Source organism: Ylistrum balloti, unplaced genomic scaffold, assembly GCF_031769215.1.
Source record: "Ylistrum balloti isolate Yb309-2 unplaced genomic scaffold, AGI_CSIRO_Ybal_v1 Utg369782, whole genome shotgun sequence".
NCBI classification, from domain to species: Eukaryota; Metazoa; Mollusca; class Bivalvia; order Pectinida; family Pectinidae; genus Ylistrum; species Ylistrum balloti.
In genome coordinates, this window is record NW_026781970.1 from 80,852 (window position 1) to 152,940 (window position 72,089).

Consider the following 72,089-nt stretch of genomic DNA (forward strand, 5'->3'; position numbering starts at 1 on the left):
TGCAGGATATTGCCTACGTAAGTACATACCTCCATGGTTCTCTGTCCATCAGGACACTGGCAATAATAATCATCTATGGAACTAATGGCGACGGATCTGTCATGCTGGATCCACACATTGTACTTTACACTGCTCTTATGCCTCCAGGGGATATGACGTCGTATAATGTCCCGTGAGTGCCGATATATCCAGATCTCGTAGTTACCATCATCTCTGAGGTGCTCAATTATATAGCCAGCTGACAATGGTATTTGGTATGTGCCAGATGTATGTGTTTCGTATGTAACTTTAGAAAGTCACAATGGTCTACAGTAACATCTTGTTTGACAAATAGTGACTTGGCCCTTCTGGTAAGATCTGACTCATTTTTAATTTGTTGTGAACACATAGGCGCTTTTCATTATAGCAGCCAGCGCCTTATTCTTTGCGACTGCTCTTGTGTTCGGAAATATACAAGTCCTCGGGTGTCCTTGAGACAAACTATTATTATTACGAGTGCCTAGATGACATCAATGAAATAGTTGGAGACAAGATGTGTTTTGAAAAACAGTCGTTTGAATCAAGTTTTAGATAAGTCGGCATAAATAAACTTTCCGCTTCTTCTGGCAACAGTAGGAGATTATTCTGGAGCCTGTGATCAGACCTTTTAGGAATAAAGATATATTTACCGTCAACTACGACAGTCGCCAGCTGGCCAAGAAATCCTTCTAAGAGCACGGTGTTGTGCTCCAAATATTTGTTCTTATGAGATGCTCATGTCCGAGTAATGCTAAAAAAAATTGATGATATTGGTATATATTGGGTATAGATGCTATCGGTCATATGATATATTGAATTGAACGTACTAATCATAATTGACAGATACACTGTTTCAAGGACCAGTCGGCATTACTTGTATGCGTGCAAGGGGCACATGTATACATGAAGGTTTTAGGTGTGACAGGGTGGTCTCATATACACAATAAGTTATTTGGGTGATGCACATCAAAGCCGAAAATGAACAATTTGCACAAATGGTAAAGTTTCGATCTTCTGATAGGGTTAGAGTAAGAGATAAAACTGTTTATAAGCTAAATACTTTTGTATGGACTGAATATAGTTTTGTGACAATTTGCGTTCGTAGTTTAGCAATTTTGTTACGTAACTAGTTCATAAGGCAATTGTGGATCAAAGGACTAAAGATAAAAATATATAAATTGAATTCATTTTCTTGCTTGGTTTATACTGGGTCAGGTACTAAATTGGTATTGGAAGGTATTCTTTTGTGTATATTTTGTACAATCCTTCCAAAATCATAACTTTGAAGAAACAGTGGCATTCTGACGCATGTTACTGCAATGAATGAAAAGGCCGTGAAAAACACGGGTGGTTAGATAATCACGCTCGCTATATCCATGGTGACGCATGGTGTCGCGCTAGTTTTCTGTGATAACAAAGTATAAAATCCACGAATCATTATACCTGTAGCAGAGTAGAATATGTCTTAGCATGACTGAGGTAGCACATCCTTGATAATATCAAATAGTAAGCACTGTTGTATTAGAAGAAGAAGCGTTAAACGACTATGGGTGGAATATCAAAACCCTACTTCACAGAAGTAGAAAGTAGTATTCTATTCACAACACAAGTAGTTTTGTCAGGAATTGCTGTGGTACTGAATGTGCTCTTATTGGTCGTCATCAGATCCAGCACCCAGCGTTATAACGCAACAGAGGTCCTGCAAATATGTAAAACATTTTTGGTTCTTCTCACTCTGCTTATCTGTATGCCACTTCAAATATTTACGATCCAGGGACGAAAGCAAAACAATATCTCTATCTGTCTCCTCAATGGTAAGTATTAACTTGTTTGTATGTTTGTACTATTCTTCTAATGCAGTGACGAACTTTAGTCCTAGAGCGTTGTAACAGTTCCCGCATACCACATTTGAATAGTGAATATCAAATGTACTTGACGTTCTATTATTTTGAAATCATCCTTTATTAGATATAATAGAAGCAATTGATTGTTGTTGAAATACACCTGTCTACCTATTTTGGCGTTTCTCAATAGCCCATTCCCCTAATGTTTAGGTTTTTACATTGCCGATGAGTCCAGAAATGATTCTTCGTTTGGATTATTTTCTGCGTCCATTTCTGAACTTGGTTTGATGGACGCTATTCATTTGAATAGGTTTTGTACAATAATTAAAAATGTTAAGCCTTCAATTGTAATTCATTAACCCTAATCATTTTTTTTCTTGATTGTTGCTGTTTTAGTGTCATATATTTACAGGAGACTTTTGATATATTCTTCATGTTAAAGAATCAGAAATGTGTTAAAATGTCTTGCAATATCAAAGTTAGTTTTTTTCTTTCGTTAATAGTATATGTGTATTTTTCATACCAAAAACTTATAAACACTTGCTATGCAACAATGCTAACTTGTCTTCAAAAAGAATCGAATCACATGACAGCACAACGAATACAGAATGTAAGAGAAATTATGAAAAAAAAAAAAAAAAAAAGATAAATTCTTCAATTAGACGACCTCCCATAAAATATATTTTTTTATAAACTCGACATGCGTTGAGTTTGTTTGGAGTAATGCATTACTTGATCATCTCCCCATCTCAAATAACTCTCCTCCTTTCCTTTTCTAACTTCTGAGTCTGTACATTTTTCATGTAAAAGTCATCCATTGGAATGTACGAGCTAACCTTCGATTTCCTGGTGTCCTTTGGTCAATTGATGTGGAAAAGGTAACACTCTAAAGTAACAAATGCAAGTGAATTTTGCAAAATGGACATAATCACTGAAAGAGCAATGATTCAGTGTTTGCATATACGTAATGTCTGGCACCTATGGATGCCCATACAGATAGGATAGCAGCACTAGTGGAATGATGCTACTGTGAAAAGGTAAATGGTAAAATTTAAGCGTGGCAGCTAGAGCCTTGGGGATGACGCCCGTCCTGGAAGACTTGTCACTGTTGCAACCCCGGAAATGGTCAATAAATTCGATGATAATATCATGGCTGACACGCGAATTATATATACATTTATTGCCTGAACAGTGCGGATTTCACAGGCTTTGCATTCTTACGAAGATCATGCAATGAGAAAGCTCTAAGTCTATTGGGTACCAAGAATTTTGACAGTTGATCAGAAGCACACCTGATGGACTTTGTTGCGTGCTAATCTTTACCGTTTGGAAGCAGATCCTCTTATTTTTCTGACTAGGTCTGTAACAATAGACAAAACGTTGGGCCATCATTTCATCCCAAAGACCAAACAACAGTCTTAACACTGGAAGCACTCTAGGTCACTGCCAAAAAAGGAACAGCCTGTTTCATCATCGGGGAAGGTTATGGCTTTAGTTTTCTGGGATGCTGATGGTATTTTGATGCAGATTTTTTGCATCAAGGACAAAAAATCAATGGCACATATTATACATCACCCCTTAGGCAGGTAAGCGAAAATATTAAAGGATTGTGGCATATTATTAATTGAGCACTGACCTCGCTCCATCAGACTTTCATCTATTTCCAAAATTGAAAAATTGCCATTTACGGTACCGACTTTCGGTCAGATGATGACGTCATATATGCAGTGGACGATCAGGAAAAATATTTCTTTAAAAGTGGCGTTGAAACCATCAAACATCGTGGCATAAGTGTCTAGATACTGATGCTCACAACCATCAATCAACCATCGTATATTATTTACAATTAACTGAATAACGGAATACCATTTTTTTTCATATGATAAAACGACAAGACCATTCCAATTTTGAACAATCTTCGAGATTGCAAGTGGTAGAGATTGCTGGTGGTAGAGATTGCTGGTGGTAGAGATTGCAGGTGGTAGAGATTGCTGATGGTAGAGATTGCTGGTTGATTTTGTAGTTATTGAGATCTGCCGTAACTGCTACATTTTAATTCATTCTGAAAAACGTCATGGTTCAGAGGTTACACATGTTCTTTTGAAATGATCAGAAACATGAAACTTACGAAGGTGCGGTTTCCAATAATGCTGCTTTGCCATAGAATTCGGCCTAAAGAGTTTTTACTCTTCGTGACCACTCGCCGTACATTTGTGCCATCAAAGTTGGTTCCCTTTGTCTTAAATTTAATCCAAATCAATAGATGACACTCTTGCCTAATTAACTAATTACGTAACTAAATTACTAAACTATGAACACCGATTATCACAAAACAGATAACAAAAAATAGAGGAAAATTCGAATCATTACAAAATATCAGAACACTACAACAGTGGTTATACGGCCGATATTATTGATTTTTTAAGCGTTTTGCGAGAAAAATAATCAATTATTAAAACAAATACCCTGGACATGCTCAACATCGACGTCGACCTACAACTAAACTTGATATATCCATAACTAAATCCACGGACGATTCAAGCCATGACTGTTTTTCAAAACAAAACTTGCAAAATGAAAGCGCCTTTGCGTTCACAACAACTTAGCTCAGCGTTTGAAAACTGAGTTAGATCTTAGCAAAAGTGCCACGCCACTATTTGTCTAACTAGATGCTAGTGCAGATAACTGTAACTTTCCAAAGTTAGACGTGGATTACCTTCAGACAATACCCTGTGGCACATACAAAATATCCTTGTCAGCTGGCTACATATGTTAACACCTCACTGATGATGATTTAATGCGTAATGACTTAAATCTATCATTTAGCATTCCTGTTAGAATATTGATTGAGCAGTTATAAGAACATTTAATTTTTTCGGGTTATCAGGGAACGTGACGGCTATTTTGAAATTTAAAATTTCACTTTACTGGGTTATTAGTGTAGGAAACAGACCCTTTGTACTTATAAAAATCAAGTGTAAACATTTTGTTTCGATTCACTTTACAAACCAGATTTTCCCATTTTGCTCATTTCCATAAAAAACAATATTGTCAATAAAATTTAATTTCTTTGCACAAACGTAATAATTACTATTTTTGGACAATTAATCTTATACTATCTGATGATGTTTTTAAGCACATAATTACGAATGAACTCCCACTGGAAGTTGTATTTTTGACCTTCAGAAAAATTCGCTTAATGTAAAAAGTGCAAGTTCTTTCTTAAAATCAATGACATTTGTATGACCTGTTCCCAATGTAATCAAAACTGACTTCTTGCTTATCAATGACGGGACCTAGAAGGACGAAACAGCTGTATGATGCAGTTAATTCGTGATTTTGTTCTACTGTCTCAGTCTTAATATGTATTGAAAGTTGTTATTTTTTTAGCCTTTTGTACAATCTTTGTATCAATAAATGTAATATCTTTCTTTTGTAGACTTCACGGAAAAACTCCTGTTTGATGCCTATCCATTTGTCATCATGGCGGTTGCAATTACCCGGTTAAGAGTTAGCATCTGTAAAGGAAATTCCACCGTTCTAGTAACAACGACGTCAGCTCTGGTAACATTTGCTCTTTGCCTCCTGCCTACATTAATATCGGGCACATTGGTGCTCGTTTTCCACTTCTACAAGGAAGGGTATCAACACGATGACGACAATGATGTTAAGAAAGGATACAGTTTTCACGAGTGCAGCAATAATGCTATGGCCAGAACCTACAGTGTGGTTTTATCAATAGCGTTAGGCATTATACCTGTTCTTGTCACCGTGTTTATGTATTATATGATTTGTTATAAAGTATCAGCTAGGAGATCAAAAATCAGTTTTGTCTCCACAAAACGCAGTCGCTGCAAAAGTGTTTTCAATGACGTTTACGACGCCAACATCAAAACTACAATGTTTTTACTAGTAATTTTGTTAACAACGTTCTGGTTTTCATACATTATTCTTGTCGTTTTCAACGTCTACAGTCCAAACAAGTTTAGTTTATTCTGTCTGATATTGTGGAAGCCAATAATACTTGCCATTCATCCACTTTCAGAAGGACTGTTCCTTGAAAACAAACGGCACAGAATCGTCAGGTTTTTTGCTGATATTACAGTCTGTAAACAGAACAAAAACAAGAAGGCGACGCCTGAAGTTGAAATTCAAACGAAATCTACATATATACGACATACATCTGTTAAACCTTTCTTTAATTCAGTCGAGTTGAAAAGCATTGAATCAACAGAAAATTCATCACACTATCAGAAAAGATACAGTACACAATCAATGGAACCACATGTCGACCTAAATGGTGAATTATTTGAGGAAAATATCACTCTATCGCCATATTTACATACTAGACGCACGGGCCAACCAAGGCCCCCAATGATCAGTATCATGCACCGCACATCTAGTCATAAATCTCCAATGTTTAGTGACCAAATCGAACTATCAGGACAGACATCCAAAAAGTCGAAGTCTTGCCTAAAGAAATCAACATCAAATTTTTCATTAAAGCGTTCTTCCTGCAACTCTTGTTATAACGGTAAAATGATTCAGGAATCTGTATCAGCAAAAGTGGTACAGTCTCCCTACGTACATTCTGTCAAATTTAAGTTTTAAGTAGAAATGTGTTTGCACACTTTTAAATACATTACAAAATTACCATATTTTATAAATCTATCATATACAGAATTAAATGTTTATATTTATGTTGTACGATAATATTTCATAAATAATCTACGTTTTTAGTCACCTGAGACAAAGACTAAACTATTGCGATCGCCTTTTGTCTGGCGTCATGCGTCATCTGTCGTCCATCTTAAAATTAATATTTTAATTAACAAACATTCTGCTGTAAGAAAAACAAACTTTATCAATGACTGTTATGACAATGAGTAATCATCTCAAAATATATTAAGACTACATTACGGAATATTCACTGATCTACACAGTTACGATATGGTACTATTCCTCAAGTTTCGATCACAATTTTGGACGCACCTTTGTAAGCTTTAAATACATACTAACTTTGCTCATCTGTCGGTTGACTTGTTTTTGTTCATACCAGGCTGAATTTAAAGAAAAGCTTATCTCATTGAAAAATATTTTATTTCTTCGTGCGATATGGAGCAGAACGTGTTTGATGTTCGTTATTTTGTATTGTTGTACATCATCTTCTCATTTTATAACGTGACATTACTTACTTGGACTGACCAAGATTTACATGACGAATTTTGCCGAAGAAGAAGAAGACGGTCACTAATCCGGAGCACCTGATCTTATTATTTTATTATTTACTTTTTTAGGAGTCTTCGTGTTCATATTTATCTTATTAATGTTTTTGCATTAGCTTCATTTGAATTTGAGTCTGGATTATGATTGTGTTGACATATTGGTATTTCTTGCTGTTTTCTTACTGAATGACACGAAAGGAAGCTGTATTTATGTTACGAATTATAGTATATCCATATTGCACACAACTTGTCTTTTTTATTTATCGTCCATTACTTTTAAATCATTGATCACGGGTTCGATTTGAGGCAATGCTTTTCATGCAACAGGATCTCTACTAAAATAACTATGACCTATGTATTACATTGTTCCGTAAACCAGAAATAAAATTAAAATTTTATCAACCAAAGTCATGGAAAACTAAGCAAACAAGACAACGGATAACATAATAAAGTAGCAAAAGAGGCGGAAACTTTGCTATAGGTAATACGATCTACAACTTATATGTAGTATATCAAAAATGTAAATACAGTCCTTGTGTATCAGGAGAGATAACACAGCAATATTTTATTGTGCCAAAGATCACTCAAAAGCCAAACAAGTGAATAGCAACTTTTGAGGAAAAAACATACAGTTGAGCCAAAATATGAAACTGAATTATACAGCTTTTTCCGCTTGTAGGACTCGATGATGAGCGTCAATCAGTGAACAAGAAAATAATTATGATAAAAGAAATACTCTTAAAGATACTCATCTCAGATTGTTAACTGCGATGTTCTTAAGCAGATAGAGTATCCGGAACCTCGACTTTTGATTCGATAGTATGCGGAGGGTCTCCTGCATGTTGCTCAATGATTAAGTTACCGCAATAATGACAAAACCCTGCCTAAATATGATCCTATTCCTATGGGCTATAACCACAAGAAACAACGTTACAAATCGTCAAGATAATATCGGTACACAAAAACACAAATTAACGATTTCATAAAATAAGTTATGGGCGATATTTTATTATGAAATATACAGAATTTTTTTTAGAACTTACGTTTTATAATGCTTTTTCTACGATCGAAGAAACACAAAGCGCATGCAGATGTTTGTACTGAATGTTGATATCATGTCAATTTTCAATAGATCAACGCTCTCAGCTCTCACTCATCCATACACCATACATACAATAACTCGTGCTCATGAAGATGAAATATTTCGTATAAGCGATTCATTTTTTAAACAAGAATTGGAATCTCCGAGATGTCATTAATTCTTTCAATTCAATCTTATCGTAAAAAATATAGCACTATACTTTAGTTGGAGTTCCTGTTGTAAATAGATTCGAGTAACACTAACATACGTCTTTAAGTGTATTTGATACAGCATCTAGTACGAAATCATGAGTATAAAACTATTTATTTTCATATCTATTCCATGAATATTTGGCCTATATCGTTTGTTATTTATGTCAAAAATTCCTTTAAAAATCTCTTTCACATCGCTGCCTTTTTGACTCAAAATAAGGTCATTATTCGCAAAACGATGAACATGAAATTTAGTATACTCTTCAACATTATTGCTATTGATATCAAATGTAAAAAAACAAACAACCGAAACAAGTAACTGTATTGGGATTAGCTGGAAAATTACATCTGACTGATAGGATAAGAGAAGAGAATGTAACGGTCACTCTGTTATTTAATCTTATTTCTCTGATCATATCTTAACTTGTGTAGTCCAAACAACCTGCCAACGTTATATATTCATATACTTATCTATATCTATAGCAACGGTTCTAATTATACAAGACTGAATTGAATTTTGAAAATGTAGGACTTTGTATATAAACCGTGGCATTTACATAATAAAGATAATAATGATAGTAGGTATATATATGATCTAAAGAAGTCTTCTAATGACCTACATTAAACTATTTCTTATATTGCCTATATCAATTTATAACTTGATTACTGCTTTTCCTACAACTCAATGTTAACATATATGTCGTCGTCCCACTTCAGAATTTTCCACTAAGTCATTCTTGTTTTTAGTTCGCTTTTCTTTCTTGTCCAAAGGGGCTCAGGGTTGCGATTATGACATTGACAAACCCGTCGCACCGACAGAAATTCAAAATCACTCATAATGGCACTTACGATGCCAATTTCTTTACATATGTTTTCACTGAAAGAATATTTCCAATACGTCATTAACAATGATTTTACAATATCGTGCCAAAGGGCTCCTGAATTTTAAATATCATTTGCTGGATCCGAATATATATCATCTAATTTGCATAAAAAGTCATTCAAAATAGACACCGTACACATGAGCGGTCGCTATTGTCGTAGCATTCCTGTAAGTGTATGTGGCAAAGTTGTCGGTGCTTGGGTTCCAAACGCACCTGCTCGCGACTTCCACTCCCTGATCTTTGTTTTCCATTATTACCACATTACAAACAAATTTATAGCGTGGGAATCCTAGCGCCTTTACCCGCTGATTTATCACATTTGATAGATCGGTGGTGAGGTTTTTAACAAACATTGCACGGTATTTAAAGTCACGAAGTCGGGCTTCTAAAATGTCTTTTATAATATTTTCTACTTTAGACGGTACAAACTTAGCACCATCAGCTGGCTCCAATCTGTATGTGTTTTCATATTGTATGGCAGGTTTTGATACTGCGTTCTGAGCTGCCCTTTTCTTAGCTAATCGTTGCCATGCCCTCGTAGCAGCAACCAATTTGAAAAAGTTCATTCCACTCGGCTTAGATGTGGTGACAGATTTTTGTGATTCACTGGTCGAGGTGAGTCGAGGTCGTCGCTCTTCCCCATCCTACAATATAGAAAAAAATAAGTTGTTAATCATGTAATATGTAAAGGATGTTGTAAGACTGGTCTATCTAAAAATGAGGAACCCAAACTGTCTTGATTGCTCATATACAGCCTTTGTCTTAAGGTTTCTCATACCAGTGGCGCATATTTGACGGTTTGACAGATGAACAATACACAATGTTTTATATATATATTGCATATACATTTTTATTGTTCAGAACACAGTATGTAAGTGTATAGCATTTCTTCACGAAACAGGAATTAACAAGCTGATATATTACTCAAACAATGTACAACGTGCGTGTTCAACAACAATAAATAGTTTATCTTTACATAGATTCCTATAGAGTGATCATTACTAGCTCAGTTTTACATCTTTATATAAGTTTAACTTTAAACACTCCTAAATAAACCATCGGGTTATTTTTTTTTATTGACAAATTAACAATGAAAAACATTATATACTATCTTCCATTTGGGATAACTAAAAATATTTTGTTTTAAATATTGTTAAATTCCTGCACTTTACTATTCGCTATTTAATGTGGCCGTTGCTTCTCGTACAAAGAATTAGATGACTTACTACTAGTAAAAGATGAAGAGATACATTTGCCTGATCTTTTTTAACATCTTAGGTATGCTTTAAAATTAATCACTATATCATATCAGGTTGACCGGGGACAACTATGGTAGGACAGGAAAGTGTCCCAGGCCCGCGTTATTTCTTGACAATACTACATTGCAAAGTGACAGTTAAGCCGCAGAAATAGCAGGAAATGACAAACGACGCAGGTGTCTTCATTTGTATAACAACATCCTACTTGTTTATAGTTGTCAGAGGTTTGTCGGCGATATTAAGAAATTATTGGGAACCGGCATTACAAAGGTGTGCTTTAAAAAGCTTTTTGGTTATGTGTGAATCTGAAGTAATTTTTGTGACATGCGTTCCAGAAAACAATGTAAGAGGCCAGGATATGGTTCAGTAATATCATATCTATCTTATATATCCTTAGTCAAAACCGACCAAGTATCAATAAATGGTTTCGGTAGCAGATTAGAAATTTGATGAAAATCTGCTGATAAATAAACATTAAAATGTGTCATATTGTAAATAGTCTAAACGATAGAGATGATTCACATAAAATAACCTCTCAAACTTATTTAAAGACTGCACAAAAGATACACAGGTGAATAGCAATATTTGATACAAATTTAAAATTAAGCATGGCTGAATATTTAATGAAACTTCTTCAGACAGTTGTAGAAGCTGTTAGTGATCCTATGGGCCTTAATTTTGATACCTCGGAGGCGACCATGGAAAATATCAAGTGAACGAAGGAAATATCAAATTCTGATAGATTTAGAACGAAGTGGAAATTTAACGGTGTGGGGCGTAAAATTAGGCGGTCACTTGAGACATGCTTTGCTGAGTCTTATTAGCATGGTCACATATAGGTTAATTTCTCTATAGTTTTATAGAGGTTCATACCTTTTTATAGCTTTATTTTACTACTTATTTGTGTTAAAAGATTTTCACTTATGTCGTTCTACCAAGATGGAATTCGTTTACCTGTTTACTGAATCAGGAATTACTGATTAGTCAGTAGCCATGTTCTCTCTTACTACATATTTGGCGAACTTCATATCATGAGATATTGTTTGGTCACTGGTACATAAATATACATTAATGATGCAAATCTGTGATTATCTTACCTTCCCTGTGCAGTGCACAGACTGCATGTTGTACATACATACAATACGCGTATGTGTGTTAGCAATGCTAGTTCACATTGATTTATCAGCTAATCAATATACATAGACGTTTATAAACATAAATAATCATCATTTAATGTAATTTATCTTATAGACAGTTAGTCGATTTAATAATGTCATGTATGAGAGGGCCACATATATGTGGCGAATATTAATGCGTCGCCATTTTATGTGTTAACTAATAGTTTTATGATATAAGAGGGAATAAATAATGTTAAAGTAGATGCATTTAATGTAATATTATATATATATAATTTATCTTCAGATAGATAGTAAATGTAACCTATGTGTAGTTTAGCTCAAACCCACACAGGATGGTGTAACCGAGAAGGACACCACTACCTCTGAGAAGATACAGTCAGATACATATATTCGGTAGTGATGTTTTCATTTATGGTCCTGTTAGACAGTGTTTGTACGATCATGTACCTGTAAATATCGTGGGAAAGGCTGAAAGCATCAGAATGTTGGCAGTTTAACCAGGGATTTCTCATAACAGAAAAGACAGCGCGTTTTTAGTGTTAGCATGGGATCCAGGCCGTGTCTATATCCACATAAAGTAACTGTTAACTTGTAGATCTCGTGCAATTAAAATATATTTCGGCAAAGAGTGTGCATATAATATAGTTGAATAATACCAAACAGACGTGTAGATGTTGTAGAATAAACAGTTTAGATATTGTATTAGTCTACACCACACTGGCATTTCGAAACTTGTCCATATCTATTTTAAGGTGGCGGTCTATTGGGAGGGAAAAAACTGCAGACTAGGTAAATAATGAAATAATGAATAGTTTTGATATTATGACGTCGTTGAGATCAGGAGCTTCCATAACTATTTGACACGAGTAGTTTTTCAGAGTAACATTTAGTATTATTTTCAGAATATTACTAGCTCTTAGTCACATCTTATATAATGATAAACTGATTAGTGAAGACATAGGCCTTGAGTGTGCAGAATTGATGGCGGTCGTCAAAGACGAGCAGGCAAGGGAAACAGATAGCGAGGAGCAACATATAGAGGGATATGTCAAGAGTAAGGAGTTTGAAAGGCTCTGTCAGCTGGAGGTACCGATTGGGGAGAAAGCCTATGGTAAGGAAAGGGTTGCACTGAAAGAAGGAGAAGTTTGAAACCAGAGAAGCTTTAGACCAATTTCTTGACACACACACATGGTCATCCCCGCTTTGAATCTCCACAAAGACATTGGAAACAACATAAACATACCTACATGTAAACTGAATCGTATTTTAAACTTAAACATGTTAATACGAGAGAGAAACTTAAATAACAAGAAATTCAAGGAGAAGAAGACATTAAAAGATGTTCAGGAAGGATAAACGCTCTCTGTTTCATTTTCTACAACTGCCATGTAAATCTTGGTCAATCCACGTGAGTAATATCGCGTTTGAAAATGAAGACAAACTTTACAACAACGAAGCCACGAGGTATATTAAGAGCATTGAAACGTGTAACTGCATACCATACAAGTACATATGTTTCTCTGGTTATGATAGACAGAATATTATAAAGGATTGTTAGTGAATTGTATTTTTAAATTTAGATATGCATTAAGCTACTTCTTTAAATTAAAAAGCAAATTACAACACGAATAAAACAATAATATCAATTATAGCACACAGAAATGACAAATTTCTAGAAAAAGGGATGCTTGATTATCTAACCAGTGCAAAGGAGGAAGGATTATCAGATGGATTTATGTCTTCATTTACCGAAGTCAATGTGTACCTACCGAGTCATTGAGACTGTCAACGTAATCATCATGGTTCACCAAATCATTCGAAGTGTCTAAAATTCTTCGTTGAAAATTAAGCATTGTGGCTATATAAATCAATTCCCTTGTGAACTAAATTCAAGATGTAATTTGTATAACTGTGGCCAAACGTCTCATTACATATAACATATACAGTAAGCATTGGGAGAGACAACAAATTGAATCACTACGTTGGTCTCATTGTCTTTAACATCTGTGTATGTAACCTCAATTCAAACTGAAGTCGTAATCACGTATCACAATTACAACGGATTTAAAGTTGTCGTTATATACCGGAGTGGTGTGTTCTCTGGCTGCAAGATGTTTCTTAAGTTGAATACATAGTATCAGTGTCAAGTTATATCAACGGGGTTTAATTTTTTCTGAAACATACAGCCATTTAAATCTCTAAGTCCCTTTATTCACAGCGTGCGAATTCTTATTATTTGTTATGTTTGCTGTTTGATATTTTGAACAGAAATTAAAGCCACAAACCGCACACATGTTATATCTATAATACATATACAATTGAGAAACATATAAGTATGCAAGGACTGGGGAGTTAGCTGTAGTGTTATGTTAGAAACGATGAAAGAAATTAGAAAAGTTGTTATAAAAACGTATTCTCACTCACTAACCCCCCCCCCCCCAAACACCACAGACAAACCTTTCTTCTGAATATAAAAAAAATTGACCTTTCGTTATTTATCGCATCAAATTATTCATGTTAATTTAGACAAGTCCAGTGTTGATAACAGCACAGCTGGAAAACAATAGGTGACCATACGTGGTCTGTTTAATATGTGATACAGGAAAAGAGCTCTTATACAAAGAAGGGTAGCAAAACGTAATTGGTAACATAGGTTTTTGAACAAATAAATAACTACATTATTTACGGCTTTTTGCACAATGAGTAATACAACTTAAATTATATGAACTCCAAAATGTAAATAAAACTTAGAAACAACAAGGTAAGTAACCCGAACTGCCGTCAAACGTCTCATTACATATATCATATACAATAAGTATAGAGAGACAACAAACTGGATCACTACGTTGGTCTCATTGTTTTTAACATCTGTGTATGTAACCTCAATTCAAACTGAAGTCATAATCACGTATCACAATTACAACGGATTTAAAGTTGTCGTTATATACTGGAGTCTTGTATTCCCTGGCTACAAGGTGGTTTCTTGAATTGAATACATAGTATCAGTGTCAAGTTATATCAACGGGGTTTAATTTTTTCCGAAACATACAGTCATTTAAATCTCTAAGTCCCTTTATTCACAGCGTGCGAATTCTTATCATTTGTTATGTTTGCTGTTTGATATTTTTAACAGAAACTAATGCCACGAACCTCACACATGTTATATCTATAATACATTTACAATACATAAACATATAAATATGCACGGACAGGGGAGTTAGCTCTAGTGTTATGTTTGTGGAATTCTCAAGGAACGAGATTGGAAAAGTTGTTATAAAAATGTCTGTAAAAAGAAACGTGTTTTCACTCACTGCCCCCCAAACACCGCAGACAAACCTTTTTCTGAATATAAAAAATTGACCTTTCGTTATTTATCGCATCAAATTATTCATGTTAATTTAGACAAGTCCAGTGTTGATAACAGCACAGCTGGAAAACAATAGGTGACCATACGTGGTCTGTTTAATATGTGATACAGGAAAAGGTTTTTAAACAAATAAATAGCTACATTATTTACGGCTTTTTACTACTCTGTATGGATGGTCCAACCCATGCTTAATTTATCATGTGATGTTACAGAACGATAACTACAAAAATACATAAATAATGTGTTGTGAAATATGCAATGTTCACAATTCCTTTGTATTTTCCCTAACATGTTTACAAGTACGAATATATATATTTGATTATAGTTATTACTATAGTTATCCATACTATGTAATCACCCAAACCTGTAGGTAGTGGATTAATGTATGGAAAGATTTAAAGTACAAAAATACATTGAAAGAATGCTTCATTACGAGATAGCTTAATAGCGTAAGATTGCTTAGATGATACGAAATCCAAAATTTAAATAAAACTTAGAAACAACAAGGTAAGTTACTAAACTTCAACTGAGACCTCATCACAGGTAAGTATCTGAATACAAATTTTATGCATAGAAAAAGTTTTAATCTAAATGAGAGTTTGCATCATACAGTTTGACATATAAATGTACAACGTCACCCAGCAAAGCAGCGTCATTAAAAAGAATACTATACTACCATACCACATGAGTCACACAAGGATCCTCGATGCTAGAGTGTTCCTTTATCCTGTATGTAAATTTCATAATCATATCCTCAATGTCAGTATTTTACATTAGGTTCATTAAACTGCAATCTTTTGAATATGGAGAGTGACAAAACTTGCATTCAGCTACAAAAACCACAAAAGAATATATATTCAATGCTCAGAACAAAAGTGATATCCTGTATTGTGTCTTGCAAGTTTGGACTTGTTAATTTGAAAGCAAAGTTTCAATAAAAGCTGAACCAAGGAATTAAACGGCTTCCAAACATATATAACTCGAGAACGAAAAATAGCATCGAGGTAAAAGTTGAAAGATAGATATGAGGTGTAGTAGCGCCTGAGAGAGTTGGTAAAATGTTTGTGGTAACTTTTAACTGAATCGCAATTTCGTGCCTTTTAGATATATTTTCTCGTTGTATTCTAACTTCCTTGTTGTACGAATCCGTTTTTCATCCCAGTAAACCGAGGTCATAAAGCGACATTTGCCGGAAACCAAATTACAAATACAACCGCGTTCAAACCTGGTTTTGTGTGTGTTTTACAGCTTCGTCACCTTGTCAGGTGCACTTATTTACCATCGTTAGCGACGATCTGTATTATCATAAAACACGCGTACCACTCATTAGAAAACAAAAGATTTATAAAAAAAAAAAAGGCTTAAAACAACATCCAAACAAAACATGGTTTAGCGGGGTTATTTTCACAACATCGTCACCTCACCAGGTGCAGCGTATTATCACATAAAATGCATACAGAAAACAAACATGACATTATTAGTTAAAATCAGACTTTCATACGGGAACCAAAAACATATCTGCACCAGCGCCTTACTAACAGATAAGCACTAACACACAATCCATCGGATGGGACATAAAATGGAGGCTCGTGTGAGAATGTCTACCTCGTACGATAAAGGTTCTTCTGCAGTTCTTCGAAAAAGAGCAGGCTAGATAACGATGATCCAGCGGTTAGGGTTAAATAAGCAACAGGGACTATTCATTAAGTAATTTTGACAGACTTATCGAAACTCATATAGTGTACGACCCCCTTCCTCTTCCTCTCTGTCCTTAATCGATCATCTAGCTGTGACTGGTTAAGCTAGAGATATAATAAGGTCAAAGGGGCCTTCTTCAAACTTACAGTTAAAACAGGTCGGGTACTATAGATGGCCCCTCTCTACCTCATCTAAGTATCCCACTCTCTCCCATCACGTCATACTATTTCCTCTCGACTCATTTTCCTAACTTTTCTTGGCCGCAAAAAGGCCGTAAGTGGACGCAAAAACCCGTTAGAGAAATAATAATAAAAAATTAGAATAGGAAAAAAAAAAAAAAAAAAACAGAAAAAAGTCGAGCGAAATTGAAATGCAGTAGATTCGACCCATTATATCGAAAAAAGAATCCGTGTAATTTGTTTCCACTAATATTTTATGAGTTTCGAGCAATTTCATGTACAAACATTCATTTTCTTGTGATAATTACTTTGGCTTTGAAAAGATACCTAGTTAGCAAAAAAGTGTGTTGAAAGCATGCCCAACACCGTCTTGAGTCCAATACCGTCTTGAAATATCCTCTGGTTTCTGTATCTAACATGCATGATTTTTATTGAAATGTGTCATTAAAATGTAGTTCTCTGTGGATACTGTATCTTATATATATATATATGTGCCATTATAATTTTTACCAATTCGCATCAACATCAACTCATTATATAAACATGCTGACTTTACCTCTTTCTTTTCCTTGGTTGAAGAAGTGTGTGTTGCGGGACCCTTTGGAGCCTTAAATTTTGGTTGTACTCTGTCATGATCCATTAACGCCTGCATGGTTAGTTGTTTTTCTGTTGCCATGACGATGTCGTATCACGCAATGGCACCTGGAAAATTGAAATGATACTGTTAGTGACTGAATTCTTAAATTTGACCTGCTTAATCTCATAGGATGCCCTTTTTCATCGATACCAAAGATTTCATTGACCACTACAGCGATTGCTTAAACATGACATGCATTGTTATTGCATGACACTGGGTTACTAAGTAAATTCGCTTTTGTGCACGCAATGATGAAGTAAGGTTATGTTAATATCATTGTGCTTACCTCCAGATGCCTTAACCTAGTGCATACGTAATGTTTTATAACTTTATCTTGTACCTCTATAATAGATGATATTTTGACTTGGTACTATGTGATATGTATATCTCGACGTGATGCGTTATATCTCGACGTGATGCATGTGTATATCTCGACCTTGTACATATATCGATGTTTATATTATATATCGACTTAATACATATATCACAATCTTTATCTCGACTTTGCACATATATCGATGTTTACATATCGATTTAATGCATATTTCATATTATATATCTCGACCTGGTACATAGATCGAAGTGTATAGATCGACTTAGTATATATGTCACAATCTTTATCTTTACATGTTCTGTCCCAACTTTGTATATACACGTATGTAATATATAATAGTTTTTGTCCCCATGCTGCTGACTGGTATAAAAGGCCTTTGTGAGCTATATTCTTATCACGTTTTGGTCGTCCCACTCAGTGTTGTTATCTCCAGAAAGTTATGTCTGAATATGATCCCGTATGCATGTGACTTTGTATCTATAATCTATTACATAACGACAAAATCAGTGCATTGCTGTCGATTCCTGTCACCGTTATTTGCATATCGTCCGTGGTGGGATTTTAATCTTAAGTTCAAATTTACTTCTCACGCCTATTTTCCTTAACTCTCTTTACTTTTTCGCGCATTTCACAAAATAAGTGCGCCCAAACAAGAATACAAATTGAGCCGACTCTGTGCCTTAAATTGTATGAAAGACACTGGTGAAAAGAAAATTTACATGTGAGGGTTGTTAGAGGAACCGTGAATGGTAATAAGAATGAAACTTATTTTCGTCCTTTCAGAACTTCCCAAAGATTCACAAAGTTAACTTCATTGTTTAGTGATCATGTATCTAACTATAAATTTGTATTAAAAGGTGCTACTCACTTGTGTGTCTTTTGTACAATATTCAAGATGTCAAAGTTACGGATAAACAAATGGGAAAAACAGAGAAAATCTCAATCGGCCTCGACATGCGAAGAAACGGAGGTCCAATTAACCAACAATTAATTTTTAGAATTCAAATGAGGTTTAAGTCTCTAACTCCTTTAATTTGTCGAGTTCTTGGATATTACTGTTACACGACACTTTTAATCTATATGCGTCAACATGTCCGTTGATTTGAAATCAAATCTAATTAAAAAATGTAAACCATCTCTTTTGTAGTTACGTTGTTTTCATCACGTACGTCGCCCTTTAAAAAACTTGTTTGCAAAGTACATTATAGTACAAAGGAATTGTTACTGATCAGTCACACTCTAAAGGTATATATATGATATTTCGTTCGATATACTTGTGTCTAGCAATATATTAGCCATTTATTTCGACCATTAATAATTCGTAACTCACTACCAGTTATCAGATCGGCCGCCTAGTATTACGTATGAGGTTCAAAAGATGCAGGTTGAAAATTATGGGGAAGTTTTATGGTCGCCGTCGTAATCTCATTGAGACATTTCCTATTTCTTTATGTGATATGAAGATGGACGTTTTGATGCTCGTTATATTGCCTGTTGGTTCCGTTGTTTTCATTTAAGACTGTGACATTACTTACTAGGATTGACCAAAATTTTCGTCGCAGACGCTTACTCTCTATATTCTCCTTGTACTTTTTCAGGGGTCTCTGTGTAAATAATTCTCTTGTTCATACTTTGCCCTAGTTTTCTGCAATTCCAGTTAGGATTATGATCATGTTGCCATGTTGGTATTTTCTTGATGTTTTTGACATTATCTTCCTCGTTAAGAACCCAACTACTCCTGCAAACACTTGCTTACAATTTAACAAAGTGTAACTTTCTATATTTCATAATGGGTTTTTTTCCCGGTAGCGTGACATTTGACAACTTACTACTCTAAGGCCCTCTGTTTTAAACTTTGTATATTATCTTGTTTCGATCTTTTTGAATTTATATATCATTGATTGCTATTTAAGATATAGTAGATATAGATGTAAATCTTGTCTCTCTTTTTCTACCAAGTCAGGTGAAACCTGGTGAACACATACACACATTAAAAAAATAAATTTGTGTAGACCTCGTAATCAACATTGACATATTTTTCTAGCAAACTTACTGGAAAACATTTGTATATTTTATATTAAAACATTGTCAGTGTAGTCTCTTGTGTACTTTTGACTGTTTTTGTTTTTGTTTTCCCCATGTGACATGAAATTACATTCGGAAAGTATTCATGTCTTCTACTTTATATATTTCAATTTACTTCACCAACAGATATAGTTTACCGAACCCATTCCCTCTCTGGTGAACAATATCACTCTGTTATTTAAATACCCTAGTTTGTGATCAATGGTGGACGACGTCGACCTGCCAAAGTGTTTTCAGAAGTGCTATGAAAGTTTTAAATCATCTCAAGATATGAATACTTTACTGTACTCTTAAACTCTGCCCTTCGCAGTGTTATTTACTTCATACTCCTAGTTATATGTTTAAATTTCATATATCCTTATTTATTTGTAGACTCAGTAGAAAGTGTATTTGCTTTAAACAAAACATCTAGAGCTACAATACATCAATGTAGCAGATAACTTTATTTATAGGGTGAGGTAGCTCTCAGCGTGTTACCTACCACCACGGATTCAGTGTGTGTGATAAATATCCGATATTTACATACATGTACTTGAATATGTCAAAGTATCAAATGATCGAGCCTGTTGAGTTTCAAGCTCGTGACTCGAATTTGAATTAACATAGCATAAACTGATCCTAACGGCTAGTTTCTGTCAACTGTTTTTGGAACCTTAGAGTATACACAGTCAACCCATGGACACGATGTTATGTAATCGAAATTCTAACTCTATTCCATTAAAACAATTCTATTATGTATAAAAATTGTTTCGTAAATATGTATATAGCATTGATAAATGTGTAAATTTAAATAACATTTTTGGTGTACGTTTCCACTTATTTCATTCTCAACATTCGTTACATTGTACAAAAACATGCAACTAAGTAGCAATTTTAGAAGTAGATATAGTAGAGCTAAAAAATGAATTCAACATCATCACAACTACTTTGTCCTTCTTTGTCTCGTCAGTGATACTAAGGATCTAAATTTTGAAACCTAGGAGGTGAAAGAGGAAAATAAAAAATTGAAATGTCGAAATCTAGATGTAAGGTGCATTACACGAATACATTTTGCAATTTTTATATTTCTGATAATTTCAACAGGATGTCCACTACGTGTATTTTTCTTTATTTATGCTATCATCAGAATGGATTAAATGTTACATCGCCGAGGAGTTAGAGGATGAAATACTTATACTGATACAATAGTGTGTTATTCTAATTCACGTCGGAAACATCCTAAAACAACTAACATAGAAGTACAGTTTTTCTTATCATATCTAATTTATTTAAAACACTGTAATAAAAGAACGCGTACATCGGATGGAAACGATAAAAATGATTATATATCAAATATGTTTCTTTAAACTCCAAAGTAGAAAGATTATCCCAAAAATCCCAGCACCTGTAGCAACCGGTATAAACATCGTTTCATTAAAAAGCTTTTTCTGTGGACTGAAAACGTTTATATTTCAGCTTCACAATAGCCGCCATTACAATACCAGTGAAAACAAGAAGACAAACCATTAACGTCATTATACACAAGAACAGGTAAACATCAAAGTGTTATATAATCAAGGAACCGTGGAAAAGTTGTGGAAAAAAAACTTACTCGATTCATTCATGCAGAAACTAAAGGAAACCTCCTTGCTTGTCATAGAAGAGTCTGCTCTTTTTGATGTGAGAGTGAGTTTACTTCTAATAAAATATCATTGGGCCATCATATGGGTCAGGAGTATTGTAAGTTTTCAGACAAAATCAGTTCTACTATGATGCAAAGAACTAGTTCTGAAACTCTAAGAAAATTCTATTCTTTATAATCGGTTACAATAACCCCGAGGGAGATACGCTATTATCATAATGATAAATAATATCCCTTTAAATATGAACATCTCAGGAAATCTATCGACTGTTTACAACCCCGAATAACGAAAATCTGGTCCCTGTCAACGGATATACTAGTTCACGTCAATTCACAATTGTTCCGTACGGAAGCGTATTCCGGCCACGTTGTGTTTTATTTTAACTCGAAAATTTGAGATAGTAACTCGAAATTTTGAGTTAGTAAGTCGAAATTTCGAGTGGTTATCTCGAAATTTCGGGTTAATATATAAAAATTTCTATTACTCGAAATTTCGACTTACTAACTCAAAATTTCGGATTACTAACTCGAAATTTCGAGTTACTAACTCGAAATTTCGAGTTGCTATCTCGAAATTTTGAGATAAAATAAAACACAACGTGGCCGGAATACACTTCCGTAGTTCCACATTACCAGGCACACATTAAACAATATTTCAAACCGCAAATAGAAGTAAACATATCGACTTGATGTCTCTTCTTTCTGTATTTGTAAACTTTGACACTTGTATTACAATAAAGGTATTCGCTATTCTTGTTTGTTCTTGTTGTTGACATGGCTGTCAAAAATTTTAAATGGAAAATAATTTTGTTTTACAAAACTGTTAAAGATAATATAATTTAAATTTCTGATTTCGAAATTGTCAAGCTTACTGGTTATTTTATCAATACAAGGTCAGGTTATTCATTAGACGTGATATGTGTGTTTAATCACTTAAAATTACAGCAAGATGAAAATGCCTAGTTTATTTTACTGTATTCATAAAGACTTTAAAATACATTTAATCTATATGTCATTTACATTACCAACGCATTAGCAAGGTCGGCAGTGTGTTCTGGTAGTTAAATATTCGTTATCAATACCAGTTAGGTATACTTAACAAGTTTTAAATGGAAAACATATATTTATTACATGAAGACAATACAATAAAATGGTCATAAAACTGTTTTGATGATTACAAAATCTATTTTCGGCTGAAAATTTAGTTCAGCACGAAGATACAATGTGATATGGATAGTATTGATGGTGTGTATATATATTGTACAAGTATATGAACCAAGTTCTAATATAGAGGATGAATATAGTTAGAACACGCGTATATTAATCTTGGGTTGAAATAAATTTATCGTAAATACAGTATTGAAACAGATCTCATTATATAGCGTTGTCCTGCCACTGGATATTCCTATACTAGAATAATAAATTACCACGAATAAAGATCATGTAGTTACGGGAAAATATTCCATGTTTAAGTTATCAATATGATATCATCATTTATACCGCTCTCGATTGTATGAGGCAAAATATTGATACAGATTTGAATACAATATATACTATTCCATCAAATACCATGGAATTCCGTGGGAAAACAACGCCATTTGATACCCTTTAGGAAAGATATTTAAAAATACCGTAGCTGTAAATAGGATTTTACACAAAACCACAAAAACTAGTTAAATGCTATTAAATACTGCACAAGCAGGTGCTCAAATACAATAAGGACAGAGTCATTAAAGGACGTGAAGGTTTGGGTGATGGAGGAAAGCCGGAGATTCCGGAGGAAAAAAACACAGACCTGCGCCAAGTACCTGGCGACTCTCCCGCATAGGTATCGAACTCGTGACCAAGATGCTGTGGGCTGGTGAAAAAAAGACAATCAGACACCCTTTTTTCTTGAAAATCAAAGCCAGACGCTTAACTACTCAACCGTCGTGACCACAAATAGAGTTATGTACTATACAGTTGTAGTATCGATGGTGTGATGATGAGAGCTTGTTGGTAAGGTTACGTTTAGTCTACTATACAGTTATAGTATCGATGGTGTGGTGAGGAGAGCTTGTTGGAAAATGTTACGTTTAGTCTACTATACAGTTATAGTATCAGTGGTGTGGTGAGGAGAGCTTGTTGTTATGTTGGTAAGGTTACGTTTAGTCTACTATACAGTTATAGTATCGATGGTGTGGTGAGGAGAGCTTGTTGTTATGTTGGTAAGGTTACGTTTAGTCTACTATACAGTTATAGTATCGATGGTGTGGTGAGGAGAGCTTGTTGTAAATGTTACGTTTAGTCTACTATACAGTTATAGTATCAGTGGTGTGGTGAGGAGAGCTTGTTGTTATGTTGGTAAGGTTACGTTTAGTCTACTATACAGTTGTAGTATCGATGGTGTGGTGAGGAGAGCTTGTTGTAAATGTTACGTTTAGTCTACTATACAGTTATAGTATCGATGGTGTGGTGAGGAGAGCTTGTTGTTATGTTGGTAAGGTTACGTTTAGTCTACTATACAGTTGTAGTATTGATGGTGTGGTGAGGAGAGCTTGTTTTTAATGTTACGTCTTATGTGAATACCTCACATTTTTTCCATACAAGCAGAAACCATTTCTTGGTATTTTTTTCTAACGAGGTGTATATAGAAGGCGAAGCTGGCAGTGTTATTCTATATTAACCAAGTATAGAAGCCTATTGTATGTAAGTTTTTAGAATCTGTCTATAGCAAAAACGTTTGATATAAGTACAATATTTGTTTTCTGTTGACATAACAAACAACCCTATTTTGACAGACAAATTACCTACGTCTAATACTTGATAACACTGATAGAGACACAGAGGGGCGTGGCACAGATCGTTATCCCATGGTCCGTATGTGTATTGCGCAATCAATCTTGTGTCAAATCTATTTTCACATCTATGGTCTTTTGTCTTCTCAGTTGACTTTTCTTTTTCTCTTTTATAAAAAATCAACTTCATATAGAAAAATGAAATATTTCACACAATGAAGTAGATAAAGCGATTATGTCATACATATATGTGATAGATGGGACAGGCTATCTTGGTGTGTAAAACCTTGTCGATTTGACACCTAATATCCAAAGCAACTACCGGAACATACCTGTGTGGTTTCTTCTACACACAGCAATGACGCTGGCAGCTCAATAACTTAATTGTTTTTGTTGAAAAGGCTGCTACATGTATATTGACAGAAACAACCAGCTTACTATTACATGAACATTTTAATACAGTCACTTGTTACGCGTGATTTCATTGGTTCATATCAGTCTGGAACGATTGGTTTGTAAGGTATTATTGGATTGGATATTGATAATAAACACATACATTCGATGTTCAATTAAAAAATAATTTACCTGCATTTACAATTATCGATTGTCAAATTCATCAATTCTAAACCTGCATGTTTGTATAGAACTAATTTAATTACCATCTACGGGATTCTTTGCATAAAAAAGTATCCAAAATCAGTCTCTGGTACGTTCAAGCTGGCAAACATATTTTGATATTTCACTAATTCAACTCGTAGTGATGACTTTATCATCGCGTGACTGTGAGTTGGAAAATATCTTTAACCTGACTTTGGCAGGGTTTATTGCTCAGTAAACAGTCGCTGTCATTTTGAAACGAGGTTTCACTGAACAACATACAGGAGGCTCACCGCATGCTTCTTAGAACAATTTTGGTAAAATGGGTTTCCCGTGACAAAAACCACAATAGCACATGACGATCTGTAATCTCGATTCTAAAACCAAACCTACGCATGGAAGCATTACTGACACCTGGGATCTGTGCTAATATTGAAATGTCTAGTGCTCTACATACTAAGCTTATGATAGTTATAATAATGATCTCTTATGATGAAATTACAGCTCTAGGATCTCACATTGTGCACACGAAATGAGTAGTACATGATGCACGGTAGAAGAATGCACAAGGTGCACACGATATGAGAAGTGCATGATGGACGGTAGAAGAATGCACATAGTGCACACGATATGAGAAGCGCATGATGCACGGTAGAAGGATGCACAATGTGCACACGATATGAGAAGTGCATGATGCACGGTAGAAGAATGCACAGTGTGCACACGATATAAGTAGTGCATGATGCACGGTAGAAAAATGCACATTGTGCACACGATATGAGCAGTGCATGATGCACGGTAGAAGAATGCACATAGTGCACACGATATAAGTAGTACATGATGCACGGTAGAAGAATGCACAATGTGCACACGAAATAAGTAGTACATGATGGACGGTAGAAGAATGCACATAATGCACACGATATGAGAAGCGCATAATGCACGGTAGAAGGATGCACAATGTGCACACGATATGAAAAGTGCATGATGCACGGTAGAAGAATGCACATAGTGCACACGATATGAGTAGTACATGATGGACAGTAGAAGAATGCACATTGTGCACATGATATAAGTAGTAAATGATGCACGGTAGAAAAATGCACAGTGTGTACACGATATGAGAAGTGCATGATGCACGGTAGAAGAATGCACAATGTGCACACGATATGAGAAGTGCATGATGCACGGTAGAAGAATGCACAATGTGCACACGATATGAATAGTACATGATGCACGGTAGAAGAATGCACAATGTGCACACGATATGAGAAGTGCATGATGCGCGGTAGAAGAATGCACATTGTGCACACGATATAGTAGTGCATGATGCACGGTAGAAGAATGCACAATGTGCACATGATATAAGTAGTGCATGATGCACGGTAGAAGAATGCACATTGTGCACACGATATAGTAGTGCATGATGCACGGTAGAAGAATGCACAATGTGCACATGATATAAGTAGTGCATGATGCACGGTAGAAGAATGCACATTGTGCACACGATATAGTAGTGCATGATGCACGGTAGAAGAATGCACAATGTGCACATGATATAAGTAGTGCATGATGCACGGTAGAAGAATGCACAATGTGCACACGATATAAGTAGTGCATGATGCACGGTAGAAGAATGCACAATGTGAACGCGATAGAACTTTAGTGTACACGATATAATCGCAGTTATTACAAATTTAGAAATCACTTGTGAATAAACGCGAGGTAAGGTACAATGAACAAGTCGATGACATACGTGAAAATGAAAATTTCTGAAAAGGTCTTATTTCCATTGAAGAGATTCGCAAAATACATGGTGTGTCTAGTCTTTATCGTAACAAAGAGACAAAATATTAACAGTTGTAGTGTACACTTGTATCGATTTATCCATAGCTAATACACCCGTATATGTCAATACACGTCATAATGCACGAACCTTTCGTTTTATTTTGCAATCTGTAATTTTCAAGGATCGAGCAAACCATCCGAATGTACAATACTACCCTGCAAAGTGTCCGATTCAACCCGTCCGAATGTACAATACTACCCTGCAAAGTGTCCGCATGTACAATACTACCCTGCAAAGTGTCCGATTCAACACGTCCGAATGTACAATACTACCCTGCAAAGTGTCCGAATGTACAATACTACCCTGCAAAGTGTCCGAATGTACAATACTACCGTGCAAAGTGTCCGAATGTACAATACTACCCTGCAAAGTGTCCGAATGTACAATACTACCCTGCAAACCGTCCGAATGTACAATACTACCCTGCAAACCGTCCGAATGTACAATACTACCCTGCAAAGTGTCCGATTCAACCCGTCCGAATGTACAATACTACCCTGCAAAGTGTCCGAATGTACAATACTACCCTGCAAAGCGTCCGAATGTACAATATTACCCTGCAAAGTGTCCCATTTAACACGTCCGAATGTACAATACTACCCTGCAAAGTGTCCGAATGTACAATACTACCCTGCAAAGTGTCCGAATGTACAATACTACCCTGCAAAGTGGCCGATTGTACAATACTACCGTGCAAAGTGTCCGAATGTACATTACTACCCTGCAAAGTGTCCCAATGTACAATACTACCCTGCAAATTGGCCGATTGTACAATACTACCCTGCAAAGTGTCCGAATGTACAATACTACCCTGCAAACCGTCCGAATGTACAATACTACCCTGCAAAGTGTCCGAATGTACAATACTACCCTGCAAAGTGTCCGAATGTACAATATTACCCTGCAAAGTGTCCCATTTAACACGTCCGAATGTACAATACTACCCTGCAAAGTGTCCGAATGTACAATACTACCCTGCAAAGTGTCCGATTGTACAATACTACCCTGCAAAGTGTCCGATTGTACAATATTACCCTGCAAAGTGTCCGAATGTACAATACTACCCTGCAAAGTGTCCCAATGTCCGAATGTACAATACTACCCTGCAAAGTGTCCGAATGTACAATACTACCCTGCAAAGTGTCCGAATGTACAATACTACCGTGCAAAGTGTCCGAATGTACAATATTACCCTGCAAAGTGGCCGAATGTACAATACTACACTGCAAAGTGTCCGAATGTACAATACTACCCTGCAAAGTGGCCGATTGTACAATACTACCCTGCAAAGTGGCCGATGTACAATACTACCCTGCAAACCGTCCGAATGTACAATACTACCCTGCAAAGTGTCCGATTGTACAATACTACCCTGCAAAGTGTCCGAATGTACAATACTACCCTGCAAAGTGTCCGAATGTACAATACTACACTGCAAAGTGTCCGAATGTACAATACTACCCTGCAAAGTGTCCAATTGTACAATACTACCCTGCAAAGTGTCCGATTGTACAATACTACCCTGCAAAGTGTCCGAATGTACAATACTACCCTGCAAAATGTCCGATTGTACAATACTACCCTGCAAAGTGTCCGAATGTACAATACTACCCTGCAAAGTGTCCGAATGTACAATACTACACTGCAAAGTGTCCGAATGTACAATATTACCCTGCAAAGTGTCCAATTGTACAATACTACCCTGCAAAATGTCCGATTGTACAATACTACCCTGCAAAGTGTCCGAATGTAATACTTCACAATACTACCCTGCAAAGTGTCCGAATGTACAATACTACACTGCAAAGTGTCCGAATGTACAATACTACCCTGCAAAGTGTCCGATTGTACAATACTACCCTGCAAAGTGTCCGATTGTACAATACTACCCTGCAAACCGTCCGAATGTACAATATTACCCTGCAAAGTGTCCGATTGTACAATACTACCCTGCAAAGTGTCCGATTGTACAATACTACCCTGCAAAGTGTCCGAATGTACAATACTACCCTGCAAAATGTCCGAATGTACAATACTACCCTGGAAAGTGTCCGATTGTACAATACTACCCTGCAAAGTGTCCGATTGTACAATACTACCCTGCAAACCGTCCGAATGTACAATATTACCCTGCAAAGTGTCCGATTGTACAATACTACCCTGCAAAGTGTCCGATTGTACAATACTACCCTGCAAAGTGTCCGAATGTACAATATTACCCTGCAAAGTGTCCGAATGTACAATATTACCCTGCAAAGTGTCCGATTGTACAATACTACCCTGCAAAGTGTCCGATTGTACAATACTACCCTGCAAAGTGTCCGATTGTACAATACTACCCTGCAAAGTGTCAGAATGTAAAATACTACCCTGCAAAGTGTCCGATTGTACAATACTACCCTGCAAAGTGTCCGATTGTACAATACTACCCTGCAAAGTGTCAGAATGTAAAATACTACCCTGCAAAGTGTCCGATTGTACAATACTACCCTGCAAAGTGTCCGATTGTACAATACTACCCTGCAAAGTGTCCGAATGTACAATACTACCCTGCAAAGTGTCCGATTGTACAATACTACCCTGCAAAGTGTCAGAATGTAAAATACTACCCTGCAAAGTGTCCGATTGTACAATACTACCCTGCAAAGTGTCCGATTGTACAATACTACCCTGCAAAGTGTCCGATTGTACAATACTACCCTGCAAAGTGTCCGATTCAACCCGTCCGAATGTACAATACTACCCTGCAAAGTGTCCGATTCAACCCGTCCGAATGTACAATACTACCCTGAGTGTCCGATGTACAATACTACCCTGCAAAGTGTCCGATTCAACCCGTCCGATTGTACAATACTACCCTGCAAAGTGTCCGATTCAACCCGTCCGAATGTACAATACTACCCTGCAAAGTGTCCGATTCAACCCGTCCGATTGTACAATACTACCCTGCAAACCGTCCGAATGTACAATACTACCCTGCAAAGTGTCCGATTGTACAATACTACCCTGCAAAGTGTCCGATTGTACAATACTACCCTGCAAAGTGTCCGATTGTACAATACTACCCTGCAAAGTGTCCGATTCAACCCGTCCGAATGTACAATACTACCCTGCAAAGTGTCCGATTCAACCCGTCCGATTGTACAATACTACCCTGCAAAGTGTCCGATTCAACCCGTCCGATTGTACAATACTACCCTGCAAAGGGTCCGATTGTACAATATTACCCTGCAAAGTGTCCGATTGTACAATACTACCCTGCAAAGTGTCCGAATGTACAATACTACCCTGCAAAGTGTCCGAATGTACAATACTACCCTGCAAACCGTCCGAATGTACAATACTACCCTGCAAAGTGTCCGATTCAACCCGTCCGAATGTACAATACTACCCTGCAAAGTGTCCGATTGTACAATACTACCCTGCAAAGTGTCCGATTCAACCCGTCCGAATGTACAATACTACACTGCAAAAACCCACAGTATATTGGCTCATCAAAAGAACAGTTACAACAAGACCTATTGCTGGACTTATCCGACCAACAGTGTGTGTAGTGTTTAATCATAAAACAGGTAAGAGAGGACGAAGGAAGTACATAGGCTGTGTACCAACATGTTTGGTAATTTCCATAGATAATGTAAATGGCGATTGACATTTACTCCTATAGCCGAGATTGCCGTGCTTTGTCAGACTGTTTATTACTGTACGGGATACTCAGCTTTCATTTTCTATAGCTGTCAATTTGGTGTAATTGGTGGAAGCTGGGGACGGGGTCGCTTGAAATTTGCCTTAGTATCAGATTAAATTTGTCTATTTCTGTAACATCTATTTAATACTTACATGTATTTGTAACCTATTTACATTTGAAATAGATTGTATTTAGAACAAGCAAGGGAATATCACCTTTCTATATTAATTTAGAATTTGATATATATTTGAGCAAAATCATAACTTAAAAAGCTTCATCTACCGTAGTATATATTCGGAAGACATGTTGACATATCTGATGTTGTTACACCGGGGAGAATTCATTGTTTGTACTGATATCTCTCTGATGTTGTTACACCGGGGAGAATCCATTGTTTGTTCTGGTATATCATTGTTGGAGTGTGGGCATCCTTTTATCTGTATCATTCCTGTAATTATCACTGTAGTATACATTCGGAAGTCATGTTGGAGTGTGGGCATCCTTTTATCTGTATCATTCCTGTAATTATCACTGTAGTATACATTCGGAAGTCATGTTGGAGTGTGTGCATCCTTTTACCTGTATCATTCCTAATTATCTCCGTATAGCGGAAGACAGATTGTAATTATCATTCCTGTAGTATACATTACCTGGAAGTATACATTCATGTTGGAGTGTGGGCCTCCTTTTGTAATTATCCTAGTATATCATTCCTGTAATTACTGTAGTATACTGTATGTTGGAGTGTATCATGTAATTATCATTGGAAGACATGTTGGAGTGTCATTCCTTTCTGTGTATCATGGGCATCCTTTTATCTGTATCATTCCTGTAATTATCACTTTTACCTGTATCATTCCTGTAATTATCTCCGTAGTATACATTCGGAAGACATGTTGGAGTGTGGGGCCTTTTATCTGTATCCTTAATTATCCTGTAGTATACATTCGGAAGACTGTGGGCATCCTTTTATCTGTTCATTCCTGTAATTATCACTGTAGTATACATTCGGAAGTCATGTTGGAGTGTGGGCATCCTTTTATCTGTATCATTCCTGTAATTATCACTGTAGTATACATTCGGAAGACATGTTGGAGTGTGGGCCTCCTTTTACCTGTATCATTCCTGTAATTATCTCCGTAGTATACATTCGGAAGACATGTTGGAGTGTCGGCCTCCTTTTACCTGTATCATTCCTGTAATTATCACTGTAGTATACATTCGGAAGACATGTTGGAGTGTGGGCATCCTTTTATCTGTATCATTCCTGTAATTATCACTGTAGTATACATTCGGAAGTCATGTTGGAGTGTGGGCATCCTTTTATCTGTATCATTCCTGTAATTATCACTGTAGTATACATTCGGAAGTCATGTTGGAGTGTGGGCATCCTTTTACCTGTATCATTCCTGTAATTATCACTGTAGTATACATTCGGAAGTCATGTTGGAGTGTGGGCATCCTTTTATCTGTATCATTCCTGTAATTATCACTGTAGTATACATTCGGAAGTCATGTTGGAGTGTGGGCATCCTTTTAACTGTATCATTCCTGTAATTATCACTGTAGTATACATTCGGAAGTCATGTTGGAGTGTGGGCATCCTTTTATCTGTATCATTCCTGTAATTATCACTGTAGTATACATTCGGAAGTCATGTTGGAGTGTGGGCATCCTTTTATCTGTATCATTCCTGTAATTATCACTGTAGTATACATTCGGAAGACATGTTGGAGTGTGGGCATCCTTTTATCTGTATCATTCCTGTAATTATCACTGTAGTATACATTCGGAAGTCATGTTGGAGTGTGGGCATCCTTTTAACTGTATCATTCCTGTAATTATCACTGGAGTATACATTCGGAAGTCATGTTGGAGTGTGGGCATCCTTTTATCTGTATCATTCCTGTAATTATCACTGTAGTATACATTCGGAAGTCATGTTGGAGTGTGGGCATCCTTTTATCTGTATCATTCCTGTAATTATCACTGTAGTATACATTCGGAAGACATGTTGGAGTGTGGGCATCCTTTTATCTGTATCATTCCTGTAATTATCACTGTAGTATACATTCGGAAGACATGTTGGAGTGTGGGCATCCTTTTATCTGTATCATTCCTGTAATTATCACTGTAGTATACATTCGGAAGTTATGTTGGAGTGTGGGCATACTTTTATCTGTATCATTCCTGTAATTATCACTGTAGTATACATTCGGAAGACATGTTGGAGTGTGGGCATCCTTTTATCTGTATCATTCCTGTAATTATCACTGTAGTATACATTCGGAAGACATGTTGGAGTGTGGTTATAAACTATCGGTTGTAGTATCGCACAATGTAACACGATATGAGTAGTTCATGATGTCCGATAGAAGAATGCATTATAGGTATGTATTAGTTTATAGACATCACTCCTGATGACCCGTATGGGAGGACATCCGAGTATACTTGAAAAAAAAACAACATTGCATCGGACAGTTACATTTACCTTTTTCACGACCAGTATGTTCCCTCGGCGATAAACACAGTCGGAGGTGAGAGCGATGTTCACACTGCTCGAAATAATAGGATGGAAAAGGTTTATTACAATTAAAATAATAATACAAAATAGTAATATTGCTATACAGATGTGAACAATTTCTACTATAATACTCATGGGTGGTGTTCCAGTCCGAGGAGAATCCATTGTTTGTACTGGTATATCTCTGATGTTGTTACACCAGGGAGAATCCATTGTTTGTACTGATATCTCTCTGATGTTGTTACACCGGGGAGAATTCATTGTTTGTATTGATATCTCTCTGATGTTGTTACACCGGGGAGAATTCATTGTTTGTATTGATATCTCTCTGATGTTGTTACACCGGGGAGAATCCATTGTTTGTATTGATATCTCTCTGATGTTGTTACACCGGGGAGAATTCATTGTTTGTATTGATATCTCTCTGCTGTTGTTACACCGGGGAGAATCCATTGTTTGTACTGGTATATATGAAGTTGTTACAACGGGGAGAATTCATTGTTTGTATTGATATCTCTCTGATGTTTTTACACCGGGGAGAATTCATTGTTTGTACTGACATCTCTCTGATATTGTTACACCGGGGAGAATCCATTGTGTGTACTGGTATATCTGATGTTGTGACACCGAGGAGAATCCATTGTTTGTACTGATATCTCTCTGATGTTATTACACCGAGGAGAATCCATTGTTTGTACTGGTATATCTCTGATGTTGTTACACCGGGGAGAATTCATTGTTTGTATTGATATATCTCTGATGTTGTTACACCGGGGAGAATCCATTGTTTGTACTGGTATCTCTCTGATGTTGTTACACCGGGGAGAATTCATTGTTTGTACTGATATCTCTCTGATGTTGTTACACCGGGGAGAATCCATTGTTTTACTGGTATATCTGATGTTGTTACACCGGGGAGAATCCATTGTTTGTACTGGTATATCTGATGTTGTTACACCGGGGAGAATCCATGGTTTGTACTGGTATATCTGATGTTGTTACACCGGGGAGAATCCATTGTTTGTACTGGTATATCTGATGTTGTTACACCGGGGAGAATCCATTGTTTGTACTGGTATATCTGATGCTGTTTCACCGGGGAGAATTCCTTCATTACACTGATATCTATTTAGTTAACAAGTGGTAAACAATGATTCTTTAAAACGCAAGTTCGTCTCTGGTGATTTTACTTCTTTCTAAATCCTGCCAAGCGACAACGAGTGATTGATTCAATGTGTAATTGTTCTAAAGTTGTTTTTTTTTAAAATCAAAGTATGCAGTTGTTTGGATGATAACACGAAATAAGACTAAGTTAATAGAGTATTTTATTGTATAAGGTGTTAATCCGCTAATCTACTATAAGAGAACGTTATCTTATCCCTATATGAACTTCATATATTATTTCAATGATATGAACATCTGTTAATGCATTGTCTATGTTCTAATTCGCTTTAAAATAAAACAAATTTAGCTTACCTTTGATCACAAATCCTTTCACACAGAAGTCAATCGTTGTAATACACACCTGGACGACACTGAACTTCTTACCTGTCTGAAGTGGCAATATCAATCATATAAGTGGGAGACTTTCGCGGGATATGTCCGGTCGCGAGTTTCCGTGTATATAAACCAGCACTGTTTACCATTAACTTTCCGTATTGATCGTCACCAGCCGTGTATAGATAAGCCACAATGATCAATACGGGGGGACCACATATATCTCATTGTGTCCACCACCCGCTATTTCTTACACTTTCTTCGTGGTCTGTAGAAGTAGTATTATATTCTCATTATTTATTGTATGCTGTATGTATATATTTAGAATTGCTTTTATTTAACGAACTAAACATCCTTCCAGACGTTTAAATATGTGGGATTTTTCATTGTACATAGGAAGTAAAATATTTTGTTCATAAGATTCATGGACTAGACCTGTAACGCCCTGCTGACGGCCATTCACAATATTACCTATAGGTCTAAATGATTGTTTACGAGACATGTTTGTACCTGCGCGTCCTAAACTATCTTAATTTAGTCGGGGGTAAACTTGTTATCAACATTTCACAAACCAATAGACATGAGTCGTGTCAGACTGAATATGATTGATATGGATCGTTGCATTCACAAAAATATAGCGTGATATTGTAAAGAGACTTGTTCCGCATTTAATTTTTTTTTTCAATTTTCTTCTCGCGTTACAAAGTGTTCCTTGATTACAATACTGCTTCAATATGTTGTTTTTTTCATTACATAAGAAAGCTACGGATATAACCGACGCCCTCACTACAAATTAAACCTGAAAAAAATAATGGAATTAATTTAGCACGAAAAAATACTTTTTCACGAGAAAACGAAAATTCCCCAACGCCGCTTGAACAAAGTCAAAACTAATCTAAATTTATGACGACGAATTTCTAAAGTGATCCCTTCAAAAGGAAACTGTTTGCAACAAATACAAGGAAAGATAAAAGTATTGTTTTTGTGATCGCAAATTATTTTTCTATCATTGATATCTCAAAAAGACAAGAAAAAGAAATCTCGTTTCTAGTAAGCATATCAATGTTAGATAGTTCCTCCCGTGCACGACAAACATAGGCTGTATTCTGTAAACACTACTATAGTTTATCTATTCTTCAATATTCCGTATGCATAATGCATCTTACCCTGCCTGAAGATAACCGGGTTTTAAAATCAATATGCCCAGTTTCTGTGTGCACACTTTCACCAGTATACAATTCTTAAAGGTTAATTTCATCTTTAACGCCGATTTCATGTACTTGGTATTACTGATCCAACGTGGGATTTACTTTTTAACGTATGTTTTCTGCACGGGTCCTTTAATGTATACAACTTGGTGAAAGCCCTCTCCCGCAGTCCTTTGACTCCGTGTATGATTTACATAATTGATTTACCCGATCAATTTTACTTGTAAAGTAAGCTGTTATCGTTACGTCTAAGGCACAGAGATGTCTCGGGTTACAAAATCTGGCATCGTATGTAGAGCAAATTCCTTCATGGAAGCCATATATCGACGGAGAGAATATACTCGACAAAGAGTTTGTTTTGAGCTTGTCATAGTCAATTAACAAGTTGAAGAAAATTATTCCAATACAAAAATCAATTAACCTAATAGATTTTACATGGCGTTGGAGTCAGGTACGTCGACATGTCCGGTTTCTGATAGGAAGCATACCAATGATTTTTTTAAGATAACAGAAAGCTTTTGAATAGTGTTAATTGGAAATAACGTAATCTTCTTATCAAAGCTAATATTGATTGAGAAAATAGGTAGTTATTTATTTTGTACCTATCTAATAAGCCCAATTATAATTATCGAAATCTGCCCTCGGAGTTTTTCCCCTCTCGGCGGCTAGTCTAAATGTATTTTATTCTGGTGTTGGTAACTGTAACGCATTCAAAGTCGGTAATCACTGCGGAATCTGTCAATTTTTCAATAAAATTGGACAAAGAACAAAATTTTTTTTTTCTGTATCCCGAAATTAATCGTTTTCTCCACTTCCGAAAATGCCTTATTACATAGCTAAGGAAGAAAATCCTTATGCGATTTAACTTGCTATACTGACTAAATAACATGCATTTAGTCTACTAAATGTATATTTAGCTTTCTAATCCCATAATGTATTGTGGACAATGCCCATTCTGATCAGAATAACAGAAGTTCTTACAACACAACCAGTAGAATACTGGAGTGTGACATTTCAATGACCACACGGTCATCTTCATCAGATAAATGACCAGATCGCACGCAATCGGCTGCACTATAATCCAATGTACACAAAGTTCGAACACAGTGTGACGAGATGGTTAACAGATCACAGACAAAAACTACGCCAGATGGTTACAATGTACTGTAGTCAATTCGGCTACGCCATCTGGTGTATTTCTTTTATACCGTACCATCTCGTACACTACATACTTCAGTGCTAGAACGCTCCACACTGGTCATTTGTCTGATGAAGGTGGCCTTGTAGTCATCGAAACGTCACACTTTAATCTTCTGCTGTTTGTCTTATAAGAACTTCTATTCTATTCTACCATGAATTGCTGTTTGCTTGGTGGTGATAGCAGTTTGAAGAATGGTTTCTTCGTGTCATTTACCTTGAGTTTGAGGGAAAATAAGATGGAGGAAATTAATGACAATGTGAGACATCTCGCTCTTTAAAGTGTTTCTACCTATAGGATCTCACCAATGTCGCAATGAAACTCGAAAACAACTTTTGTGTGACGTGACAGGTCATGGGTCATTTTGAATAAAATGACGTTTGTGCATTCCGTGTTCTGCTCTCTGAGGCGGGCAGAATTAGAGAGGGCGGTAGGGGAATGGAGATACTACAGATATGTTCGGGGTATTTGGAGGGCTCTTACAAACATTGAAAAGAAGAGAAACAGAAAGAACAACCAAAATCTCCCGCGAAAGTTCCTTAAATAAGTAAAGTCACATAGTCTCAGGCTCCTGGTAAATGTTCAGGTCATGCCGTCTGTAATGTTTGTAGAATCATACTAGTCTGGGGCGGTTGCTGTTTCTATCCAACAGTGTTTAGTGTTACCAATTTGTATGTGTATTGCGCATGCTCATTATTGTTGTTGATGACTGCCCGCCATTTTGGAATAAACATGAAACCATGTGCTCCTCGTTTGTTCCCGTATATCAGCTAATACAAGCCTTGCCTCGGACATTTCACCGTCCGCCGCTCCTTTTACTCCTATACAAATGGCCCCTCGTTCTATTAGAGGACAGACAGAGGTCAAGGTATCGTGGACAGGAGGGAACTAAGAGATTGCCCGAAAATAGAAAAGGCAGCATTAATATATATGTAAACGTCGGAATTAGAGTTGCCATGTAGATAGTGAAAATATTTCTTTTTTCTCCCAATTAAGTTTTATATTCAACAATCAACATATAACACGGAAATCGATGCCGTATTGCACAAAGTCAACTTATCATTTATTCTATGTGCAATCTCGGTCTTGTGTTTCACCACATTACATGAGATATATAACATACGAAATTCTGGTATGATACCATATATATGAAATGCGTCAATGAAAAAAGTCCATTCCAAAAAAGTATTTCCGAATAAAGATTCCCTAGCGTTTACGTCATGATTGTGAGTATTCCGAACTATCGGAATCCAGATTATCGCGGGTCAGCTGTATATCACCATGACGTTTAAATGCTCTAGATCATGTGACTTTAACCTGCATGGCTAGCTTAAGTAACATGGTGGTAATTGATAAATGACAGTGTGTTACAGGCCCTGCCACGTCGTGGGTATTAGTGACATTTTCTTCTCATCGTGGGATTCTGTTTATGAGCGAATGCCAATTTGCAAGGGTGATCCTTTGACGTCAACTTTACGTTGTAAGATATTAAAATGAAAAGTATACAATATTGATTGATATTGATGACTCATTAAGCTTATTTAATTATCAATATGTTGACCTTTAACATACCTTTACATTGTAATAAGTTATGTGAAACTTAAGCAATATTAATTGTTTTTCATGTATCATTTGACCTGTAACCTTTGCTTACCTATATATTGACCTTTGACTTAACTTTGCACTCTATAAGGTGTGCTAAGGAAAATATACAATATTGATAGATATTCATGACTTGTTTAAAAGGTTTGGCGACTAACACATTTACCTTTAATGTAACTTAACATGATAGTAAGGTGTTTAAAGGAAAAGTATCCATTGTTGATCAAAATTAAAGACTTAGTTAATCTGTGACCTTTGGTGACCTATATATTGACTTTTGACATATATTTGACAATATTTTCATACGCGCAATCAAACATTTTTTAAAAAATGATGGGAATAGATGGCAAATTGGACTTTTGACCGCCGGACCTTTGTGATATAATCAAAGATTTTCATAACGATAAGTATTGGTGACTAATACACCAGTGACATTTCTTCACTTGTGTAATATTATTTTAAACACTCATGTAAAAGTTGACAAATTTTTTGATTTTGATAGTTTTCTTGTGCTGTGTTTTTCTCTTTGAAGAAATATTAACATTATCTGATATCACCTGTATTTATGTTATCATACCTGCAGCCATTCTTCATTATGTTATTCGCCATAACCCTTTCCTGCCTAATCCTTATATTTTTCTGTCCTATCCTCAGTTATATTTGTCTCCTTTGACACACTTTTCCTGGTGTTGATATAACTTGCCAAACCTCTTTTACTATAAGATATAGAATTGAAAGTACTGGTAATATTAACATGAATTTATGACTATTAGTACATGTGACCTCTGGTGACATATCTTTTGACCTGTAACATACATCAGCAGTGTAATCACGTGGAGTTAGATTTTGTGACCTTCAACGATATATAATTGCGAAGGTTTAATATCTCCGCATTAAATAACACGGGACAATAACATGATCTTACAGATCGATTTCAAGGAAATCTTTCATAAAATGAAAAAAAAACTGTGTGAAAGAGTTGGTTACTTAATCACACGAAGTAGAAGGTATACTTATGTTAAAAGGATATTCCATACAAGTTAGAATTTCATGGGACGTTTTTGAAGAAACTGTAGAACATTTTCTACTTATGTTCGTATGGAAATCGTACACCCCAGTTTACCATCTAAATCAACATTTGATATTAAATTTGCAAATATTCTATATAAATCTCGCTAGATCGATTTACATACGTCCGCGCAGCCCTGATTACGTCATAACAGGTTGGTGTTGTTATAAGTAAAACAGAATGAAATATTTGTGGAAATGATAAAATCATAATGATAAATTATGTTACATGATCCAGTGGTCCTGCAGTCCGGCTATATATTTAGACGGTATGGCTAGGAGTATTCTCACCTATTTCACCTGTCCAAACTGACCACAGGAGAGATATTCTGATGCTAACAATAGTTTTAAAAGTCATCAGAATTAGTTCTTAAAAGGTACTCTTACCTTGGTTTCCTTGTCCAATATGGCCCATCAACACCTACTAGAAATTGTTGAAAAACATGGTCCGATCGTATTGTATATTTGGTTAGGTTCCTGTGATATCACAACCTACAAGGGTCCTTTCATCAATATGAGTCACAATCCTGATGATGACTGTGTTTTCTTCTTTGAAATGTGGCAAGACAAATTTGTTACATACGTTTACATACAGTAAAACTTTTTTTCTTCTGGAAATTCCACCTTATTCTGTTAAAATTTGAAATTCTTACACGGGCCATGTTAATATCAATATCAAACTAACTTGGTTAGAGGTTTTAAATATTTATATTAGAGAAATTAGTTCCATGTCAGATGTGAACTCAATGTGAGCTAAATTTCAAATGCGATTTGATACAATACAATATAGAGCCGGTCAAACGTCTACTATTAACTTCCCCGGTAGTTTATGTTTTTTATTTTATTTTTTGGAACTTCTTTTATACAAAACACGACAACATGGTATCACTGTAGCGTGCCAATTTGTCACAACAACCCAATTTGTTGCATGTCAGTTTGCGTTGTTGCAACACATTGGCACTCTATATCCTGTCAAATACGTCCCAATTTGTTGAAGAAAGATAGTTTCAACAAATTCAGATGTTGTAACAAGTTGGCACGCTATATTCTGTCAAATACACAATTTGTTATATTGCTGAGATGTTGTGTCTATAGTCAAATTGCAATTTGTTGAAGAAAGATAGTTTGAACAAATTGAGATGTTGTAACAAGTTGGCACTCTATATTCTGTCAAATACATCCCAGTTTGTTGAAGAAATATAGTTTGAACAAATTGAGATGTTGTAACAAGTTGGCACGCTATTTTCTGTCAAATACATCCCAGTTTGTTGAAGAAAGATAGTTTGAACAAATTGAGATGTTGTAACAAGTTGGCACGCTATATTCTGTCAAATACATCCCAATTTGTTGAAGAAAGATAGTTTGAACAAATTGAGATGTTGTAACAAGTTGGCACGCTATATTCTGTCAAATACGTCCCAATTAGTTACTATTGTTATTGTAACAAACTGACACATCATATCCCGTGCAATGACGATGACAAATTGTATGGGACACATCTATCTTTTCTCAGATTGTAAACCAATTCTAATGAAATCGACCACAATGACAAATATCCTCAATACAATCCTATACACAGGTTGTAGGTTTGTTTTGTGAATGAACCATAACGCAATGATTGAAAAATGAAAATATTGAACTTGCTTTGGTATAGAATCTTCCTACAACAATGTCCAGTATTCTCAACAACACTGTTATTTGTGGGGGTCATTTTTATTGTTTTTAGCCTACTTGCTACCCAATGATAAATCAAATTTTGTTTTAAAGCGAAGTTAGTGTCAAAACATAACGCTTTGTCGGCAATTAAGTTTCAGTAGGATTGGTAACAAGCGACATCTGCTATTTTGATAAGTAGGAGGTATGACCACCTAGATCACCATCGTCATTTCTTGGTGAAAATTAGCACCGTTGTTGCTTCGACGCCTGGAGTAGGTGTTCTTCGTGGAGATCGGAACTTCATTTACAGGTATCTATATATAGTTGTCTCCAAGGGAGGGATTTTTATCCTGTGACTTGCGGTGCCATTGTCGGAATACACCTGCCACATATATTTTTCTTTATCTTGCAGCGACAGAAATAGCTGTATTGTTTTTAGCTAATGCCGAATTCTTTCTGAATCTACTTAAACATCACGTTTAACAATATAGCTAGCTGTTGAAGTAAGTGATTTTATATGTTGTAGTGAACTAGTTTATTTACAAAATTTATAGAGTCACTGTCATTGAAATTCGGAAATATATTTCTACGCGAAGCAATTATTTTGGCGTACGTCAGCAGGCAAAAGTCAATGTAACGTTAATGTAAAGTAAACAAAGATTGAACAACAAAACCGTTAATTTTTTTATTTGATTTTCTATCGGTGTCGCAGAATAAACAGAGTGCATGGTCGGTGTCTTAAAGCATAAACTGCATTTTGGCTCGGGAGAGAAAGATGAAATACAGCTTTTGACCATATATCTTCAATATCGTTAGGGACAATGAGCAAAGTTTTGGTGATTTCAGGACAAAAGGAATGACCGCTCTATTCGTTTGTCAAATGCACAATTATTAGTATATAACATAGCTGTACCGCATGAATACAATAATCAAGGATTTAGAGGGAAACGTATCACTGGTATTATGGAACATATTCTAGTTGTAATTAACATTCTGAAGCTGACTAAGACCCCTTCAAAGCTGACACATAACGTCCAGATATATGTCTTATCCAGAGTGTGTGCTTAATCCTGACTCGTGGAAACATGTATAAATCACTTTGTCTCGCATACGTTGGACTTGATGGTTATAGGGACGACTGTTTCGAGAACTCGAATATGTTGGTATTTTGCTCAGATAATTTTTATTCGTCATCAAACCTCTATAACGGCTGGTACCAATGTATTTACTACAAATTTGAGTAGGGAAGAAAACCCTTACGTCTTCACGCAATTTCTTGTGTCGTGCCATTATGATGGTGGCTGGAAGAACATGATGGATGAAAGAGCACAGTGGTAGTACCAGTTTTTTAACGGAAACCTTTATGTGGTCACTTATGCTTTCTATAGGAATTCATTCTGAATAGGAAAGGATGTACTAAGTGTTCCACCATCAAGAAAAGACTTTGTCTCTAATATAAGTTGGACTTGAGACGGGAAATTCGGAAAAATTCATTTCTCTCATAAAGAGTTGTCAAAAATAAAATTAAAAATAAACGAAAAATGGGGGGAAAGTGCTTGTCTGTATTTTATGTGTCATTAGTAGATGTTTTTAAACACTAGCCGCAATATACCGCTCGGCTAGAGAGAACTTCTCTTCAGCTCATTCAGATGAGCGTTAGACTAGTAAACCAGGGGTCCCGGCTTCGAGTCCCAGCGGACTAAATGGTTACCTCTGTTACATTGGCGCCCATGTAGGGACTCGAGAATAATGCTTAGCCATGCCCAATACTCGTCGCTATAACCTCTGAAAACAAGAGGAGGAGTTATTTCCTGGAGGGGAAATGTGTTATCCTGGTAAATACTAACCGCAATATAATGCAGAGAGCTTTTCTTTATCCAAAGGCTGTTTGTTTTAGAATAAAGAGATTTATAATCTTAATACAACAAGAAATGCGAAAGTTTGACACTCAGATTTGTAATTGTCAAGGTTACCGCATTCCCAGAGGCTTCATCATGTTACAAGGTTTATTTCTTTCAGTCCTTTTTTAACGATCAGGTGTGTTAATGTGTGTGTTCTGTATTTTGTGTTGAGTTTTGAGAGAAGATGGTGGATAATAGACGTTACCATTTTACGTATATTGTGGGTAAATTGTTTTCTGAATCAATGAATTGTCACAATACTTTTATCAGAATGCAGAGCGGAATCGGACTCATTTCATTGGGAGATGCCAATAGGCACTATACACAGCCGTTTTCCCTTTTTGGGTGATAAAATAACAGAGTATTTTTTGAGATATGTAATGATTTCTGGTGTATTGTGATAAAAAGACAGGCTAGAGAATCAAGGAATTGTAAACAATGTATAGAGACAGCTAGAGAATCAAGGAATTGTAAACAATGTATAGAGACAGGTAGATATAAAAATGTGCATAGAGAATCAAGGAATTGTAAACAATGTATAGAGACAGGTAGAGAATCAAGGAATTGTAAACAATGTATAGAGACAGCTAGAGAATCAAGGAATTGTAAACAATGTATAGAGACAATGTATAGAGACAGCTAGAGAATCAAGGAATTGTAAACAATGTATAGAGACAGGTAGATATAGAAATATACCTAGAGAATCAAGGAATTGTAAACAATGTTAGAGACAGGTAGATATAAAAATGTGCATAGAGAATCAAGGAATTGTAAACAATGTTAGAGACAGGTAGATATAGAAATATACCTAGAGAATCAAGGAATTGTAAACAATGTTAGAGACAGGTAGAGAATCAAGGAATTGTAAACAATGTATAGAGACAGGTAGAGAATCAAGGAATTGTAAACAATGTATAGAGACAGGTAGATATAAAAATGTGCATAGAGAATCAAGGAATTGTAAACAATGTATACAGACAGCTAGAGAATCAAGGAATTGTAAACAATGTATAGAGACAGGTAGATATAGAAATATACCTAGAGAATCAAGGAATTGTAAACAATGTATAGAGACAGGTAGATATAGAAATATACCTAAAGAATCAAGGAATTGTAAACAATGTATAGAGACAGGAATTGTAAACAATGTATAGAGACAGGTAGATATAAAAATAGATAGAGAATCAAGGAATTACAAAAGACAGGTAGATAGAGAATCAAGGAATTGTAGAGAATCAAGGAATTGTAAACAATGTATAGAGACAGGTAGATATAAAAATGTGCATAGAGAATCAAGGAATTGTAAACAATGTATAGAGACAGCTAGAGAATCAAGGAATTGTAAACAATGTATAGAGACAGGTAGATATAAAAATGTACATAGAGAATCAAGGAAGTGTAAACAAAGCATAGAGACAGCTAGATAATCAAGGAATTGTAAACAATGTATAGAGACAGCTAGAGAATCAAGGAATTGTAAACAATGTATAGAGACAGGTAGATATAAAAATGTACATAGAGAATCAAGGAATTGTAAACAATGTATAGAGACAGGTAGATATAAAAATGTACATAGAGAATCAAGGAATTGTAAACAATGTATAGAGACAGGTAGATATAAAAATGTACATAGAGAATCAAGGAATTGTAAACAATGTATAGAGACAGGTAGATATAATGTGGAATTGTAAACAATGTTAGAGACAGGTAGAGAATCAAGGAATTGTAAACAATGTATAGAGACAGCTAGAGAATCAAGGAATTGTAAACAATGTATAGAGACAGGTAGATATAGAAATATACCTAGAGAATCAAGGAATTGTAAACAATGTTAGAGACAGGTAGAGAATCAAGGAATTGTAAACAATGTATAGAGACAGCTAGAGAATCAAGGAATTGTAAACAATGTATAGAGACATGTAGATATAAAAATGTACATAGAGAATCAAGGAATTGTAAACAATGTATAGAGACAGGTAGATATAAACATGTGCATAGAGAATCAAGGAATTGTAAACAATGTATAGAGACAGGTAGATATAAAAATGTGCATAGAGAATCAAGGAATTGTAAACAATGTATAGAGACAGGTAGAGAATCAAGGAATTGTAAACAATGTATAGAGACAGGTAGATATAAAAATGTGCATAGAGAATCAAGGAATTGTAAACAATGTATAGAGACAGGTAGATATAAAAATGTGCATAGAGAATCAAGGAATTGTAAACAATGTATAGAGACAGGTAGATATAGAAATATACCTAGAGAATCAAGGAATTGTAAACAATGTATAGAGACAGGTAGATATAAAAATGTGCATAGAGAATCAAGGAATTGTAAACAATGTTAGAGACAGGTAGAGAATCAAGGAATTGTAAACAATGTATAGAGACAGGTAGATATAAAAATGTGCATAGAGAATCAAGGAATTGTAAACAATGTATAGAGACAGGTAGATATAAAAAGCTAGAGAATCAAGGAATTGTAAACAATGTATAGAGATAATATCATAATTTAACTTTTCTGTGTATTGATATAACAATGTAACTTTTCTGTGAACAGATATCAAAATCTAACATTTTAAAGTACCACCATCGAAATGTAACTTTTCTGAGTACTGATGTCAAAATGTAACTTTTCTGTGTTCTGATATCAAACTGTAACTTTTCTGTGTACTGATGTAAAAATGTAACTTTTCTGTGTTCTGATATCAAAATGAAACTTTTCTGTGTACTGGTATCAAAATGTAACTTTTCTTAGTACTGATATCGAAATCCAACTTGTGTGGGTACTGATATCAAAATGTAACTTTCCAGTGTACTGATATCAAAATGTAACTTTTCTGTGAGCATATATCAAAATGTAACATTTCTGAGTACCATCATCAAAATGTAACTTTTCTGAATATTGATATCAGAATGTAACTTTTCTTAGTACTGATATCGAAATCCAACTTTTGTGAAAACTAATATAAAAATGTAACTTTTCTGTGTACTAATATCAAAATTTAACTTTTCTGTGTACTGATATAAAAATGTAACTTTTCTGTGTACTGATATCAAAATGTAACTATTCTGAGTACTGATATCAAAATGTAACTTTTCAGTGTACTGATATCAAAATGTAACTTTTTTAATTACTGATATCAAAATGTAACTTTCCTGAAGTATTGATATCAAAATGTAACTTTTCTGTTGATATCAAAATGTAACTTTTCTGTACTGATATCAAAATGTAATTGATATCAAAATGTAACTTTTCTGTGTATTGATATCAAAATGTAACTTTTCTGAAAAATATCAAAATGTAACTTTTCTGTGTACTGATATCAAAATGTAACTTTTCTGTGTATTGATATCAAAATGTAACTTTTCTGTGTACTGATATCAAAATGTAACTTTTCTGTGTACTGATATCAAAATGTAACTTTTCTGTGTATTGATATCAAAATGTAACTTTTCTGATATCAAAATGTACTTTTCTGTGTACTGATATCAAAATGTAAAAATGTAACTTTTTCTGTGATATTGATATATCAAAATGTAACTTTTCTGTGTATTGATATCAAAATCAAAATGTAACTATTCAGTGTATTGATATCAAAATGTAACTTTTCTGTTTATTGATATCAAAATATAACTTTTCTGAATATTGATATCAAAATGTAACTTTTCTGTGTATTGATATCAAATTGTAATTTTTCTGAGTACTGATATCAAAATGTAACTTTTCTGTGTAATAATATCATAATTTAACTTTTCTGTGTATTGATATAAAAATGTAACTTCTCTGTGTACTGATATCAAAATGTAACTTTTTTTTATCAAAATGTAACTTTTCTGTGTATTGATATCAAAATGTAACTTTTCTGTGTATTGATATCAAAATGTAACTTTTCTGAGTATTGATATCAAAATGTAACTTTTTTGAATATTGATATCAAAATGTAACTTTTCTGTGTACTGATTTAAAAATGCAACTTTTCTGAGTATTCATATCAAAATGTAACTTTTCTGTGTATTGATATCAAAATTTAACTTTTCTGTATACTGATATCAAAATGTAACTTTTCTGTGTATGATATCAAAATGTAACTTTTCTGTGTATTGATATCAAAATGTAACTTTTCTGTGTACTGATATCAAAATGTAACTTTTCTGTGTACTGATATCAAAATGTAACTTTTCTGTGTACTGATATAAAAATGTAACTTTTCTGTGTACTAATATCAAAATTTAACTTTTCTGTGTTCTGATATCAAACTGTAACTTTTCTGTGTACTGATGTAAAAATGTAACTTTTCTGTGTTCTGATATCAAACTGTAACTTTTCTGTGTACTGATATCAAAATGTAACATTTCAGTGTACTGATATCAAAATGTAACTTTTCTGTGTACTGATGTAAAAATGTAACTTTTCTGTGTTCTGATATCAAAATGAAACTTTTCTCATCAAAATGTAACTTTTCTGTGTATTGATATCAAAATGTAACTTTTCTTGTACTGATATCAAAATGTAACTTTTGTGTGTACTGATATAAAAATGTAAATTTTCTGTGTACTGATATCAAAATGTAACTTTTCTGTGTACTGATATCAAAATTTAACTTTTCTGTGTACTGATATCAAAATGTAACTTTTCTGTGTACTGATATCAAAATTTAACTTTTCTGAGTACTGATATCAAAATGAAACTTTTCAGTGTACTGATATCAAAATGTAACTTTTTTTAATTACGATATCAAAATGTAACTTTTCTGAGTATTGATAAAAATGTAACTTTTCTGAAGTATTGATATCAAAATGTAACTTTTCTAGTATTGATATCAAAATGTAACTTTTCTGTGTCCTGATATCAAAATGTAACTTTTCTGAGTACTATATCAAAATGTAACTTTTCTGTGTACTGATATAAAAATGTAAATTTTCTGTGTACTGATATAAAAATGTAACTTTTCTGTGTATTGATATCAAAATGTAACTTTTCTGTGTTGATATCAAAATGTAACTTTTCTGTATTGATATCAAAATGTAATGATATCAAAATGTATTGATATCAAAATGTAACTTTTCTGTGTATTGATATCAAAATTTAACTTTTCTGTATATTGATATCAGAATGTAACTTTTCTGTGTATTGATATCAAATTGTAATTTTTCTGAGTACTGATATCAAAATGTAACTTTTCAGTGTATTGATATCAAAATGTAACTATTCTGAGTACTGATATCAAAATGTAACTTTTCAGTGTACTGATATCAAAATGTAACTTTTCTGTGTATTGATATCAAAATATAACTTTTCTGAATATTGATATCAAAATGTAACCTTTCTGTGTATTGATATCAAAATGTAATTTTTCTGAGTATTGATATCAAAATGTAACTTTTCTGTGTATTGATATCACAATGTAACTTTTTTTAATATTGATATCAAAATGTAACTTTTCTGAGTACTGATATCAAAATGTAACTTTTCTGTGTATTGATATCAAAATGTAACTTTTCTGTGTACTGATATCAAAATGTAACTTTTTCTGATGTAAAAATGTGTATTGATATCAAAATGTAACTTTTCTGAGTATTGATATCAAAATGTAACATTTCTGTGTACATATATCAAAATGTAACTTTTCTGTGTACTGATGTCAAAATGTAACTTTTCTGTGTACTGATATCAAAATGTAACATTGATATCAAAATGTAACTTTTCTGTGTATTGATATCAAATTGTAATTTTTCTGAGTACTGATATCAAAATGTAACTTTTCTGAGTGCTGATATCAAAATGTAACTTTTCTGTATACTGATATCAAAATGTAACTTTTCTGTGTACTGATATCAAAATGTAACTTTTCTGTGTACTGATATCAAAATGTAACTTTTCTGTGTATTGATATCAAAATGTAAACTGATATCAAAATGTAACTTTTCAGTGTACTGATATCAAAATGTAACTTTTCTGTGTATTGATATCAAAATGTAACTTTTCTGTGTTGATATCAAAATGTAACTTTTCTGTGTATTGATATCAAAATGTAACTTTTCTGTGTACTGATATCAAAATGTAACTTTTCTGTGTATTGATATCAAAATGTAACTTTTCTGTGTACTGATATCAAAATGTAACTTTTCTGTGTACTGATATCAAAATGTAACTTTTCTGTATACTGATATCAAAATGTAACTTTTCTGTGTACTGATATCAAAATGTAACTTTTCTGATATCAAAATGTAACTTTTCTGTGTTCTGATATCAAACTGTAACTTTTCTGTGTTCTGATATCAAACTGTAACTTTTCTGTGTACTGATATCAAAATGTAACATTTCAGTGTAGTGATATCAAAATGTAACTTTTCTGTGTACTGAATATCAAAATGTAACTTTTCTGTGTACTGATAAAAATTTAACTTTTCTGTGTACTGATATCAAACTGTAACTTTTCTGTGTACTGATATCAAAATGTAACTTTTCTGTGTACTGATATCAAAATGTAACTTTTCTTTGTACTATTATCAAAATGTAACTTTTCAGAGTACTGATGTCAAAATGTAACTTTTCTGTGTATTGATATATCAAAATGTAACTTTTCTGTGTATTGATATCAAAATATAACTTCTCTGTGTACTAAGATCAAAATGTAACTTTTCTGAGTACTGATATCAAAATGTAACTTTTCTGTGTACTATATCAAAATGTAACTTTTCTGTGTACTGATATCAAAATGTAAATTTTCTGTGTATTATTATCAAAATGTATCTTTTCTGTGTAATGATATCAAAATGTAACTTGATATCAAAATGTAACTTTCCTGAGTATTGATATCAAAATGTAACTTCTCTGTGTACTGATATCAAAATGTAAATTCTCTGTGAACAGATATAAAAATGTAACATTTCTGAGTACCATCATCAAAATGTAACTTTTCTGTGTATTGATATCAAAATGTAACTTTTCTGAGTATTGATATCAAAATGTAACTTTTTTGAATATTGATATCAAAATGTAACTTTTCTGAATATTGAATATCAAAATGTAACTTTTCTGTGTATTGATATCAAAATGTAACTTTTCTGTGTACTGATATCAAAATGTAACATTTCTGTGTATTGATATCAAAATGTAACTTTTCTGAGTATTGATATCAAAATGTAACTTTTCTGTGTACTGATATCAAAATTTAACTTTTCTGAGTACTGATATCAAAATGTAACTTTTCTGTGTACTGATATCAAAATGTAACTTTTCTGTGTACTGATGTAAAAATGTAACTTTTCTGTGTTCTGATATCAAACTGTAACTTTTCTGTGTACTGATATCAAAATGTAACATTTCAGTGTACTGATATCAAAATGTAACTTTTCTGTGTATTGATATCAAAATGTAACTTCTCTGTGTACTGATATCAAAATGTAACTTTTCTGTGTACATGATATCAAAATGTAACATTTCTGTGTACTGATATCAAAATGTAACTTTTCAATATTGATATCAAAATGTAACTTTTCTTAGTACTGATATCAAAATGTAACTTTTGTGAAAACTAATATAAAAATGTAACTTTTCTGTGTACTAATATCAAAATTTAACTTTTCTGTGTACTGATATAAAAATGTAACTTTTCTGTGTACTGATATCAAAATGTAACTATTCTGAGTACTGATATCAAAATGTAACTTTTCAGTGTACTGATATCAAAATGTAACTTTTTTAATTACTGATATCATAATGTAAGTTTTCTCAGTATTGATATCAAAATGTAACTTTTCTGAATATTGATGTCAAAATGTAACTTTTCTAATTATTGATTTAAAAATGCGACTTTTCAGAGTATTGATATCAAATTGTAACTTTTGTGAGTACTATTTTCAAAATGTAACTTTTCTGTGTACTGATATCAAAATGTAAATTTTCTGTGTATTATTATCAAAATGTAGCTTTTCTGTGTAATGATATCAAAATGTACTTTTCTGTGTATTGATATCAAAATGTAACTTTCCTGAGTATTGATATCAAAATGTAACTTCTCTGTGTACTGATATCAAAATGTAAATTCTCTGTGAACAGATATAAAAATGTAACATTTCTGAGTACCATCATCAAAATGTAACTTTTCTGTGTATTGATATCAAAATTTAACTTTTCTGTATACTGATATCAAAATGTAACTTTTCTTAGAACAGATATAAAAATGTAACATTTCTGAGTACCATCATCAAAATGTAACTTTTCTGAATATTGATATATCAAAATGTATCTATTCAGTGTATTGATATTAAAATGTAACTTTTCTGTTTATTGATATCAAAATATAACTTTTCTGAATATTGATATCAAAATGTAACTTTTCTGTGTATTGATATCAAATTGTAATTTTTCTGAGTACCAAAGCAAATCAAATGTATGACTGAAGATATGTTAGTATTGCGTGCGGTTTTCTATATACTTAAATACAAGTTTATAGTATTACCTAACGTTTAATTTATTTAAAGGAACTTGTTGAACCGCTTCAATGGCTTGCCATATTTATGAAATCGCATCTCAGTTTAGATTTCATTTCCCTAGTGTGAATTTTGAGACGCAATTAATCAAATTGTAAGCGACAAGGTGAAATTACGACAGCTGTTATTAATTACTAACTTTCAAGTCCATGATCAAACATTTAACATTTTCCTTTAATATTGGCAACAGTTTCCTCATACGACATATATTTCTGCACTCCGCATGGGGAGTACATATCTATGGTACATACTACCAGTGTGTTTTATCACCTCAGAAGTTTACAATCGAAACTTATATAGATATCACTGTATATGATATTAATATCACATCAACAAAAATGGTTCGTATTATTGATATATTGGTATTTGTATGTCAAAAGTCACTTTCGTAGTGTTCGTCAAGAATTCTGGTTCAGAAGAGACCTCAGAAAAAAATGCTTGTTTGACGTACGATTTGTGACGTACTATCATCCGGGCACTGCAAATCGTAGGACACACATTCCACTGGGGCTATGGAGTTTCTTGCAGATTACGGCGAAGATGCCGAAAATTCCAGTAATAGTCTCAATGAGAAGAAAGGAGAGTCAGTAAGTATCTTCAGAATTTCAATTTTCTTTGAACGTCTTTGCAAAGATATGTGGTCGTCGATTATATTTAGTGAAATATTGAAATCAAACAGAAAAGTTTCACAAAATGGCCGACTAAAATTTACCTTCCGCAGGCCGATGAATGACACATAAGATTGTAGATCGATAAGGTCGCTGAGCTTCTTGTTTCTAAATCCTGCCAAAATCAAATTCACTGATTTTCTTACAACGCCTGCGTTGTCATATTATTATAATGTCATGGGCATAGAGTATTAATAAATAAAACACAAAATACCCCCTTCTTTCACCCAAACCATTTCCCGAGTTAGCCTACAAACAAAGGCTCCGTCTGTACACTTGCTTGTTGTATTTGATGTAATTTCTTGACTAAAACATGCATGATGATATATATACATAGATATATGTGTAAAAGCTGCAGTTGTTATTAAACATTATTTACTGCGTGTATTTTCTATAAATCATTCATACTCAATCTTGAAGCATAAACTTTATATGTTGGTTATTCAGATTATATAAGACTATTTTATAGTTCTATGAAATTAAATTTAGTTCCATAAAATAAAAGGAACATTTGTAACTAGCTTTTACTTTCACATTTTAAACATGAAGTCAAACATGACTTGCGATCAAGACTCCTTGTTTGGCTGTGGCATCTTCCTGAAAAAGAAGTGGTGTCGTAAGTACATGAAGTCACTAGGTTGTTGGACGGTAAAACTCGCTCAGTTTATGATATATTCATTCATTTTTGTAGGCTTTGCTTTCATTGCACTGGATTATATGCAGATAATGCTTTAATGAATCAGGTTTTTAAAGAAAAAATATGATATATATTATTTACCATAATATTTCATAGCTGCAAGAGTATCAGTTCAACTATATTATTGTAAAAAAATGATTACAGAATTCAATCAGATCTCTAAAAATATTAATTAAATATGAAGTAAAATTACAAGTGCAGTTGATTAACTGCTGTCTCTAGTGTTGATAACTTAATGTTCAGCACGAAAGTAATGATGTGTTTCAGGGCAAACCAACTCCATCAAACCTGCAGGCAGAATGGGATTCCTTTGAGAAAATGATAGGAGGAGGAAAAAGTCCAGACACTGTCTCTGCCCTTGGAGCAACAGCTGTGGACCCAGCAAGTTTTCTCCAAAGTGGTATCATTGCATATCCTGGGCTCAACAAGTCTCGAACAATGAGCTTCACTGAGAGCAGTGGTGGGGATGAACCAAAATCAGCTGATTTCAAGCTACAACCAGGTTTGTGTTTGTTATAATGTCAATACAGTTACACTTGATTACTGCAGTTAATAAAAATTAGAATACAGACAGGGCTCTCACACCCCATTTTGGGACTGAGGCCCTTAGAATTAGGAAAAAATAATGGTGTTTTCCTTAGAATTGGGAAAACTTGGGGTCTAAATTAGGAAAAAAAGATAGTATTTGGCATTAGGAATGGGGCTGTATATCAGCCCCAAATCTGGCAGATCGACAGCCCTGACAGATTTAGGAAACAAAAATTTTCTGCCCACAGTACCCAATCTTTGCAACCAGACCTGTACAGCATTTCAAATGGTCCTAGCATTGCTGGCAGTGTAGGCTAGTATTACATTATTATTTTCAATTATATTTATTGAGTGATGATCCCTTGCTTTCATCGTGGAAACTGTTTGTATATGCTTTGAACATGACGGAAAAACATTTTAACCATAATTTCTTCTATAAATAATACACATTAAAGAAACTTGAAAACTTGATTATATGAACATTATCATTAATCAATGTTTGTTTTATATTCTTTTCCAATAACTGGAAATATTTTCCTGAACTGAAATTCCTCGATAATGGCTGTGAAGCATTTTATTGTCTGTTGAGTGAATAAAACATTGTGTTAAAGCTACCAAAGCTCTAGAGCAAGAATGTCTCCAACTTTTTGTGTTATGTAGCAGTTTAGAAAATGTACAAATAAGCAAAACAAAGAACTCCAACCCAAATTTGTTACCTTGGTACCTGTGGCAGTCCTGATGTAATGATCAATCTTTTCTTAACTAAGCCAACATATTAATCTGTCTTTTGCTCTTGCAAATATTCCAAACACCTGACCCCCTTAAGAAAAATCTTTCATCATATATAGCAATGCATTAATTATTGTTTGGATATTCTTGTGATGACGACAACATTTATTTTTTAGTCATCAATTATAACCTACAAAATAGTGTTTAAAAAATTCTTTTATTTAAAGTATGGTTATATGGTTTGCTCTCTCTTTTCAGATGCCCCAAACAAGATGGTATTCTCATTCGAAGAGGTCCAGGACAACAATGTGTTGCCTTCAGAGGTACAGTAAAATGATTAGAAATGTAGCCTTGGTCACGATAGGCTGCAACTACAATGAGGGTTGGGGCATCACTACAGGTTCAGATGTGACAAATAATACCTGAAAATGGCAGCTTGGTCAGCTGCTGAAAGTTCATATTCTGTGTGAGTCGGTATGATATTGCTCTCATTCAGACACATGTAATGATACATCAGTAGAAAACATTAACACAATAAGTCATTGATGAGCTTGGATGCTAGCAACTGTTTCTTGTTTCTTTGATCAAGCTGTCATTTTCAGGTTTAGGATTAAACAGAATGATCATGGCTCTCTTGATTTACCATGTGCTGAAAATCTTCCTTTGTGTCGTTTAAAAAGTTGCATTGTAATCTTGAAAGATCTGAGAAACGATATTACAAAGTTTCATACATTTTTGAGAAAAAAAAATGTAAGAATGTACTGTTGCTTTATGTAATATCAATGAAAGAAGAGAGGAATTATACGACATTCATAACCTGGAAGGTGGAAGATTTTACAGCACTTCATATTAAGTAGATGTAGTGATGTAAGGAAAGATTAAGGTTTAACTTATAGTTGTGGGTTAGATTTCTGTTGGATTAGAAGACTGAACATATTATTGAACAAACTTCAGTTACAAAAAGTTGATAAGCTGGGATAACTGCCCAAAAAAGAAGGCAGTTTTTTTTCTTCAATAATCTTACCTACTACTTGTGATATCAAATAGGTTTTCCTGTGAATCCTGCAAGTGGAGAAAAAATGGGCAACAACAACAGTGCTTGTTTTGTTGCCCTTCGTTGATGCTATCTGTGGGTAAGTAGAGGAGACGGTTACAGTAGGTACAAAGCAAATTGTCACAAATGCAAGTTGATTATCTTTGACCTGGTGCCAAAGGCACCTACTTGTGTACATGTCCTTTTATCTTAATGTTACTGTGTTACTGAGTGTAGACAATGACATTGTTAAGATGTTCTTGATATGAAGACATTTTATAATCAGTGTCTCTGATGCTAAACGATACTGCCAATATTTTGATTGTTGGCTCATGCTTTATTTTACAAACTGTATTTCTCAAAGAACAAAGTTAGTATACGCAGTCTTGGATGTTTCACAGATCTTTCATATAACTGATTTGTTAACCAATAATAAAATTTGTTGTCTGCTGCAAGGAATCACAAAACATTCTTCACTGTAGTTATCTGATTGGCAAATGTTATATCAAAAATCCAGATTCACAGAGTTACTCTATTTTGCTATGTAAAGAAGTTGAAGTGGTTTGCTTATTTGCACTGGAAATGGATGTATCAAGGAGGGCATTGTTTTTACCTTTTGGTAATAAATATAGAATGTAAGAGTAAATTAGTGGAAATAATTATATTAGAATCTAGTGATTTTCTTACTTGAAATTTACAGCAGCTTTTATGTGTCCACACATATATATACATAAAGAGTGATGTTTACTTGAATCAAATTGGAGATGTTCTTGATTTTATTTTGTCATATGAGACAAGTATACAGCTGCCAGGTTTTGTAATGATATTGCCTCAAAATGTTCCAAGAAGTTGTGTATTTACTTTCCTTTGGGAACATATACAGAGATAGCTGATACTGTTTTATACTTTTCTATTTTTGAAAATCTCATGCCTCTATCAAGTTATGAATGATCTGAGAAATAAAGAACAGGAAGAGACTACATATGTCGGACATGAATGAATTATGATACGTGTATGTAAATAAGTTAAAAAAAAAAGGTTACTGAGAATTCTGAACCATGACCACATTCATGAAAATTACACTCCTTAAAAAAAACCCTGTTTTTTGTGGATCCATTGTTCTGTTGGTTCTTAGTCTTTTGTATGTCACTGTGGCCATTGTCAGCTCCCTTCTTGTCATCCTTTGATAGATTTTGAGTTTTCCTGTCTAGAAACATTTCTATTGTTCTTGTAAATATTACCATTTTATGTTAATTGTATTTGTTAATTTTTTCATTACATTTTCAATAGCAGATCGACCTCTCCTCCTTTTGTTATTTCACTTCATTTTCCCCCCAAGGTGTTTTCACGGATGTAACACAAATCTAGTGTTTGTAAAACTTATTTTCTGTGATGTTTTGCTCTCTTCATGATAGCAAATTATTTCTGTTTCCTTTTCTTTGTTTGAACATTTCTTTTAAATATCACAAGTGAGTTTATTCAGACTATCTTTATTTTAGTCGCTAACTAAACAGTTGTCCACTGTGGATAGTAAAGCATGTTGAGCAATGTTCTGTTTAAAGTCATTGCCAGACAACAATACACTTTTAGATAATGATATCACAACCTGATCTTTACATTAACTGGATAAGTCTGTTCTGCTTGCAGTTCTTTATCATGGCTTATTTTTAGTGAAACAACCTTTTAGAGTTTAAGGACTCGAAAACAAATGACTTCTCATTCTGTCTCTGATTAAATGAAATTCTCAAATCCATGGTTAATATCCTTTAACAAATTCTGGAGTGCTGGGATGGAGTTTTATGAAAAAAGCCTTTAAATATATGCAGAATAGTTCAGCACAATGTAGTAAATTTTTCTCACAAACAACATTAAAGTCAATGGTGAGCTCATCACGTGATCATGGATTTATATTGTGCAAGAAAGGCTGGATTAGCTTTAAAAGCAGTTGAGATTTAATGATTTAGTATGGGGGTATGTTATTTTTCAGCGGATTATGTTTTTGCCATTATGAGAATTAATCTTGATTTAATTAAGCTACTGTTATGTATTCCTCATAAAGGTAATTAATTTATGAGTTATAACTAATTATACAGATTTTGAAATTTTTTTTCTACAGGTGGCAAGAGCTTCGAGATCCAGATCTAGGTCATCATCAGCATCTTCAAGGTCATCAAGCAGAAGTTCACGGTCGTCATCTGCTTCTTCAGTGGAAAGAAAGAAAAGGGAAAAGAAGGTTGCGCAAACAGCAACATCGAGATCATCAACTAGTCCTAAGAGAGTTTCAAAGTCAAAGTCAAGGTCACCCACCTTGGGGAGGAAGAGAAAATCGCATTCAAGGTCTAGGTCTCGGTCAAGATCAAGATCTAAAGGAAGGAAATCCAGATCCCACCATTCTCCTGGAAGAAGGGTTCGATGCATTTATTATCTGTGTATTACATATCATGCAGACACTTTGACAAACTATGCTTTTGTTTCAATTCTGATTTTATATGTTGGTAATTGAAGAATGCATTATGGTTAATTACAAACATAAGTAAAGAAAATACCTTTTTCTTTTTAAATGTGTATTGTTTTCAAGTTGATATTAGAATAAAATGCTTATATAGAATGTCAACTTTCAAATCTTTCAGGATCGAAGCTCATCTAGAAGCAGAAGGCATAGACATGGTCGATCAAGGTCACGTGATCGTCACAGACGACATCGCAGACATGGTTCTAAAGATCGAAGGAGCCACAGTAGGGACAGAAATCGCAGAAGAAAAAGGAGGAGGAGCCACAGTAGAGACAGAAAGAAGAGAAGCAGTCACCACCGTAGGCGTAGTCACAGTCGGTCCAGAGGCAAGAGAAGGAGAAGCAAAGGGCGTAAATCTCGCAGTCGTAGTCGTAGCAGAGACCGACACAATCGCAGCCGAAGTAGAGACAGACATCGTAGTCGAAGTGGAAGTAGGGATAGGCATAAGCGCAGTCGAAGTCACAGCAGAGAAAGGACTGGAAGGCCGGTAGAGCTTGCTTCAACTATCAGTAGTAGTAGTGGTAGTGGGTATGGTTACAAAGAGAAACCAATGACTTTCAAAGAGCAAATGAGACAACAACTTCTCAAAGCCAGCAAAATATTGAAAAATGGAGAATCCACCGAAGGTATGTATCTTTTTGATTTCATGAATAATGGTTATCAGGAGCTTGGACATTCATTTATAGGCGATTTTGTAGTTTATTTCTGCTTTGAGTGTCTGTTCTTTTAACTTAATTTTTTTTTATTGAAACTGGAGGAGTGGGGAGGGAGAGAAAATGAGAGAAATGTCCCTGGAGATATATCCCTTGGTGTGAAAATTGATCTTACAAAGTGGCTAGATTATATGGGCGTGGCTGAAATCATTTAACACCTAAGTATGGGGGAGGATAGGTATATACAAATGTAGAATTACTTATGTCTCTCTGTCCTATTTTAAATCAGTGTGATAAAATAGATCTGCAGAATTTTTCAACAGATATAGTTGTTTGCAGAACCTCTCATTAGATCGGGTTGATACCTACCCCATGAAGTATCACTACTTTTATGCTCAAAATTTGATCTGATTCTGGTTCTTATAGATATGTTTTAGTTTTATGAAATAGGTTTTGTCATATTCTATATTCAAACCAATCGATTTTGTCATATTCTATATTCAAACCAATCTAGTTGAAGTAGTATTAAACTTGTCACTGTTGAATATTGAACCAAAATGAGCTTTAGCTATTCATCAGCTTGTTTGGAAAGTGAGCCAAATGAAAATTGTATATGAATTTTAAAATGTTCCCTTTATAGATAGTTATTTACTTGTCACTTCTATTACTTCATAGTGATGTGGGGATTGAAATGAGTAAAAAGAATACTTGGACAGTGGGGTTGTGTTAATGGACTTCTATAAACTTACTACACTTAATTAGATGGGCGTTACTGCTGACTTGATCTTTAGTAAAATATCAACTTTTCTGCTTTCAGCCAGTACCTTGGAAAAGCCAAATAATATGGCCATGAGTCAGTCCAACATTCTGAAGGCGATGGCTGCATCTGTCAATTCTGCTACAGCCTCTGGTGTAACTCCACAGATGGCTTTGCTGCAAACTATGGCTGCTATGCACCAAAAGGTAAAGCTGCTTGGTCATGTTTTAATAATTGAAATGTTGATAGAAGTATTGATATGGTTATGGTATGGACATCATCGTCTGAACTTATGCAATGCATTGTACTTTTTCTTTGAGAGATGGCAGATAATGTTTTCTGTCATTGTTTTCAAGTCAGAAATGTCCTTTTAAGTATGAATTGTCTTTATTAATGGCAAACTAGAAGAGTTTTGGGAGATATGTATAGACATCTGTAGGTCATGTCCAACCTCCAGCTCAATAGTTTCATTGTCAACATTATCATCATCCTGTGTTTTGTCATTTAGAAAGTCAGTCACCAAATCTCTTTCCCAATCACCCGAGAAAGTCTCCTCAGTTTCTAATCCATCCTTGATATCACATACAACATTTATATTTGCAACATTTACGAGTAAGAGGTGATTTTGCAAACTATTAAATTAATTAATTAAAGAGGAAAAATAACAGAACCATACTGGAAAGGTGAGAATGAATAGGTATCTGGATTATACAGGGGCCGGTATGAACAGCTTATACTGAACAGAGAATTACACAGCTGATTTATGATGGCCTTATGTTCCAACATCAGGAATATTTCAATAAAGTACTGTGATTTTTTTTTCATTTGTTAAATTACATTTTGATCACTCCCAATCTTTGTTTTAGGCTCAAGAATTAACTGGAGTTACTGTTCCTAAGTATTATAATCCTGCTGCAGTGAATCCATTGAAGTATGCAGAACAGGTCCAGAAAAGGAAACTTCTCTGGTCAAAAAACAAGGACTCGAAAGATTCTAAAGATGTAAGTACACTTTTTACTCTTTTCACAGTAAGGTAAGCCTTCCTTTGAAAAGGTGAAGAAAAAGGGATTTTATTGAATAAGTGATTGGTTTTAGACTTGCTTTCGAATGTTATTTTTGATCATTTCTTCTTGTGTCAATGGGATATTTCTTGAAACTTTTTGTGTAGGTTCACAATTGCCCCTAATTCTGGAAGGATGTCTTCATAACCTAATGCATAGGTTTCGCAAAGTCCTCTGTTATGCCCATTCGATTTTGTGTCTGCTCCAGAAAACAAAATGACTGATTAGAGACCTTCTTGGATTTTGATAGTTGAAGTTTGTTGTCAATATTTCTTGTAAGATCTTTTTTAGGTTTCATATATAGGATTCTTTTATTATTAAATGGTTAAGAGGAAAAGGGTATAAAGAAGGGAAGAGTAGAGAAATCTTTGGGATCTCTTGTTAGTTATGACGTCAAGAAATGGTTACTTTCAGTATAAGTTTCTTGAATGGAAACTCAATTACTACTAGTTAGCATTTCATTAATGAAAAAACAACTGTAACAATAAGGGTGCAGTGTTAGCTCAGTCATTAGAAAATGGCTTTACAGAATCTCGGGTGTAGATCCAAATGTATGGTTCAAGGCTCCCTTCCCTTGGCAGTTTTCATTCTAAGGAAGCTGCGAGACAGACGAGACTGCTATTGCAGTTTTGACTTTGGGCAAGACACTTTACCATGGAGGACATGTGATAACCTCCTGTATGTTGTTCATTTGTTAACGTGTATCCTTGTACCTAGCTTTAGCATGACCCTGGCTGTTCACAGGGAAATATACCCAACAAAAAGATAAACAATGCAATAATTGAAGTTTGAAGATCCTTATTACTTAAAAGAAAATTGAAGTTGCATTAATATTGTTTACGGAATGTTTAAACTGTGAGTTTTCTAAATTACAGGAGACAACAACATTAACAACAACAGCTGGAACAACAACAGCTGGAACAACAACAGCTGCAGAAACAATGGCCGCAGCATCACACAAGGGTAATGAATGGCAGAAAACATCCTTCGCATCAGATCAAGATGGTAAAATGGCAGCAAAATTCCGAAAGTTAATGGGAATGAAGGAAGGAGAAAGTGATGAAGGCACATCAGCCGAGTTATCTGAAGAACAACAGAGGAAACAACAAGAACTTTTCTCCAGACTAGACAAAGAATATGAATTTGCCCGTATGACAACACATACTCATAGAGGTGTTGGTCTTGGTTTTGCTTCACAGCTTAATCCAAATCCTGGTGGCCCCTAGTAACTACATTTTAGATGTAATTGAATGATAGTGAATGTTTTCTGTACATGATGGTGATGTGTGTGTGTGTGTGTTAAGTGTATCAGTGTGAATGCATTCTTTAAATGTTCCTGCATTAATGAAAGTTATTTATGTGAATAAGAATAAATGATTGAGAGCAAGTATGGGCAGGATATTTTGATCATTCACATCCTTGGTCACATGTTGTTTTGTCACTTCTGAGGAGTGTTTCATTTCACAGATGCAAACAAAAAAAAAAACGTTTTGTAGACATTGATTTTTATGTGCTTTACAACTAATTTTTTAACCTTTATTGAATATCATAATTATACTGTCAAGTCACATGTAAAAAAAAAAAAATGAACTACCTGTATATAACTTTCAAGTATTCGTGTCATGGATGTGTTTCACCAAGAATTTAATCTGGTTCCTGTTATGATTGAATTGTAATGAATCATTTTGTTGATTACTGTTCATCACTTTGTTTTCATGTTATTGTATTCATGGTCAAAGCACACTGCAGGTTTCCTAAACTGGTATTAGAATGATCTGTGTGTAATCAGTTTCAGTAATGGTGGAAGTGATTTTATGAGCTGGAGGTGTCCATAGTATAATGTATGAATTCATGCCTTGCTTACCCAGCTGACTTGTATGATTTTCTTCATTGAATACTTGTTTGTGTATAGAGTTCAAGATGTAAATTTCAGTAAGGTCTATTCCAGTAAATCATCTACTTCATACCAGGCCTACAAAAAGAATAATTCTAGCAAATTATCAGTTAAATTGTATTGGATGTATCCCTTAACAAAACCTGGAATCCAGGGTTGGGATAGGTATTTACTGGAATAGCCTGGTAATTATTTTCTTTGTACACAGAATTTTTGAGGTGTTTCTAATAGGTTCTTTTTTATTATGGGGAAAAAAGAGAACTAATTGACTGAGATAATTCAATTTCCCATCATGAAAGTAGTGAAGTATTCAAAAATTAAAATTGATATATTATCGGCAAATATATCAGAAAAATATTTCTAAAATCTTAAATCTTAAATCAAGACTTTTTAACTCAAAAGATGAAACCCATCTTAAGCATCGATTTATTGTCACAGTGCAGATTATCAAGATACATTTATTTGCTTTTGTTTTGCTGAAAAGGGACATTTTTCTGTGTGCCTCATTTTTTCATTTTTTGTTTAATATAAAGAGATTTGCTGCATATAAAGAATGGAATTTTAGACCAGGTGCAGTTAGGATTCTTGAACAGTCATGATTCATGATGACAATGTTGGTTTGCATCTATAAGATTTGCTAGGATTGCTTCCAATTTCATTTTGCATTTAAATAGGAAAACAAAATACCTATGGCATGGTATCTATCTGTTGATTCTGTTAATGAAATTTTATTGATTCTTTGGACATCATCAATTGATTTCATTGTCTTGTATACAAATATAACTGTTATTTCTAACAAATTTTCTCTAATGAATTAAGTGATCATTTTCCAAATAATACTTTACATAAACCTTGTGATTGTTGATTCTCCTTGAATTGTGATCAAAGCTTGACATTGTGTCTTGAATGTTCCAAGAATATTCTTTTACAGGATGACATAATTTGTGTCTTACAAGAGACAGTGTGAATATATGCAATCAGAAATAAACTACCAAGGTGATAGTAAATAAATTTTGGAATTTCTTTTTTTATGCTTCATATCGAAAGGTCATAATTCCCATAACTGTTGCACTGTAAGAGGCAGTAGGGCTTTCATATTCGGCATGTGATAAGACCTTTCAGGTTGTCAAGATTTTTGACCTTGTGACCTTGACCATGACCTTGGACTTAAATTTGAACAATTTTAACATTTGCCATAACAATAGCATCATAAGAGGTATGGCTTTCATATTTGGCATGGATGTCCCAAATTTTTGACTGTGACCTGTGTCCTACATTTGAATGTAAAAAAAAAACTAGAAAATGTCTGTAATCATTACCATAATGAAGACATAAGTGTTTCACAAAGGGTGCATTCACTTTCAATGTCCCACTTCAGGGGCATAGTGTTTCATGCACTCATCTTGTCTGAAGTATTAAAAGCATTGAATGGTGATGAAAATATGTAGGTAAAGATGTAGTAATGATTTAATCAAGCCAGCATTGGTAAAACTACGAAGACATTTTTTTGGTGAAAACGTTAAAATATTTACTACTGTACATATGTTTTTGAGGAGAGAACACTATGTGGTGTAACAACATATGCCAAACCCATGCCAAAGAAATTCATGATGTAAGGAAATGGTAATAAAATTCAAAACTTTAAGAAGGAAGATAAGTTAAAAAGAAATTGATAAAAAGCCGAGGAAGGTGATATCAGGACAGGATAAGATAATTCTTCCTAAAATGGTAAAATCACAATGCAATTAAGGAAAACTCCTTCAATAATTTTTTAATGTGACAGTTTTTTTGGAAAACACAATTTCATTCTATAATTATAAAGCCTACTAAGTTTGAAAGAGATCAGTTGAAAAAAGAGAGAGATCTGGGAAAGATTAACATGAAAACAAAGAGCAGTAACTTTTCCTAATATGGTTTAATTGAACTGCTACTCAGGAAATGACAACTTCATGTCCAGATTTAAGCCATTTAAGTTCAAAAGAAACAGTTTGAAAATTAGAGAAGCTCTCAGGACAACATTAATATTGTGAAAACAAGGGACAGTAACTCTTCCAAATACAATCATATTAGACTGCTATTATTATATCAAAGTGACAAAGCCTATAGAGGTTGAAAAATCAATGGAAAACTGTAGCCGGAAATTTTTGTACAAATTAAAGTTTATGTTGCAGGGACAAACAGAAAACACCATCAAAGATAATTCTCTAAAGAAAATATTGTGCACCCATTGGACATTTCTCATCAAAGCTGTCATGAAATTTGATTGGCTTGAAAGTTTATTTTGTAATCACTAATAACAAATAACTACAAACGTTGTTATTGTCAAACTTTCCCAATTGAATGAAAATCAAAAACTCAGAAAAATTGTTTCCTTGTGAGTGTAATTAAATGTCTAAAAATCTTGTGAACAACAGGTTTCATGCTTTTTGACTAGGTAGCAGATTTTCCTGTTAAGCTTCCACAAAGTGGATAAAATGTTCCTGTACAAACAGTCAAGCTGGTTTTACACAGTGGAAAATTAGAGCTTCAAAAATTACATTGGATCAAATAAAAGTGGAAACAAGAGACTAAAACCTAGCTTTGCTTGACTGAAATTGCTTCATTAAAACTTAAGGAACAGAAATTCTAAATATCCAAGCACACAACAATAAACATATCTAGTTTCTTACTAGACTGGAACCTTAAGGGGTTAGCTTAACATCAGACAAAATCATTCCTACAGGAGAAGTAGGCGTTTTAAGAACTTGCTCAGTTTTTTCTGATTGGGCCCCGACCCATACCATCCCAGGAAGACGAGACCCACCGTTCATACAAAATTTGGTTCTCTTCACCCAAGGAAAATTTGGTCAAAATCTGCTTTGTCATTCAGGGCTTTGTAAAAATAGTTGATGGATGGATGGACAACGGACCTCGCTGTATGCCAATATTGAAGAAGAAATAAAATGACTTTCACATATTATTTGTGAAATGATGTTATATACACAATTATATTATGTAAATCAAAAAGATTACAAATGGTACTGTAAGAGCTGTCCAAATTGATTTTGTCATGTTTGATTATGATGGCAGTTAAACCAATATTTTTGTCCATTTCAAATGGTGCCAAATTAAATGTTTGGAAGAAGTTAATTTCAAAGCTTGATTTCATTTAACGGAGAACAATTCTTTTTGAGCTGAAAACAAGATGACAGCTTATATCAAACAAATGATCAAAAAACAAACATAAAACAATATTACTACAACAAAAGTAAGTTTATTAAACATATAAAAAGTACCTATTCAGTGTCAAAGTGGAGGGAAACTCCTAAGGTAGCAGGAAACACTTAATTTGTATTTTTCCTGAAATTACTGGTCAGGTTTGAGTTATACAGGTATAGCAGATTGGTTATGAAAAATATATCATTACATGTATATATCTTAATAAATTACATAACAATTACATTAATTTCCTCTGATTTGTAACATTTGATTCCTACGGTTACCAACTGAAAAAATAATAAAAATGCAAAAATACTGCTAATTCCAACCTAACACTTCAACTTTCCAAAAGAAATTTATTCTAAACACCTACCCTAAAATCAACAACACTCATGGTAACAAAGTACTTACATTGCAGCAAATTCCAACTTGGAAATCCTTCATAACATGACCATAGGTAAACACTATGAAAATTTCACTTCCTGTACATCTGGTTTTTGGTGTGTAGACACAGATTCAAGACTGCCCATATAGTAATCTCCAGCACAAAGCTAAAATATTCTAAAAAAAAATGAAACCTGACGTCCACTTTAACATGACAAGACCAATTTTAGCAAGGATTTAATTTTTTAATTTTAATTCAAACCTTTATAATGAGGTAATCTAATGAACAAAAAAAATCACCCATGACCACACCGAAAAACTGTACCGATACCTAAGCATTTTCAGTATTCATGAAACTGTCAATTTTAGCAGTTTTTAACTGTTTCCATTTGTTTCTCTAAGCAAATGAGAAAATTGTTCCACTGTACCAAAGCAGATTTTAGCAATATGTTAATCAGCAGCCCATAGGTTTTTCCCCCTCTCTTAGCATTCAGGAACATTCAAGACACCAGGTCAAATTATCAAACTGAATTTGCAGTGAAACTGACTGCTCATATGTAATTAGACCCTGGAGGAACTATCAGGGAATGCTTAAAAAACAGCTTATATGGAAATGGGCCTCACCCTATAAGGATGTATTGAACAGCTCTGGAATGCTGTTCACAGATAAGAAATGCCAAAATGCATATTAGTTATCACAAATATAGCAACCACTGACTGCCTAGGAATGCTAAAAGAGCTTAGAACCTTGAATATATTGCAAATTATATAGTGTTCTCCGTATAACTTTATTGGAATGCTAATTTAAATAAATACAATTTGACTTGCTGAGGTATAATAATAGAAATTAGTTCAAGTGCTTGCTGTCGATGTGTTAGATGTCACATTTTCATAAATTAACAAATTAAATCCTTAAATTGATTCTGCTGATGTCTTTGAATTTAGAAAACTGATCCAAGTCTCTTCTAGACTGTTATTCCGATGTTGTGTCAGGTATACATACCTAGCAGACTGTTACTTGATGCTGTACCATTGCCAGTAAGTGAATTACAGACAATCATCTAACTATACACTGGTAAACACACTCTGTCTTGTTTACAGGAGATCATGCAATTTAGGTCAATTATTGATTATTTGTATTGATTTAATCAGGAAAATTCCCTTTTAAAAACACACAAAAAAAAAAAAAACATATTCATATCATGAGCACACTTGTAAATAACCATCATTGATGTCACAATTACCCTGAAATCCAGCTAATCCTGGAGCAATGCCCCATCCCCAACACATTTCATACCAACTGGCAATAAAATGACAGACTTTCAAATTTAACCTTGACCTTTTTCACATAAAACATGTGTGCTGAAATCGAAACTAAACAGAGTTAGGAATCATCTGTACCAGTTGAAGGCTAAGGACTGCTGATAAACGTTCGGGTCATTTCTGGGCAGTTTTTGAACTTTTATTAAGCAGACCTACTAATGTCTCATTATCCTAGTTTAAATGCAAGCAAAGTTATGCTCTGGATATGAAAATTTCAACAAAGGATGAAAACTCTGTTATTAAGGAGTTGCAGATCCTGGATTTGAATGCACACTATCTAAGTATGACCAATGTATACACCAAGTTTCATGATCCTTGTTTGACTTGGCAATGTTGCGCTTTGGAGACGAAAGGGACAGAGTGTGCAGCATCTATATACTACCCCTAAAAAAAAGGAATAAAAATCCACCTCATCAGTCAATATATCCCCAGATATAATTTTTTCAAAAGAAATTGCAATACAAAAACAATGCTTCATCAAAGATTGCAAAATTTTGGCATATTTCAAGGAATGTCAGCATGCATTTGTATGTCAGAATGAATTGTTTTAAACATGCTGGTCCATTACTGTCAGCCAACAACACCCACTATATTATAACATGACTTAAAGCGTTAGTTCTCTTGTTAAGGAACTTCATAGCCTATATCTAAAATAAGTGTTACAGTTAATCATAATCCTCATGTAGAATTTTTAATGGTGTTTAATTTGGTGATAACAAATGTCATAAAAATGTCATAATTAAGTTACATAACAAAGATCATTGCATCGCAGCATTCCACACTTATTTAAGGGTTTAGGCCACGATTATGGTTTTCTTAAATTCTGTTACATCTTAAGCTAAAACAGAATCATATGTTAATTTCTGCCTTCTACACTACTGCTTGAATATTAAACACAATCAGTTGATGTAACACTTTACTATCACTTGTACAACATGACCAGACACCTCATTAAATTTCTCACTCATGCGTAACAAGTACTTTTGATATATATATATTTGAGCAGCGTGATCTGGATGGGAGTGCAATTATTTAGATTTTGATGTAACAGAATTTGAAGAAAACCAAAATCGTGGCCTAAACTCTTTAAAACAAATTTAGATAAGGTATAGCAGAGTCAAACAATGAATTAAATCCCATTTTGTATTGCAAACCTTTGTATATATATATATACATAATTCAACTTCTAGACATCCAAATTTCAAATATGATATATCAACAAAACAAAATATTTGTTCCACAAATGTTTTCAAGTCTGTTGGGATCATATATGTCTTGATTTGCAATCAACTTAATGTAAACCATTTTGAATCCATGTCTTCCTACGACATCACATAAATTTATAACAATATTTAAATAATATGACATAAAAACAGACTTATTACTATTTGAAATCCAAACTTTCAACCTTTAAGTAAAATATGTTGCCCCTGTAAAATGATCCCAGAAAATTCGTGAATATTGTTTTTCTATCAAATTTATGGATGTTCTCACTTTGGTCATGGATTGCAAAGTTTAAGGAACCTAAAACATCAATAATCATGAGCAAAATATTTCATATATCTGATGAATATTCATTAACATTTATTCATAAATCTCAACAACATTCTTGAATATTTTAAATCATTCATAATCATTCATGTTCTCAAGAATAGCATCTCACAGGGGCCATCTCTTTAACAATTAGCAATTATAGACTTGGTCAACAATCATTATACAAAGTGGCAAGTTTTTATGTTAATCATTAACAATCAGATTGTTTGATTTTTTACATCAGTAATTTTTTAAACAGACAATCAACTGTCAAAGTATGTGTATATAAAAACATACTATAGAGATTCATTATAACATTAATATCAATTTCAGCAATTGTAGGAAAATAACAAGTTGTTGGCTAAAATATCAGATCAAATCACACAAGCGAAAGTCTTGAAAAACAGAAGACAACATTTAAAGAGTTTGTATAAAAATCTCTGTATAAAGATGAGTAATTAAAGATCAACAAAGGTATATGATATATATCCACAAATAAAACATTCAAAGATTTTGAAATTCATGTATGTACAATAAAGTTTTGATATTTAACCATTATGCAATAAATACAGGGCAGTTCCACATACCTCGAAATGAGCAAAGCCAATATATTGGCTGGTATTGACCTGAATGCTATTTGGATATGCTTGCGACATATTAATTCTAACAATTGAAGATATATATGTACAAATAGTAATGTATTATTTCAGTCTTTATTGAATGAAAATTTAAGTAAATTCAAAAGCAAGTACTTATGGATCAGAAATAACCATATTTATATGGAAAAAGACTAGGGCAGCAACACAGGTCATTAGCTCAAAATCAGAGGGTGGGCTAATAAGATTATAATTAAGTTATATGATATGTTGTGTTGATATATGTGTTACCAGGTAACTAAATAAGACCTGAAGTAGAGATTTGACAAATGTGCAATATCCCCATCACAAAATTACCACAACCACTTAGTCATGGCATAGGAATTCAAGTTAACTGACTTAATCAACTAAATTTTTTATGACCATATTTAAGATTTGATGTGGCGGGTGGTAGATTGATGTACTCTGATTGGTATTTGTATCGAGATAGGGTTCCTTTGAGAAAATATCCACCATAGAGGACATGACAGCATTGGTTCTACATCTCCTTACATGAATGGTACGAGATAATAGTACACAGAGATCACAATTTTTTTATTTTCTGCACCCTACCTTAAAAAAAAAGAAAAAAATACTGGTCACAAACTCCATCATTGTGTGACCAATACAAGAATAAAGTGACTGTCCTCTGACTTACTCTGTGAAAATTTCTAGATGCAAAATTTGGCTTCTTTACACAACACAATATTCAAAACATTGAAGTTCAAGAGAAATACAATTTCATTGCCCAACTGTCATTATCCAAATAGGGCAAATATGCCATTTCGAGGTCTCCAAACTTAAACGTATCTTAAAGTCTTTGCAAGGAATGTAACAAAATTAGTCAGATGTGATATGGAAGACAGATTAGTGATAACTTAGCTCTGGAGAAATTTTTGATTTTTTTCTGACTTGGAAAGAATTTTGTATTTTCTTTCCTGCTTTGTTTTTTTGAGTGCAAATATAAGTATATAATCCATCTGCTTTATGGAAAGACTGTATAGAATTCAGACTTCAGTTTTTCTTAAATTTAAACCACATGCCAATAAATGAGTAAATGTCACAATGATTTATTTCTGGAATAACACATTTCAACACACATCATTATTCTAATCTCCTTCATGCAAGGAATATTCTGCCTTGTAATCATTCAGTTGGACGGATGCACAACATGGGAATTAGGTATATCCCTGGTTCAACAAATCTGAAGGATATCAACTGAAATAATTTAACTTGTGACTTTATAATGTTGATTATGACAGTAGAAAATTTATACATACACAGGCATAATGATCATCTGATTATATGTATATATCTATATACAATTTACTTACATAGGCAAGAAGATATATGGTGATTGTTATATACAGTACTCAACTATTAAACACAAACAAATATCCTGGTGAGATTACAAATATGTTTGATTTTTGTATATTTTATAACAAAAGTAAATAAATATATGCTATGATTCTTTTTAGGAATGTTCTTTGAGTATCTGAGCCCTATAATGGTCATTTGCAGGTGCCACAATAGTATTCAGCCTAGTTTTCCAGAGTAAGAAGTCTGATCTCATCTGCCAAGACCTTAGTAATATGCATGGCCTGTTCTACTTCATCTCCTCCTATCAATTCAAGGGCTGCTTGAGCTGCCTCTCGTACATGTGAGATGAAGTCATTCCTCCTGAAATATAGAGTTACAGATAAAACGATCAGTCAGAAATAGGGATATTTCAAACAATGAAGTCTTGGAAAAATTCTATTGTCAGTCTGTCCATCTGTCTTTCTGTCTGCCAATCCTTTGTGTGTTTCTTGCAAAATCTTGTACTGACATCTCAACAACTGAGTTGATTTCAACTTAAGTATGCAAAGTCAGTATATCTACCATTTTCTCAGAGAGGTGTTATATGGTAATACATTTTTTGATTTCTCAAAACCAATGAAGTAAAAGAAATACTAGTGATATATAATTAAGCTGGTTCTTTCTAACTTGGTATATTAGGGTAATAGCAGGTTTTTAAAGGAGGGTGTGTACAATTGTTTGATTCATGATAACTGCTGTTTGACAAAAAAGTGATCTAAATTTAGTTGAAAGGTAAAAACAAAGGTATATATAAAGCACAGTAGCGACGACTAAATTATTAACCCTCACGAATGACAATCCTTACAAGCCTTAACTTTTTACCTTTGATAATATAATTTTTTCAATACAACACTTTTGTAAATCTGAAAAACGTAAATTCAGACCTCAAAATCTACCTACCATAAGCGAAGTAGAGCTGGTATAGCCTCCTTAGCTTTGATGTGGCCCAGAGCGAGACACCCAGCCTCCCTCACCAGGCGATCTTTGTCATTGAGAGCTTTCATCAATCGTTTGATTGTTAACTTTTCAGAGTTACCAGTCTTTGCCAATGAGACACTGGCCACAGCTCGGACATTGGGGTCTTCATTGTACAACAAGTCACGGAGGGACTCAATCACCCGAGGACTTTGGAACTGCCCTGTTAAAATAAAACAAAATGGTTCATTTTGTCTGCAATAATCGTACAGAAGGATTCTCATTCCAGCATCCCAATATATGACACTTACATGTCACAGATGATTCAATATTCAAAGTCCAGTTCCCATTATTATGATTTTTACCAATCTTATTGGTGACTTTATTGTCTGAAGGTTCTACCACTTACTGCCCTGTCCAAACTAAACTAAAAAAAATATTCTTCTGTATTTGATATACTAAAAAAGCAACCAAGTACCATATTAAGCCTCCCATAGACAGAGTGGGCCAAACCATAAACTACAATTAAAAAAGAAAGTTGGAGATGGGAATGTAAAGTCA

General features: G+C 34.2%; 4 protein-coding genes across 5 annotated transcripts in view; 2 read left to right on the plus strand and 2 right to left on the minus strand.

The window, feature by feature from the left end:
- Positions 1-1,564: 1,564 nt before the first annotated feature.
- LOC132544159 (uncharacterized) lies at positions 1,565-6,473 on the plus strand. The gene is made up of 2 exons (XM_060207732.1): positions 1,565-1,832; positions 5,302-6,473. Exons 1-2 carry the CDS (start codon positions 1,565-1,567, stop codon positions 6,471-6,473), a joined length of 1,440 nt encoding a protein of 479 aa, XP_060063715.1.
- Positions 6,474-9,377: 2,904 nt separating this feature from the next.
- On the minus strand, positions 9,378-17,582 carry LOC132544104 (dynein light chain Tctex-type 5-B-like). Its single transcript, XM_060207672.1, has 2 exons — positions 17,463-17,582; positions 9,378-9,908 (listed from the first exon to the last, which is right to left on the minus strand). The coding sequence occupies exons 1-2, from the start codon at positions 17,580-17,582 to the stop codon at positions 9,378-9,380; spliced, it is 651 nt and encodes a 216-aa protein (XP_060063655.1).
- Positions 17,583-52,147: 34,565 nt separating this feature from the next.
- LOC132544105 (arginine/serine-rich coiled-coil protein 2-like) lies at positions 52,148-63,192 on the plus strand. 2 transcript variants are annotated; one of them, XM_060207674.1, is made up of 9 exons: positions 52,155-52,236; positions 52,867-52,933; positions 53,282-53,516; positions 54,530-54,594; positions 57,421-57,711; positions 57,935-58,442; positions 59,287-59,432; positions 60,093-60,227; positions 61,163-63,192. In XM_060207674.1, exons 3-9 carry the CDS (start codon positions 53,333-53,335, stop codon positions 61,511-61,513), a joined length of 1,680 nt encoding a protein of 559 aa, XP_060063657.1. In that variant the 5' UTR covers positions 52,155-52,236; positions 52,867-52,933; positions 53,282-53,332; the 3' UTR covers positions 61,514-63,192. The 2 variants fall into 2 exon arrangements, with proteins under 2 accessions (XP_060063656.1, XP_060063657.1); XM_060207673.1 differs by lacking the exon at positions 52,867-52,933 and having other exon boundaries at positions 52,148-52,236.
- A 7,603-nt stretch (positions 63,193-70,795) lies between these two features.
- The window catches only part of LOC132544218 (uncharacterized), an 8,794-nt gene continuing 7,500 nt past the window's right edge, over positions 70,796-72,089 (minus strand). The window contains exons 9-10 of the mRNA XM_060207791.1: positions 71,514-71,751; positions 70,796-70,934 (exon numbers count right to left, since the gene is read on the minus strand). Coding sequence (XP_060063774.1) covers positions 70,796-70,934; positions 71,514-71,751 — 377 coding nt within the window. The remainder of the gene's footprint in view (positions 70,935-71,513; positions 71,752-72,089) is intronic.

What these genes read in the sequence shown, in the direction of transcription:
- LOC132544159 (XM_060207732.1), top strand. Translation starts at nt 1,565, where the DNA reads ATGGGTGGAATATCAAAACCCTACTTCACAGAAGTAGAAAGTAGTATT. An exon ending in CTCTATCTGTCTCCTCAATG is followed by an intron (nt 1,833 to 5,301) that starts GTAAGTATTAAC and finishes TTTCTTTTGTAG; the next exon opens with ACTTCACGGAAAAACTCCTG.
- LOC132544104 (XM_060207672.1), bottom strand. Translation starts at nt 17,582, where the DNA reads ATGGCAACAGAAAAACAACTAACCATGCAGGCGTTAATGGATCATGAC. An exon ending in CAACCAAGGAAAAGAAAGAG is followed by an intron (nt 9,909 to 17,462) that starts GTAAAGTCAGCA and finishes TCTATATTGTAG; the next exon opens with GATGGGGAAGAGCGACGACC.
- LOC132544105 (XM_060207673.1), top strand. Translation starts at nt 52,162, where the DNA reads ATGGAGTTTCTTGCAGATTACGGCGAAGATGCCGAAAATTCCAGTAAT. An exon ending in AAATGGAGAATCCACCGAAG is followed by an intron (nt 58,443 to 59,286) that starts GTATGTATCTTT and finishes TTCTGCTTTCAG; the next exon opens with CCAGTACCTTGGAAAAGCCA. An exon ending in TGGCTGCTATGCACCAAAAG is followed by an intron (nt 59,433 to 60,092) that starts GTAAAGCTGCTT and finishes TCTTTGTTTTAG; the next exon opens with GCTCAAGAATTAACTGGAGT.